Below are 72,089 nucleotides of genomic sequence, written 5' to 3' on the forward strand. Positions count from 1 at the left end.
TCTTGTGGTTAGTGGGTTTGTGTCAGATATTTAAGGGAATGTATTTATCTAGGTACTGAAATAGTGGGATTGTGGCTACAGCTCGTGTATAAATTGTTGGCTGAGAATAATAAATTATATCAGTTTTTCAGCATTTATGTTCTCTACCCATAATCTGTTTGATAGAAGTCTTGAGTGAAATTCTGATTTGTTACTCTCCCTCTCTTAATTTTGCAAGCAGAGAAGTTTCTTTTTATTTCGTAACCAGTTTAAAATTAACAAAGGCGTAGGTAAAGTCAAAGAGAGCAATAATCATGGCAACCAACAAAGACACCACCAGTATTGAGAAAATCAATCTCAAGGAAAAGAAAGAGGATGCGGAGGCCATATCTCAGCAACTCATAGACCATAGTCAATAAATAAGTAAAAAGTTGAATGCTATCAATGTCATAAGTATAGCCTTTGGTTAAATGTCCAACTAATTTGAATAGCTAAAGTGGAAAAAGAACTAACTTTGCACAAAAAAAGGATGTTTGTTTTGATGGTGTTTCACGTAAATGAAGAAATCTAACAAAAATTGTGGTACTTAGATATTGGCTGCAACAACTACATGTGTATAGATAAGAAGGCATTCCTTAACCTAGACGGATTTTTACACAGCACAGTCAAACTTGGTGATAACTCGATAGTACTTGTTATGGGAAAAGAACTGTCACTCTCCAAACTAAAGAAAACACCATCCACATTGTCTCTAATGTTCTTTTTATTCCTAAAATGAAGATTATTTTTCTTAGAGCGGATCAACCGTAAGCGAAGGACTATGAGATTTTGATCAAAAATGGAGTATGCCAAATTCAAGATACAAAATTGAGCTTAATTACTCAAGCTAACATGATTGGCAATTATGCATTCCTACTTTGTCTCCATAATACCACTCATTTATACTTCCCAGTAAAACTAAAGGGTAAGGCATGACTAAGAAATTTTGAAGACTTTATAGGAGCTAAATACGGTCATAGACCTTACTCAAATTACTACTCCACTCTAGTTTGTGAAGAATATGCTGTAAACAAGCGACACTATAATCAATTTCCACAAGAAAAGTCATTGAGAGGAAAAAATACATTAGAGTTTGTGCATTTTGATCTTTGAGGCCCAATAAATCCACCTGCAAATGGAGAAAAACTTGAGTATATATCTTATGTGAAAACTCTGAAGCTTTTGAAGCTTTCAAAAACTATAAAGTACTGGTTGAGAAAGAAATAGCTCAATCAAAGTTCTTCATATAGATTGCGGCTGAGAATATATCTCACAATACTTTGTAAAATATTTTGATAACCATGGAATCAACAAACAACTAATAGCAACTTACTTGTCTAAACAAAGTGGAGGTCGCAAGCAAAAAATCCATGCTATTTAAATGCAGTGAAGCTTTTTGACGAGAAACGATGTTTGCAGAACCTTTTGCCTGAAATAGTTAGTTGGAGCATTCTTATATTGGACAGAAGACCTACACTTTGTTATTCAAAATATGAAACCAGAGAAAGCATATAGAGGTAAAAAATCTTTTCAAAATTTTTAGTTGTGTTGCTAGGCCAATATTCCATATCAGAAAATGGCAAAACTAGATGAAAGAGGATAGAAATTATCTTTGTGTTAGTAATCTATCAAAATCTTATAAACTTTACAATCCTATTACTAAGAAATTGTTATCACTTGTGATTTAGTTTTAATGGAGAAATGTTTCAAATACCTTTCACCTACGATGTAGTTAATGAAGAGATGAGGCCACAGCCGGCAAAAAATGATCAACAACTTCAAGATGGCCCAGCAAATGTTCTGTTTTTACTTAAAAGGATGTAGTAGAAATGATTTTACTTTTCTCAAAAACATCTAAATCATCCATCATAACCAACTGCCAAAAAGAGAGAAATTAAGAAGAAAATACCTGAATCACATGGAGGGAACCTCCAATCGTTCATCAAGTTTAAAATATAGGAAACCATCCCAACAATATAAACCGTTATGAAACAAAACATAAAAACATGCAAGCAAGGAATGTTCAATAGTTTGCAACAACTAATTAATAAAAAAGGTCCACAGCACTGATGGAATCTCCATGCTTCTTCATATCTAATCATTCTCTTCTGAAGGAGGCTCAAGATTTAAGTCAAAGAAGAAAGTCCTTGCAAGATTCTGAGTTACTTCAACTTCCTCCATTTTTTTACCGACCAAAAGAAAGTTTTAAGAAGAAAGAATTTGGAAATATAAAGTTGACTACTAAAAAAATCTTAATGGGAAGAGCATTTCTCAGGAAAAGGAGAAAAAAGAAAGAACCTCCAGCATTTTCAGCAATAGGTTCTGACTCGTGATTCAGCAAGGTTTTCTGCAGTCTCACAGTCCCAGGAAACATCAGGATGTTCAAGTCCAGCAGTTTTTTATTAAGCTCATCGTCTAACATTTGAGAACTAATATTTCTCTGTCCACATTTCAACCATATCAAGGAATGATGGAATTATGAGTTGTTCAGCTTTGACACAGTAAAGAATTTGTCCATCGGTGAGAGTTGAGAGAATCTCCTTATTTAAAATTATTTTGATTGTAAACTCTCACAAGTAATAAGATATTCAATTCTGATATAAGATCATCATGTTAAATAAATTTTTATGTAAATTAACCTATGATTCTACAAAATAATGGAGTTTTTATGAACTTATAGCTTCAACAACATTTTGAAGCTTCTTTCCCATTCCTTGCATTCTATAAATTTCACGAGTTGCCTTGAATGGCATTTCTACTATATTTCTCTCATGAACCCTACAAATCCATTAAACGACAAGGAAAGTGAAATAAGCTCCATAAATTATTTCCAATAAATATGTGAAAAGAACACAGACACAAGAGCAAATTATGTTAGTTTAACATTCAAACAAGTGATGTAGAAACCTGATGGATGCAGCACAAATTATCTCTTCATCTTTCTCCAGAATAACTGTATAAAAGCCACCAAAATTCAGCCTGGGCAAGTTGGAACTGAGAAAAATATAAAACACAAAAGAATCAAGTTACTGGATCATAGAGATCAAAGTCTAATAATAAAATAATGATATATATAGAAAAGCGAGCAAACGGAATAGAAGAAAGCACTATGTTTCATACTTCTAACAACTGGAGACAACAATTAATTGGATCATATAGAAGAGAAAATATGGAGGATGAAAATTGAAGATGTAAAAGAGTTCATACCCATGATGATAAACAATGTTTTGCACTATATTAGTTCTAGTATGACAATTGATGTAGGTCATGAAGGACTCATCCATCACTTTAGAAGCTACTGCCAGTTTAGAGTCGCATTCAACTCTTTGGTATCCATGAGGATCATCATTTGTTTCCATCCAGTGAAGTAGAGAGAAAGAAAAGCCATCACGTAGCTCAATTTTATCTCCAAATAGTACTTGCAAGTCCGTAAAAATCTTCACAGCATCCAGAAAACTCAAATTATCAAGTCAATCATTCAAAAAGATGTTCACAACATCCAGGTTGTTAGTTGAATTATCAAGTTAATCATTCAGAAAAGTTAAAAGGGTAGCTAGGGGTCTCAATGTAATCAATCTGCTAAACCTATCAAGTTTTTCATAGTTACTGCTTTTAATTGAGTCCTTTGCTGCAACCTCATTGATGGAGTGCGTTTCTCATTGCACAAGGTTGGAAAACACAGACTATTAGTCCACCTTGCGGAGAATGAAGCATTTTTCCTAATTAAGCTACTCTTCTAGCTTTTTGAGTCTGAAAGAAGTTACGTATACATGAAGTGGATAGTAAATTAGTAATTAAATGTATGGAAGAAAGAATTGAGTTTTACCCTTTTGCAGGCATTGTCACAAAATCGAAGTCCTGGATGCTTGAGATTAAAGTTTGATGTTTCAAGGCAACATGCCAAATAAACTATATATATAACATGCAAAGATTAGATTACAATGGTTCTAATCTTCTTCTTCATTAAATAATAGATTCAATTCTAAACGTAGGAAATCTGATAGAGAAAAGATACATACATTTCTTCTGACAGTGAATACATCTTTCTAAACCATCATCACTGCCACCCCAAGATTTGCACACATAGTAAGGACAATTCCAATCTCCTTGAGGAAGCTTCTGTGCTAAAAAATTCTTAATTATATATAACAACATTCTAAATATAACATTAACCAAGCAAGCAAAGATAAAAAGGAAGTAAGAAAACTTCTCACCTCCATTTCTAGGTAACTGGGATGAACTGTTGAAGGACACTTGCCACAGATTAAAGATCCTCCATCAGCACAATGAAACAGACATCATTATGTGCATCTGAGGCCTGTGATTGAGGTTGAATTCGCGAGGAATCAACTCTTTGTCTTCATTCCAGGCCTGACTCTATAAATACTGGAGGGGAAAAACATGTTCCTGATAAGTAAACGTTACCATAAGGCATCCTGCTTTCACCTCTACTTCCACACTGGAACAACCTCACTACAGCAATTACAAAGGATACCTTCCCTCTTTATCTTACTCCCCATGCATTTCTCTTTACACTTTCCACTCATATACCTGACAATGGAATCCTCTTCAATAACTTTCATATCTATCATCCATGACAGAATTGTTCTTTTTCTTGTAAGCTCGATGTTCATGTTGTTGTTTGATGGGCCTGCACCGTCTCTGCAAGGCTCTAGAGAACACTTTCGCCTTATAGGCCTATGGTGACTCATTCCGCCAACCCTTCTTGCTACAGACTGATCAGAATTCTTAACTTCCATATCAGCTATTTCGACTCCATTTCTTGGCTGTCATCTTCTTGGTCCACTACTATCATAGTTAGGATTAAAATCACTACTGTAACCAGTTTCCTCCTCGTCATCATCAGAGAATGGCCATTGATTGTTATTAGGAGCTCTGATGTTGTCTCGGTCCCTCAAACCATGGTTCATGTTGCACATTTTTTTCATACTCGAAGAAGCTTTTGAGAACTGTTTTGGCAAATAGGATCTTCCCTGAAGCCGAGAGTTGCAGAGACAAAAATGTAAATCACCTGCAGGGCATATTTATCTTTCATTGTTGAATGAAAAAAAAAAAGGAACAAATCAAGGGACCATTCCTATTAATTTCTTTCCATTCTCATTTTCGTAATGATTTTGTATTCTTAATCATAATTGAGATTCAGTTATGTAATTTTCTTTGAACAAATCTGGAATACAATTACTTGAATCTTAAAAGAGGCAAGAATACATTTAGCAATTTAAGTTTTATTCATTGAGGTGTATTTCAACTATAAATTTATAGAAATCATTTATAAAGTTATCTAAAAAGTTAAATTTATTAATCTATAAGAGTTGTATATTTTCTTATTGTTAAAATATGTGTAAATTTTTTTAATAAATTCTATAAATAAAATTTAATTATTGTAAAAAGAGAGCTTAAATATCAATAAAATAAGAATTAAATAAAATATAACAAAATAAGTCTTGATCTCAAATAAAGATTAAAGAAGAATAATTTTAAAAAATAATCAACTAATCATTACATAATTGAAAGAAATTTTTCAAAAATTTTCTATTGAAATAAATTATTATATAAATAATAAGCTAAGTATTTTTTTAAATAACAATAATAATAATAAAGTCTATCTCTTTTCAGAAGACTTTTGTAGATAAGTACAAAGTGTGTGAATGGCGTGCTTGTGCCATCAAATAAAATTATATATTATTCAATAATTTGAAGATTTTTTCTACTCATACAAATTTTAGACGTAAAAGCAAAAATGATTATTAATAAAATTTTAAAATAATAATAACATATGGGAATGTACATACACTCACATACAGATGTATTATAAATCCACAAACAAACAAAAGTTCTGTATATTAAATATTCCATGCTTGAAAATTTAATAAGCTACTTCAAATTTGATAAAATAAAATACACAAAATCTATAGCTATTAGATCCACATATCCACACCCACAAAGATCTAAAATCAAATTGAAGGAATCTTTTTTCATTGATTGGAATAGAAAAGTTTTCATAATCGGAGAAAAGAAATTATCTTCAATTATTTGAAAAAGTACTCTTAATCGAAGTTTTCAGTTGGCATGTTTTATTATTCTGTTATCATCAGTCAATCGTTAAAAATTATAAATAAGTTCTTATTTTATATTTATAACCTAATAGTTATTAAGAAAATCAAAACTAAAAAAATCTTATGATAGATTTATAAATAAAAATGTATGTTAGTAATTAATATATAAGTACTGTACATAACAGAGAATCAAATCTAGAAAAATCCGTCGGAATCATATTCCGTTATATTTTGAAAACCGGTGTACATAAAATACAGAAATACAGATTATGTTAAATCGGTTTATAACAAAAGGAGTTTAGAGAGAATTGGTACATGGTAGAATAGAAATAAGAGATTTTATAGAGATCAAACCCTGAAAGTAGAGAGATTTCTCGTACACAAAGAAAATCGAGATAAAAAAATAAGATGAAAGAACAAATATCTTAGTAAAATGAGAATGGTAAAGGATTAAGTTTATAAAGTCGTAGTAAATGTAATAAAATATTATTTAATTTTTTTACTAACGTTTAAATAGAAATTAAATAAAAATTAAATCAAATAGAATTAGGCGTATACTCTATCTAAAAATGAATAATTGAGTTAATATAAATTTATTTTACAGGTGTAAGATGATGTAAGAACAATTATCTTGAATTGAAATATGTAGATAATGACATGACTCACTTGTATAAAATTTTACCTTGTCTTGGCCTAAAAAAAATATTCAGTTAATAATTGAATATATTTTTAACATTTGACAATCTGAATTTTATTTTGTAGAGAATATTTTGATATTTTAATTTCGAAAGTATGACGTAAGAGAGTACACTGTTAAAATTGATTGTTAACAGTAAATAAAATTTGTTTCAACCAAAACTCAGCAATACCTCATACAAATTAATAAAAGAATTATCATCTAGAAATATATATACTTAGGATTCCGAAAATAGAGATTTTGTTGTCCAAAAAATAAAATTATTTTTATATATTTGTATAAATAGTATCTTGATTTACCCTATAGTGTCAATTTAAATTTCTGTATAGAGGAAAAAAATAAAAAATGCATTATAATTCCCCAAGTGTGAACAAAATCAAAATAAAAAAGGAAATTCAATAAATAGATTTTTTGTTTTACATAAGATTTTTTCTTAAAAAAAAAAAACAATTCAATTTTATCTAATACCTGCCAAATAGGGGATTAATTATTTTTTTTTCAATTCTAATTTTTACTTTTTACATTGGTAAATTTAGATAGATAACTGCAGATAAGACCAAATCATTTTTAAAGAATCTCTAAGCCCCCTAGGATAAATATTATGAGTACCAAAACTGAAAGTCGGTAGGTACAAATTGTGGAGCCCACACTAACCATTGCTTTGAATTGTTGACCGTTTATGTGAATAATCTAAACTGAATCCAAATATAATGTTTAATTTCTATTTAAATAGAATTTTTGGTTGAATTAGAACTAACTTATTGTTTGTGAATTTAAATATATAATTTATAATACCTTATCTAAAAAATTGGATGGATAACATTAAGTAATGAGGATATTTTTTAATAAACAAAAATATAAATATTATTACAAGCCAAAAAGTTACTACATTTACACACATATATGTGTGTGTATGTTTTTATTGTTTAGGGTTTAGTATGAAAACACAACAGAGAACTCTAAGAAAGAAAAAGAACGAGAAAAGAGAAGAGATTAGGGAGCTTAGTCCCCAAGAACATAGATAAGTCTCCTAAAACAAACTGCAAGCTCATTATTATGATATGCAGATGTTGTAGTTAAAGAGTAAAAAATAGAGAACAAAAGAATTCTTGGTAGGCTCTAAGTTCTAATTATTTATTATTTTTTGTCTAACTTTTCGATATAAAATTATTTTAACCAGAACTTATTCTTCATAAGTTTCTCACAGACATTAAAATTATATGATTTAGATGAAAATTGAAGAAAATTTAACGTCTTAGAAAAATATGAACTCCACAACAGAAGCTCTTTGCCTATGTTTTCTATTAATTTATTTTTTTAAAATTATAGTTTTACATGTATAATATGGGTATATGTAAAACTCATTTTTCAATTGCATGTGTAAAGATAATTGAATTATTAAATGTGGATATGCGTTATAGAAATATAAAAATTTAAGTCACAATTTTTATTGATGAATTTAGAGTACTAAAATGTATAACTTTGGTAATATTATAGCCGAAAATTATATAAATATATATTTTTATTCATATATTAAATATTGAAGTTAGTGGCTTGAATAGAAAGAGTAGTAAATTCTAAGAGAAATAAATTTTATATTAAATCATGATAAATTTGACAAATTTTAAGTTATATTTTAATAAGCAAACTATCCAAATGTTTCTTACATCCCAAAAATCATTCATTGGGGTCTTCATCAACATTCATGTTTATTATTAAAATTTTTGAATATTTATTCAATATTTTGAATGAACAGAATTTTTTTAAAAAAAAATTAATATTTTCTCAAGAGAAAACTCAGACTTATTGTTGTATATGAGTATTCTTTAACCATTCTAATGATTATGTTAAGTAGTTATATTAGAGTATAGGAGAATATGTAGCTACACTTCCTAATTTCAAGCATTTATTCATTGGTTTTAGCTCTACAGACCGAGCAAATTCTTCTTATGAGCAGTGCCCATCAGATTTTCGAGCAATAAAAGCTCAGATCTTTATTTACGCTATACTGTTTTTACTTTCTCAATATATTAAAGAGTAATATCAAAGCTCCGGGTAGTAAGTGAAAACAACAGAGTGAGTTGTGAGAATTATAAAAAGTGGGTGAACAAAAAAATAGGCAAAGTATTTACTCTTCTTACAACAACGGTAAATCATGATCACCACCAACATCTTTGTACAACTAGCAATTCCTTCAGTAGCCATTGTAGTCATTAGAGCATACTAATGGAGAACGTCTTGAGCTCCAATGAGTATTGGCAAGTTGTTGAATATGGAAGCAGAGCCAGCAGCTAATGTAAAATTATCCAAGACACAAAAGATGGAGTTAGAGACATTGAAGCTGAAGAACTGAAGGATCTTACAGTTAAGAACTATTTTTTTCTAAGCTATTGATCAAGCAACCTTGTAGATAAGTCTTAACAAAGTACTTTTAAGTAGATTTGAGACTCTATGAGGAAGAAGTATCAAGGGAACACGAAGGCAAAACGGGTACAACTTTAAGGACTTTAGATCAAATTTGAGAATCTATCACGTGTTCAACAAGTTAGTTTCAGATTTCTTAGATAGAATAATGATGATCACTAACAAGATGATGACCCCCTTGGAGAGAAAATAAAGGACATCACCAATACTGAAAAGATCCTTGGGTAGATGACATCAAATTTTAATTTCGTTATGTGCTATAATTGAAATACTTTTAATTGATGAGTCACAAAGATCTTTACTGGCTCATAAACAAAAAATTACCAAGAAAAGAAATAGGAGAAAACATTGATGACCTTAAAAAACCATGAAATAAAAAACGAGATATAGGAGGAGATAAAGGATGTTAAAGATAATGCAGAAATTAGTAAGTCACTTGTTTTGCTTGTTTTTAATTAGTTAATTAATTGTCCTAGTTTTGTGGTTAGCGGGTTAGGGTTGACAATTTAAGAGATTTGAGCAGAAAAATTTGTGTGTTCTCCATGGAGGAGAATTCTCATTATATATATAAATATAGAAGCTAATTTTAAGCTCCTAAATTAGCTAAACAAATATGTTCTAATTAAAGTTATTACAGTTATACAAGTCATAAAATTAGACATAAAACCTACTAGCTAATTAATTGGATAATTTGTTGTCATAATTGTCTAAAATATACTGATTAGTTGTATAGAATCTGCTACCATATATGCTGATTAATTGCATATAATCTGCTGCCAAAATTATAACAAATCTGTTGATTAACTGCATAATATTTTCTAATTAATTGTAAAAAATCTGTTGATTAATTAATTGCTAGTTAATTCCTTTGACATCCCCCCTCAAATTAATGCTGGTAAATCTACAAATATCAATTTGCTAACAATGAAGTTATGGCGCTTACATGTCATAGATTTACTAAAAAGATCTACAATCTGTAGAGTGGTGATATATGTGGTAGGATAACAACTTGATGGTCATATGCTTCATGGATGGAACAACAATAAATTTTTATGTGTTTCATCTTTTCGTGGTAGACAGGGTTGGTGGCAATTTAAATTGCACTAGTGTTGTTAGAGTGTAGTGGAGTAGGTTGAAATTGTAAGAAACCAAGCTCTGTAAGGAGAGCATGTAGCCAAATGATCTCGGAGCATGCGACAGACATGGCTCAGTATTTTGCCTCAGTGGAAGACTTGGATAAATAGTCTTATTTCTTATATTTTCAAGAGATAAGGGCATCACCAAGAAACATACACCATCAAGTAGTAGATTTCCTAGTGTCTAGACACCCTGTCCAATCAACATCACTATAGGCTTATAGTTAAAGAGAATAACCAGTAAGAAAGAATAAACCATGGCTAGGAGTGTCGAGGATGTACTTGATGATTTGACGGACTGCTTATAAGTGGAGATGTCGAGGAGCTTGCATGAACTTGCTGATGATGTGGACAGTATAAAAAATGTCTGGTCGGGTGATGGTTAGATAGATGAGAATACCAACCAGCTTCCAACATAAAGTAGGATCCTCAAGAAGTTTTTCCTCATCATGTCGATATTTGACATTAATTTTCATATGAGTGTCAATATATGTAGTGTTTGTGAGATCAGCTAATCTAACCAGATCCTGAATATATTTTTGTTGATTTAAAAAAATAAATTGAGATTGATGATGCACCTTTAAACCCAAGAAGTAGGTGAGTTGTCCAAGGTCTTTCATATAAAAAAAAGAGTGTAACAAATTTTAAATATCAGATATTCCCTCCTTATTAGAGCTAGTGATAACTTTGTCATCCACATAAAAAAGAAATACAACTAAGCCCTTAGATGTCATTTAAAGAAAAAGTGAAGAGTCATATTGGCTTTGAGTTAATAAAAGGCCAAGAAAGGTGGATATGAACTTTTTAAACCATACCTGCGGTGCCTACTTCAAGCCATATAAAGAACGTTTTAATTTACAAATAGCATTAGGTGAGGGGGTATGCATACCTTAAAGTATTTTTATGTAAACTTCTTCCTTTAGATCACCATGTAAGAACACGCTCTTAACATCTATTTGATGTAAAGACCACGATTGACATACAGTAAGGGCTAATATGGTTTTCTTCTAGTGCCAGAAATTCTATTTCAATAACTTGTTGCCAACACTCATAGTCCATTGCCTGTTTATATAAGGACGGAATAGGAATAGATGACAAGGTGGTTATTAAGGAGAAAGGAGGGGTAAAATCATATCTATCTGGTGGTCTATGAACACGAATACTGCGTCTAAGAGGAGTAGGTGCAGTTGGTGGAACTTAATCAACCGTCAAGAAATCCGTTGGAGGGGGCCTGTTAGGTTTAGAAGTCTGATATGATATTTTGAACATGCGTCACTGATACACCAAGAGAGGTTTAGAAGGTACAGAATCTGTAGAAAAGTTAGTAAACTATGGCAAAACAAAAAATGAAGGAGAAAAATGATCATTGTGAGTAACAAAAAAATATTGATTTTCAAAAAATATTTCAATTCTAGATATCCGAATACGACAAAGATTAAGATCATAACAAAAAAACCTTTATGTGTACTGAATATCCTATAAATGCACATTGAACTGATTGAGTTATAAGTTTTGTGCATTCATGTGTAGCAAAATGTACAAAACATACACAACCAAAAGTACGAACATTAAATTAATTTGGAGTGCAACCAAATAACCGAATAGAAAAAGAGACATGGTTTAATGAGGGAGAGGGTAATCTGTTGATGAGGTGTATAGTAGTGGAGAGAGCTTCACACTAAAATCAATAGGGTATAAAAAAACTCTAGTAGAAGGGTGCGAACAACATCAAGAAGATGATGATTCTTTCTCTCCACCACCCTATTTTTGTTGTGGGGTTAAAGGATGAGATCGTTGGGAAATTATTCTATTAGTTTGTAGGAACTCCTGAAAAGAATGAGAGATGCACTCACCCCTATTGTCAGAGCAAACGATTTTGATTTTAGCACAAAATTTGGTTTGAATATGTGTATGAAAAAAGCTTAAAGACAGAAAAAACTTCATCCCTAGAATAAAGAAAATAGATCTGTGTGAAACAACTATAGTCATCAATAAAAGTGACAAAATACTTATAATTAGTATGAGAAATAATGGGTGTCATACCCCACACATCACTATATATCAAATAAAAAGGTTGGACTACATTTAGTGTGTGAGTGGGAAATGGTAAAGTTTTACTTTTGCCAAGCATACAAAAATTGTAATCAAATTGAACAATACTAAGAGATGGTGAGTCTCTATTCCCAAACAAATCAAAATTTAGTAAAATATGGAGTACATTAGAGTTTGAATGTCTGAGACATTTATGTCATGCTCTATAATCAACATGAGCAGAATTAAGTGATAATGGGTAGAGAGAAACATAGAGATAAAGGAAATGGGAGAGAAAAAAGGCGTCCTACTTTAAGCTTCCTTGCAATTGTCTTCCCGGATTGTTGATCATGCACAATACAACAAGATTTAGAAAATTCTACTTTATAGTTATCATCAACTAATTGACGATAGAAACAACATTACTTGGAAGATTAGGAAAGACAAAAATATTTGTTAAAGAAGAAGAAATGTCACGAGTGGCTGTGATAGGTAAAGAGTTTCCATCAGCTATATAAATCTTGAGATTTTCATAATATTTTTTTACATTGGTAAAAAAATTGGGATTGTTGGTCATATGATTAGAGGCTGTAGAGTCAAAGTACCAAGGAGATGATGTTGAGAAAGATATACCTGAGAGTCCTAAGGCAGAGAATGCAGAGATGATCATTTGTTGAATCATTTCAGGAGTTACGGGTGGAGTAGGAGTTGTAGAAGCACTCTATGCTATGTTCACAAAATTACCAGTCTTGAAGTGTTGGAGGTTCAAGATGATATTCGAGTCAATAGATCCTAGAATCCATGCCATGATTTGAACATCCTTGACCTCCCACTTGGCATGCTCATCCTTTTCTTTATCTTTGTCTCGGGCAGGTTTGCTGCCATCAATATGGCCCTATAAACCTTTTCTTTTGTCAAAAATATCTGAAGTGAAATGCTCAAACTGAATAATTTTTACCATTAAAATAAATCAAGATAGACTCATACTTATCTATGGAAATGATGCTGAGAGAACTTGATCAAGAAGAAACAATAATAACGGATTATATTAAGAACAAGAAAAAGATTGAGACTTCAAATAGGAAATAAAAACTTAAGAATTTAGAACCTATGCTATGATACTATGACAATTTAAGATATTTTAAGCAGAAAAATTTTTGTGTTCTCCGTAGAGGAGTATTCTCCTTATATATACAAATATACAAGCTAATTTTAAGCTCCTAAATTAGCTAAACAAATATGTCCTAATTAGAGTTATTAAAGGTATAGAAATCATAAAATTAGACATAAAATCTACTTGTTAATTAATTACATAATTTACAGTCATAATTGTCTGAAATCTGCTAATTAATTATATAAAATTTGATGTCATATATGCTGGTTAATTGCATCTAATTTGCTACCATAATTGTAACAAATTTGCTGATGAACTATATAATATCTATTGATTAATTGCATAAAATCTGTTAGTTGATTAACTGTTAGTTAATTCCTTTGACAAGAGTCAAATATTTAAGAGCATGTTTTTACCTAGCTGTTGAAGTAGTGGGATTGTGGTTGCAGCTTGTGCATAAATCTATTAGCTGAGAATAATCAAAGTGCATCAATTCTTTAGCATTTTTGTTTTCTGTCCATAACCTGTTTGATAAAAGTCTTGGGTGAATTTTCTTCTTTATTGTTCTGCCTCTCTTAATTTTGCAGTCAAGCAGAGAAGTTCCTTTTTAATTCATAACTAGTTTAAAGTTAACATATGGTACTAGAGTAAGGTTATATAGGAGATTGCAAACAACTCAACAAGTGTGAGTTCAACTCTTCTCTCGCTACCATTACTCAAAGGAAATGACTATGAAATATTGAGCATAAAAATAAAGACTATTTATTTCTCAAGACTTGTGGAAGCTGGTTGAGAATGGCTACAAAGAAGCAGGTGTTTCAGCTAAAGTTCTTAAAGAATCTAAGAAAAAAAATGCTAAAACACACTTTTTTTATTCAATAAGCTATTGATGACAACATCTTTTCACTAATTGCAACTATAACAAAGTCACAAAATGCATGGAATGCACCATAAATGTCCTATAGAGGGGCTGTCAAAGTTCAATCAGTCAAATTGCAAACACTTGGAAGACAATTTTATCAAGTTTTTGAGTTGAATACTTTTGCCTTTCATTGGCTATCCATTAAATATAAATAATTCTAATTATATCCCTAAAAATCTGCTATTCCAAACTGAAACAATACTTTAAAAAGGAAAATAATTTATAGTATAATTACAGAATATTTAAACCATAACTATAAAAATATCTACAGTTATTACATTCCTAAAATGTACATGGAAAGTATCAACTCTCTAATGAGTTGTCCACCTCGCTAACATCCCCTCTCAAGTTGATGCTGGTCGATCAAAAAGCATCACTTTGCCAACTAGGAATTGATGACATTGCCTAGTCATTGATTTTGTAAGCACATAAGCTATTTGGAGAGCACTAGAAACATGTGGAAGAGAGATAACACCAATATCCACAGCTTCTAGTATTGAATGACAAGCTACTTCGATATGTTTGGTACATTAATGAAAAATAGGATTGGTAGTGATTTGAATAGCACTTATGTTATCTGCATGGAGAGGAGTAGGATTGGATTAAGGAAACCCAAGTACAGCATGTAGCCCATGAAGCCAAACAATCTCAGAGCAAGCTGCTGACATGGCGATATTCAAACTCGGTGGAAGATTTTGAAACCCGATTTTGTTTCTTACTCTTCCAAGATATTAAGGAATCTCCAAAAAATGTACACCAGCTTGTAGAATGACGAGTATTAGGACATCTAACCCAATTAGCAACACTAAATGCTACAAGATGGATTGAAGAACCAGTCGTAAAGAATAAGCCACGGATAGGTGAGCCTATAAGATTCTGAATGATGTGACAAACAACTGTCAAGTATAGATGACGTGGGGCTTGCATAAATTGACTGACATGTTGAACGACAAAGGAAATATCTGGTCGTGTAATAGTAAGATAATTCAAGTTTTCAACCAATTGCCAAAACATAGTAGGGTTAGGAAGAGGATCCCCTTCCTCATGACAATATTTCACATTCAATTCTAATTGAGTATCAACTGAAGAAAAATCTTAAAGGCTAGCCAAAGCAATCAGATCTTAAGTGCACTTGTGTTGATGTAAGAATACACGAGAAGAATCAGAATGAACCTGTAATACCAAAAAATATGTAAAAGAACCAAGATCTTTCATATGAATTAATCCTTAAGATGTTGTTGGAGATTAGTGATCAATAAAGAATCAGTTCCTGTGATAACAATGTCATCTACATATATAAGAAGAAGAACACAACTTGTAGCTATTTTGCGAAGAAATAAAGATGAGTCGAATTTACTCTACACGAAAGAGAATGAAAGCAAAGTAGTCTGAAACTTGTCAAACCAAGGTCTGGGAGCCTGTTTCAGGCCATATAAAGAGTTTTTTTTAATTTACACACATATGATTTAGGTATAGAACACAAACCAGGTGCAGGTTTCATATAGATATTTTCATTGATATCACCATGGAGGATAGCATTTTTTTACATCCATCTGATGAAGTGGCCAACCTTGAAAAGTAGAAATGGCGATAATAGTTCGCACAGTTGTCTTTTTTGCTACAGGTGCAAAAGTTTCCTCATAATTCACTCCATAATTCTGTTTGTTCCCAAGAGTAACTAAGTGAGTTTTATAGCGATCTAAAGTTCCGTCTGAATGAAATTTAATTGAATAAACCCATTTACATCTAATGGATCGAACAAATGGAGGACAAGATACAATGTCCTAAGTATGATTCTCTTAGAGAGCTTGGAGTTCCTCCTTCATTGCTTTCTACCAACACTCATGTTTGGTAGCTTGTGAGTAACGTGAGGGAACAAAAATAGAGGACAAAGTAGAGGAATAACCATACTTATTAGGAGGACAATATACTTTGGTAGATCGTCAAAGGATAGACTCTGGAGGGACAGCCGCAGAAGAAATACTAGAGACAGTTTTAGGAGCAGTCTCAAGTGGCGGAGCAGTCTTGGGAAGGAGTAAAGTCAGTTGATGTCATTAATAAACACATCCAATTTTGAAATGCCCAAAAGATTAAGTCCTCAAAAGTAGGAAGAAAAATACCAACAGGAGATGACTCAACATATGTAAAAAAAAATATTGATTCTCAAAGAAAACAACATTCCTAGAGATACGAAATTTATTAAAGATAGGATCATAGCAAACATAAACTTTTTGTGAAGTACTATACCCAATAAAAGCACATTTAACATATTGAGCAGAAAATTTATGACGCTCATGGGAAGGCAAATGTACAAAACAAACACAACCGAATGTATGTAAGTTATGATAGGTAGGATGTTTACAATAAAGACGATAGTAAAGAGAGTCAAGTTTTAACACCTGAGATGACAGTCTATTAATTAAATAAACGGCTTTGGGCAAAGCTTTAACCCAATAGTTTCATGGAATAGATAACTCAATTAGAAAAGTACAAGTTACATCTAAAAGATATCGGTTCTTATGCTCAACAACCCTATTTTATTGTAGTGTATATGGATAGTATCTTTGTTAAATAATTCCCTTCTCAAATAAAAAATTAAGAAATTTATGAGACATATACTCTCCACCAAATCAGATCTTAACACTTTAATACGTACAGAAAATTGAGTCTCAATATAAGCAAAAACAATCTTGAAAACAGAAAATACTTCAAATTTAGCACGAAGAAAATACACCCAAGTAAACCGACTGTAGTCATCTATAAATGTCACAAAGTACTTACACTTAGCATGAGACTAACAAGTGTAGGGCTCCAAACATCACTATGAATAACATCAAAATATTTTACTGCTCGCTGACCAATAGACAAAAAATAAAGTGTTTTACTCTTACCTAATTTATATGTAGAACAATCAAAAGAAATATTCAGAAAAGGATTTTTATCACCCAACAAATCAGAATTCAGCAAATGAGATAAAACATTAGAGTTTGGATGTCTTAAACGTTTATGTCATATTTCACTTTTACTATCAATAGTAGTACAAACAAAAGATAAGGCATGAAGAATAGAACAAATTCAAAATATACATAAAAAGTATTAACTCTCTAATGAGCTGTCCACTTTGCTAAAAAATTAAAAGAGTTCTCCATGAAGAATAGTGAGACTATGGAGGCCTGTTTTTTGCAAAATACTGGAGGTAGTTAACTAGATACTCAAATATGGTGATCAACTATTAGAGTAAGAGGTTGTTGAGAAAGTGTTGCAAAGTCTTCCAAAAAAATGATCACGTAGTGGTTGTCATAGAAGAATTCAAAGACTTGAGTCAACTAACAATTTATGAATTGTTTTACTCATTGCAACCTCATGAAGACAGACTGAACAAGCATGAAGAATATGGTGCTGAAAATGTATTTCATAAAAAGATGCATTTTTCTAAAATAAATATTAATGAGTCAAGTAACAAGAAAGAGCGAGGAGGCTATGTTGGCCATGGACAAAGAGGAAGTAAAGTCGGTCGAGGTGGCAGATGTGGCAGTTATAATCGCAACAAAAATACCGAGAATGATGAGGCTCAAAATCAGAAGCCACAATGTTCTTATTGTAAGAAACTTTGTCACATTGCAAAGTTTTGTTGTAATACCCTAAATTTAATTTTAATGTAATTTAAGATTTAATTATAAATATAATTTCTTAAATTTTCAATTTTTAATTTTAATTTAGAGTAAAAAAGGAAGTAAAATTGATGGAGGATGAAATTGAAAGCAATTTTGGGAGAAAGGGGTAAAAATTTAGGTTATGGGGGTATTTTTAAAAGAAAAATCAGAAATCAGGGGTCAAAACGTAATTTAGAAAAAATTATCACGTAGGATGTCTGGTCAGTAGCCCTGACGAAACAGGACGCGTCATGTGGCAACGGGCGTAGACGGGAAGCCACGTGAGAGATCTGCGTGCCCGTGATCGAACGGCCCAAGTCCGTTCCTACGTGCATGGATGGCCTGGATGCGCTCCCTCCCAAACACGATCGAATGGCTAGATCAAACTTGATCGGACGGTTCAGATTATATCGCGATAGACGGTCTAGATTGGATCGCGATGAACGACCCAGATCCATTCTCTATTTAATCGCGATCGGACAGTTCAGATCAAATGCGATTGACGGCCCAGATCAAAAGTGAACGGATAAAAATAACTCTCATTCGCACCAACCCCTAACCTTAGCCGCCAGAACCCCTCGCCGGAGAAGAAGACCTGTCCACCAAGAAGGAGCCACCGCCACTCGCCGCCACACCGAAACCCTTTCCGACCGCAAAAAAAAAAAGGTAGAAAACTTCCTTTTTTGCTCGAAATTCAATTTTAAGCTCACCCATGGCCAAATCGGAGTAAAAAAACCAGCTAATTTGTCGAAAAAAGCCAGCAAAGCTCGGCGCCGCCGCTACGGGGAATTTTACAAAACGCCTCCGATGGGGCCCTTTCTGATTCCCGTTTTGTGTAATTTTTCTACCATTGTGATCATCGTTCCTTCTCTATAGGTTGATCGGAGCAAAACACCCAACTGCAATGTGAGCTGGAGGAGCCGCCGCACCGGAGAGCCCTGTCACCGGTGAGTTTCGATTTTTTATCTTTTTGCGGCCAACTGAGGGCCTTTAACGTATTTTCTCACAGAGATCGATGCAAAATCGGTTGAATTCTACCGAAAACAGCCGACCTGAGGTGAATCGCTGACGCGGGCGGCGGCGTTGTCGCCGGAACACGGTAGAGCAGCCGTGCCGAAATTTTGAAATTATCCAAGTGGACCCCAGGATTGATTTTGGGTTTATTTGGGACATTTGTAGATACTATTAACGCGTTTTAATTCACAAAGAAAAATTCAGAGAAACTGAAAATCACCCGTAGGCGCAGTCGAACAACTTACATTTTCAAACATCAAATGGAGTACGGATCCCTCACTCTATTCCCTATCGTAGACTTGAAGTTTACATAAATAATAATGTAGTATTTTGTACGAATTTAATAAATGTGCATAATTAATTATGGATTGCTAATGGAGCCAAATCCGAAAATTATTCTATGTTGATTTCTGTTGATTTATTTTACAGTTTAAAGGCATGATAGTATCTGATTTATCAATTTTATAGTTTGAATGCACGTATTACTGCCTTACGTGATCACCGTTTAATTGAGAAATTGAGATATGATTGTATTCCCTGATTCATGTTTATTTGTTTGTATGATTATGATTGATTTGGAAAATGGAGACTAACGAAAAATGGAAAAGTTGTGTGGGAAGATGAATAGATGAAGATGACAGCTTTACTGGATATCCTGTAAGATGGTGGACGGACTGGGTACATAGGAAATCCTACTATGAACATTGTCTCATACCGGATAGGATATGGAGACATGATAATTTGGTACTCATACCAGACAGGGTATGGGGACAGCCCACTTCACCCTCATACCAGACAGGGTATTGATGTTTAATGATTTACCACTCATATCGGACGGGGTATGGGGACAGCCCGTAATTGAGATTGTTAAAGGAAAGGGTTCGCGTGTAGCGGGGACATCCATATGAACCCCCATAGATACTAGTAGGCTAGTGAAAAAGTGACAGTTATTGTTTGGGTTATTGACGATGTATATAGATTTGTGATATGTGCTATGTTGCTGATTTTACATGAAACTATATCTGTATGATATTAATTATCTGCATAGCTTATTTTTATGAATTCCACTACGGTAAATGAATGATAAATGATTTTATTTATGATAAACGAATTTATTTAAATTAAGTGCTCCATTAGTGTATTGATTTTATACCAATCTTTACGTCTGTGTCGGTAATATAGTATGATATCCTTACTGGGCTAGTATAGCTCATCCCTTATTTAACCATTTCAGATCAAAATGATCACGTTTCAGAGCCCGATCTGCAGGAAGATTGCGACTAGATGCTAGATTTCTTTATTTCTCGTTTATTTCCTTATTCTTATGTTTCTTTCAAAAGAGCAAATTCTGTAATGCTGTTTGTAATTTTAAGTTATTTGTGTAAGGAATGTAAACCCTGAATATTTATTATGCTTCTGCACTTTAATTGTCTTTTATTTTCTTTGGATATTTTCGGGGTCGTTATATTTGTTGACTCAAAGCTGAACATGCAAAATTTACTGAAGAGATGGAGAGAGAAGGTAAGACTAAAAGCTTATTTTTTGCTTATATTATTGAAAATAGATATTTGTCAAATATATGGTACATGGACAGCGGTTATAGTAATCGTATGATAGCATATTTGAATGCTTTCATTAGCATAGATAAGACAATCAAGAAATGGGTGAAGATGTGAGATGGTATGATTCATGAAGCACGTGGAAAAGAGACCGTCAATGTAAATTCTAGTATTTTCAGCTATATTAATGATGTTCTTTATGTACCTGACTTGGATTCAAGTTTGTTGAGTGTGGAGCAATTTTTAAGTGAAGGGTATTACACTTATTTTTGAGGATATGTCGTGTTTTCTTTTCTGATAAAATTAAGAAGCACATTATGTTCAAAATGTTTATGGTTGATAACAACAAGGTTTCTCTCTCTTTGGAGTGCAAAGATCAAGCACTAGTAATCTCCTCGGATGATAATGGTTAGTTATGACACCATGAGTATGTGCATTTAAACTTTAATAACTTGAGATCTTTGTCGTATCAAGCTTTGGTGGATGGTTTGCCTATAATTCAGAATGTGAATTACATATGTGGAAGCTGTATGTTCGGAAAACAACATCGAGATGCATTTCCAAAAGGACTTACAAGAAGACCATCAAGTCCAATTGAGCTAATTCATGCCGATTTATGCGATCTTATGAGAATTCTTTCACTAAATAATTGTTTACATTTAATTATATTTATTGACGATTATAGCAGAATGACATGGGTCTATTCTGAGACAGAAAAATTTGCCACCTTTCTTATTTTTAAGAAATTTAAAAATTATATTGAGAAGTAAAGTAGGAATACTTTGAAGATTCACATAAGTGATCGCAGAGGTAATTTTGTTTCAGCTGAATTTAATGATTTTTATGAAGATTGTGGCATTCAAAAAATTTGGTAGCTAGTTACACAACCCAAAAAAACCATATAGCGAAGCGAAAGAATAAAAATCTAGTGAAGATGGCAAAATGCATGCTGAGTGCAAAAGCTCTTCCAAGATGTTTTTGGACTGAAGCTGCTTACGCAGCTGTTTATCTTCTCAATCGGAGCCCTACATCAGCCTTACAAAATCAAACACCTTTTGAGGCTTTTAATGGGTGGAAGCCAAAGATAACCTATTTCAAAGTCTTTGACTATATTTCTTATGTTCATATTCCTTCTCAAAAAAGATGCAAACTTAATAAAAATAGTGTTAAATACATATTTATGGATTATAGTGATGAAATGAAAGGGTATCATTTTTATGATCCTATCATTAGAAATGTTATTATTAGTCGTAATGTTGTGTCTGATGAGAAAAGTAAATGGAATTGAGATAAGAAAAATGACTGTTTAGAATTGTTTGAAGCTGATGATGACATTTGTAATACTCCAATAGTTCCGACGAATGGTAATTGTGATGATTCAGACCTTTCAAGTACATCTAGCCCAACCAGCCCTCCAATAGTCAAGCTTAAGTGATACCCCTCCAAAGAAGTGGGGATCTTTGAAGGAGATTTACTAAAGAATTGAATGTTTCATAATTGCATAAATTCAAGAACCTAGCTGTTTTAAAGATGTTGCAAGCTCGAAAGAGTGGTGTGATACTATGGATGAAGAAATAAAGACCTTGGAACGAAACAAAACATGGCTACTTATTGAATTGTGTAAAGGTCAAAAACTAATTGGATTGAAATCAGATTATAAATTGATGTACAAACTTGATGGCTCAATCCAAAAGTATAAAAGACAGTTTGGAGAGGAGCAAAGAGCCATAGCCTATGCGAGCCTTACCGGAGCTCTTGTACATTTTTCAGTTTACCTATGAGAGATCCGGCCCAAAAGGCCTATTTGAGAGACTTATTGCCGGTATAAATAGAAAGACCCTAAAAAAGAGAAGACTTTGAAGAGGCACTCAAAAGATGAGGAGGGCAACGATCTGATACAGACAGATGTGACAAATGTTGTGACAGCTTCAACCTTTTTTGGTAAGCCTTTCGGGTGATACGTAATTGAGTTTCATATTCCCTATGTGCCGCAGCTATTCACTCTTGAATTCATTCCTTCATGGTCTAATACTGAATTGCATTAAGGTGTAATGATAACGCATATTGGATACTGAGCATGGAAATGAAGGCGCATACCCACTACACCCAAGAAGGAAAAAAAAACCTCACTGGCGTGCGCCACTATATAAATCCAAGCGGGCCCAATGAGAAGAGACCCGCCCACCCACTCTGTCTCATTTATTCTTTATTCAAAAAAAAAAACTACATAACGGGGGCCCTCGGACATCAAAATAGAAAAAAAAAGAAATACAATTAGAAAACATTTGAACTAAGATGCTATATCTATATTTAGATTAACCCATAAATTCAAGTTATATAATTAAAAGCCTACTCCCAATACCAACTATGAAATCCACACTCTAAAAGGTCAGAGTAGACATAAGCTAGATAAAAAGGGTCTAGCACCTCCTCTTCCCCAATCACCATCCGGGTAAACTCTTAGAGAGACCAGCTACATGGCAAGTCCGCTCCTATTTCCTCTATCTGATCTTGCATAAAACGAAAAATCTTAGTAAAGTCCTCACTTAGATCTTGTGGCGAAGAAGAAGCCAACTCATTTTGGACCCCAGTGGACGCCTTAGAAGTAGAACTCTTGGAGACCCGGGGGGCCCCTATAGAACAACTTCTTTCAGATGGAGAAGATTTCGAAATGGAAATCTCAATCCAATCGTTGGGGGAATAACGAGCGGGACGAGTTTGATCCAACTATGATCTATACTGAAAAATAGGGAGTTTCCAGGTCATGAGGTTGTATGTAAATTCAAAGTCAAGGAGGAATGCCACCGCTGTTTTGACAAACAAAAAGTACTAAAGAACGTAGAAAGAGAAAAACCAAACCTTTCAATTTCAAGAAGCAAACATCAAGACAATCATACTTACAGAGAAAAGACTCGTAATGGAAAGACTCATGGAATAAGATGGATAAAGAGAAAAATATAGAATTTACTAAAATATAAAGCTTTTAAGGGCCTCTAGTCTAATCTATTGTCTTACTCTACTAAGGGATCGTGAAGTGGTCTTGCTCTCTTCTTGTTCGGTTTGACTCACTTCTTGCGATGTAGGTGTTCAATTAACTAATCCCCCTCCACCTTCTGGTTGTTTCATGAGTGCGAAGAAAGCTGACTCCTTTTCAATATAAAGAAAGCAAAATAAAGAAATGTTCAAATCTAACAGAAGCCAGAAATCACATAGTATAGATGAATGGAACAATAAATGAAGAAAACCTGAACGGATAAACAAGAATGCAACCCTTTTTGAAGCTCGTTTCAAGCCGAAAAACTTTAAATGAAGCTTACATCACCCAATAATCTTTTTTCATATTCAAATAAAAAAATTACCCATCAATCATCCAACACAACCAACTATTCATAAAACAGAAATGAATTACATAAATTAGTGAGTGAAATAAGACGGCGAAAAGAAAAATGAAATCAAAGACCTAAGAACGAGCAAGGAAGATTTTGAGCCCCAACGACAAACGAACGGGCATTTTCGGGGACTAGCTCGCTTCCTATTCCTCAATAGGGAAATTCCTCGCACATAATTAAGGGAGCCATTGAAAGGTTACTAAAACACCAGATACGGTGACTACCCGAGCAAATGATAGAGGCAAGAACACTTTCCGGCCAAGTCCCATTAATTGATCATAACGATATCGTGGAAATGCTGTGTGGACCCATATATATAGGAACGGAAACAGAATCACCTTGATACTAAACCAGATCGAGCCCGGGATCTTCTTGAAAATGGGAAGATCTAGGATAGGCGGCCAACCTCCTGGAGAGAGCAATGTGCATGGACCAGGTGAGCAGGGATGCAGCTCCGTGGACCGCTCGTCGGGCCTGATAGGTGGTGGTATCACACCCTTCTCAAAGGAACCGTACGTGACTCTCGCGTCATACGGCTCCGTCCCGAAATCAGGACCTCCCCTTTCCTTTGACCAACGGGTCCTCGAACCAACCCCCCTCGGAAGGCCTTTTCATTCATTCATTGATTGATTCAAGTTAGCTATAGCTTGCTTCCAAGTCCAAGCGCTAGCAGTAGAAGCTAGTCACCGGAAGCGAACTTCTGGGCCGACTATAATATAAGTCATGAACGATATCGAAGCCAAGCCGGATAGGCTTTTTTATGTCGAAAGCCCCAAAACTCGCTATCTTATAGCAGACAACTAACACAAGCCTACTCAACAAATCTCATAAGTAAACGCCTATTCGCATCGCAACTAATAGAAAAAAACGACTATTAGACTAGACTAGCAGTTGAGTGCTCCTTGTTGTTCAGATCTTGATCGGGTCTGAGCTTCCCAAGCTCTATGCTGTTGGGGAACTCTGCAAGGGTCTTTCCTCCTTCTTGATTTACTATTTTTGAGTCTTTGGAGTACTTTGGGATTATATTCTGCACCGAGGATTTGTGCTTGTGGGCTAGGGTGAATATTGCAGACTAGCGGTTCTGGTGGTCGATAATCGTTCGGACTTGGTAAAGGTTATCGCAGCACCTGTAGTAGGATAGAGGACTTATCGCGATGCCCACGGACCAATTTACGATGTCTCTGTCACTGACATTCGTCAAGCAGGCCACGTGGATTGGCCAGGGTCTTCTTTGGCTAATGAGACCTTGATCCCGAAGCCTTCGGAGTATCTTTTTGACAGGCGCCTCTATTTGTATGGGGAATTCGCTGTTGATAGATCCCGCCCAGTGTCCTCCTCCTTCCCCCGCCGCCTTCTGACCTGTGGGAGTATACAATGACAACTTCCGGACACTCATGCCCGATCGTGAGACTGCCTGTTGAACGTCCGATGGTGCCTTGCTCCTACTTAAGCTATGCAACAACGAGATCCCCCTTGATCCTTGCTGGATGTGCTTGACGGTCCCACATAATACGCTCACCTGGGGACTTCTGACTCCAGTTATTCCAAGAGTCTCCACTAGTTAAACCTCGTCCAGTAGACTCCCTGTTTTGCTCATCCCCTTCGTCAGCTGTTTGATCGGGTTACTATCACCTAGGTTCCTAAACTTGGAATGGATGGCGGAATGTAGGTGGCAAACAGTTATATGGATACGGTGCTTTACCCGCAGACGCTTCTCCAGCTCTCGTAAAAATGGTATGGGAGTCGTCCTCGGAGGGACTTCCTGAATGACCGTACCGAGGAATTCTACCGTACTCCGTGCAGCTATTGTTGTTGATCCTGCAGAGCCTACCCAAAGGATCAGGCCGGATTGTAGGAAGTGGGCGATACGTTTTTGTATTTCTATGAGAAGCTCTACGGCACCCACGATTTCCAGTAGTAAGTCGTCGGCATATCGCACGTAACAAATCCTTATTAAGTAATGGGTTTTTAAGGGGGCCAACTTACGGGCCAGGCTTCTCTCTGACCTAATAACTAGTTTAGCCTCCCCGCCCAGCTCTATCAGCAGGCCCTTTCTTTTGCAATACTTAATAAGGTCTCTCATGGCCAAATTTGGATTACAGCCTTCTCTACCATAGAATTCGGCCTTCGGGGTCAACCCGTCGGCTTCTATGAGGAAGGCGGTGCAAAGGAGGCTCGAGGGCTTGTTAAGGAAGACGGCAAGGGCCGACGAAGGGGGGAAAACGAAAGGCGTTTTCTGGTCCCCCCTGAGCCGAAGGGTGCTTGTGGGGGGGGTGTGCCACGACGAAACAAGGGAATGAAAGGCCGCTTTGCATTGGATGCTCTTTACCCTCCCCACAATGATGGCTCTGTTGTCTTGGGGAGCGTTGAAGCTTGCTTCTTCTTCAAAGTTTTCTTGGTCATCAATACGACCTATCCTTAATAGAACCGATCTGATTCTCTGAACAATCAGAATTTCGTACTTCTATCGGATCCTCCCTATCTCCTGATCGAGCTTGTGTAGGTAGATATTGCCTGGTAGGGATCGTAAATGGATTCGAGTACAATTCTGATCGCCTCTTTCATGATCTTTTCTAAAGGTAGAACTACTATGAGCGGTCTAAACTTCGACCCTTATTTCTTTCTTCATATTGTAAAGGGGGGCAAAGCTCGTTTTTTGCTCCCTTTATTGAGAATCAAGGGCCCCCCCGCCATCGTTTCAGTGACTCATAGGGCTTCCCTAAGCTCAGTCTTTTAGGTTCTTGAGAATGGTCGCCACCTCTTCCAGGACTAGAATGATTATCCCTGCCCGATGGGTCTACATCCATCCCTGAATGTCGTCGGGTACTGTTCACTTCCCCGCCATTCTTGTAACCGTCACCTGTAATCCGCGCAGGTGTGTCCGCACCCCCCTGAGTGGACGAGAAAGAAAGAATTTCTCGAAATGACCCCCCCAGCTTCCAGACCCAGGAGTCAACTTTCCCGTATCAGCATTCGGTACATGTATCAGTCCATGGAAGAGTGAAAGGGTCATCACTACTGAGGATCTCTCCTCTAATCTTAGATAGGTCGTCTGAGGGTTCGCCGTGGTTCATTGTTGTGCTTACACACTAGGCTACCCTTCTCCGAAAGCTCCGTGGGACCACCTACCACTAGTCTTCAGCCAGAGGGGTTTATTGCACAAAAACGCTGGGACGCAGTTTCCCGAAGAGGGAAGCCCAACGAATGTCAGATGCAAAGCTCCGCACCTCATTAAGATCATATTGGCATACTCTCCCAAAAAAAAAAGAGCAGACCCCATTGAAGACGAGAGTAAGGTAAACGGCGGCAGTAACTTAACTATCCACCGCCCTTCTCACAGAACCGTACGTGGACGTTACCGCTCATACAGCTCCCAGCCAGCAAGCAGTTAGCCTTCCTCTATAAAGAATGGATGGAAGTGTGGATGAATCGAATTAAATAGAGCAATTTGGTTTTTCTTTTCAACAATAACATGATAAGAGCATCCCTTTCACAAAAACCTACGGATCCCCCTCCTTTCCTACCACTTCAGCACCTTGTGATCCTTGAGAAGATCGTTACGAGCCCTCTCCGTTAATGTTTTTGTAGATTTCGAAAATTCCATAATGGATCAGGACGAGAATGAATCTAGGAATCCAGGACATACTAATCCTGGAGCTTCCGCTTCTCCTCTGGGAAGGGCTTTATTTAGATAGAGAGGATAACCGGACTCGAAGGACTGTAAGGTCAGAAGATTGCCTTGCAAAGAAAAGAAAGTTGACTTACTTGATGCTTTAAAGAAGTGAATATAAGCCTTAAATCCTGCACTTATTCGTTTAGTAGATTCCCCGCTTTCCTTACCTTAGCCGGAAGATAGATCGAAGAGAGGGGGTGTATGATTGAGCTTCTCCTTTAGTAGAGCCAATGCCTCCTCTCTCGCTGCTACTGAGCGTCATGCTGAGCTACCTCATTCTCTTCCTGTTGAGGTGGGAAAGCCCTCATAACTTCTATTCAATCAGTTTAGTTTGAAACCCCTGGTCGAGCTTCTTTCTTCTGCTTCTTTTGTTGATTCCCCAGTTTTGGTTGATTCTCTGGTATCTGGTCTTGTAGCTGATCTTGCAGCTCTTCTCTTTTCCACTCAGAAGCTGGTATTCAATTAGCTTAGCTGGGGAGAAAAGAACGGAAACAAAGAAGAAGGTAAGATGCTAACCTTGCTTTCAGTAATGGTAAGAGTGGCAATGTGTCCTTCTAACAATGTGTCCCTTCCTTGTTTTGTTGGGTTACACCCTTCCTTTGTCAACGCACCTATAAAATAGGGTAGGGAAGCTAAACTACTTATTAGTATAGCCAGCTCCCATACTCTCCTGCAACCTGAAGTCGAAAGAGAACCGCAATGTCAGCTCTTTGAATGAAACTCTGTAACTGTTTAGCTTAGTCGAGTTCTCCTATAAGACTGTGATGAAACAGGTTTCTGTTGAGGGAAACGACTGCTTAGTCGAGTATCTCCGCACCTCTGCTTGAAGAAGATTCCCTTGCAAATTCATCTACTGAAATTGACATCTTACAAAAGCTTTCATCTCCAACTCTGAACTCCAAGACTGAACTCCTACTCTAGGTACTACTTTATGCCCCTCGCCTTAGCTTCTCATACTTAACGCAAGTTCAATAGTTAAGAAATGAACTATTTATGGGAGTTCTTCACTCAGAAGAATCAGACTCAGACTGAGCTTCATTGCCAATCCTGTGAGCATCTTCTTCAAACCTCGACTTTGAGTTCCTAGTCGTATCTTCGAACTCAGATTCGTTCCTTTTCTCAGATTCATCCCACTCCTTTCTCTTTTGCTTCTGTGCTATTCTGTTACCCCCCTCGTCCTAGTCCTATAGTGAACCTTTCCCCTCTTCTCCTTCTTGCTAAAGATCTGGCAGAAAAGGGAGATCCCCTTGCAAAGAAAGAAGGTTTAGCTCCTTGTTGAGGAAGCATCCAACGCAGCTTCTTCTGCGAACTCTTCTGCTGCAGCAGAAGAGTTCCGATCCTTTAGATCCGATGCAACAAGATCCGCTCTTTCTCTGGCTCCCTTACTTGAAACCTTTTAGTCGATCTAGTCAGTCAAACAATTTTCAACTCCGATCCTTTCAGCACTAGTTTAGCTGTAAGCCAATGCCTTTAGTCAATCTGGTTGTTAGTCTCCTTCCTCTTTAGTCTAGCTGACAGTTTTTCCCTTGACTCGCCTCTATGTGCCTGCTTTCCGAAGTCAATATTCTCTCTTTCCTCTAAGTCGATGAGTTCCGTTCCCTCGTTTACTACTTTCCGAGAAAGATATGCTCCGGTATTAAATTAAATAAATTAGGGTTCCAAACCTTCCACGGCAAGTTTAGGCTTAGGAAGATTTTCTCTTTGTTCTATCTAGTGAAGTAGATTTAAATTCCGGTGAAGAGAGGTTTGATGCTTTAGCAAATTTAAAAAGGCTTTGTATGGCCATAAGAAAGCTCCAAGGGGAATTTCAGCAGCAATAGATTTCAAAGGAGTTGATGAGGTATTTATTGTTTGCCTTTATGGCGATGATTTAATCTATATTAGCAATAGTCCTTCATTATTGGCTGATTTCAAAAAACTTATGATTGAAGAGTTTGATATGACTTATTTGAGTTTGATGAACTATTTTTTGAGACTACAAACACATCAAAGTGATCTAAGATTTTTTATTTGTCAATAAAAATATGCAAAGAATCTTCTTAATAAGTTTAAGTTGTAAGATTACAATTTGATGGAAACTCCAATGGTAACTAATCAAAATTTTAGTGTTGAAGATGGAGAAGAACAAGTTGATGCTCATGTTTATCGAAATTTTATTAGAAATAAATTGAAGATAAGAGGTTTTTACATATGCAAAAATATAAAATTTAAGATAATTAAAAAGATATATTGAAAACAGAAAATATATTATATTCAATCTGAATAAGATGTTGTTACAAACAAAAACATAGCCTATATATAGGCAGCAAAAAACCACTTATTAATTTTTCTATTGGTAACCGTCCATTTATTTTATTTAATTACTATTAAGTTCTGCTATTTAACTTTTACTATTTAATTTTTTGTTATTTGTTTTAATTTTTCATAACCACTCATTTTAATTTTTCTGTAACTAACAATTTAATAAAATAAATTAATTCTAACAATCTCCCCCTTTTAATTTTTTTTCTTTGACATGTCGATCAGATTCCGATTGTGTATGAACTTTTCTTTGATCAATACTTCTGTGAAGATATCAGCAAGCTGAAGATCCATCCTACAAAATTTGAGTTGTACCTCTTGGTGCTCGACAGCTTCCCAAATTTAATGATACTTGATAGCAAAATGTTTGGTTGCGTCATGACTAACTGGATTTTCACTAATTGAAATTGCTGACTTACGGTCACTGAATATTGTTGTTGGTTCTTCTTACTTCTCACTAATATCTTCTAGAATCTGTTTTAACTAGACTACTTGTGTGACGGCATGTGCTGCTGCTACGTACTCAGCTTTAGCTGATGATAATGCCACTACACTCCGCTTCTTTGATGACCATAAACAAAGACTAGTTCCAAGTGAAAAAGCATTTCCTGATGTACTTTTCATGTCATCAACATATCTAGCCAAATTGCTATCTATGCAGCTAATCAACTGAGTTTTCTACTGGTCTATACCATAAGCCATAATCTGTTGTACCTTTAATATATTTGAGCACTCTCTTTGCAAATGTGAATTTAGTTGATTCGGACTGTTCATGAATCTTTATAATAGACTAGCAGCAAACATGATGTCTGGTCATGTTACAGTCAAATATAAAAAACTTACAACTAAACTCCTGTAGGTGGTTTCATCTGCCATCTTTGCTCCATCGTCTTTTCTTAGCTTTTCATTGACCATTAGGGGAGTTGTAACTGATTTGCAATCTTACATATTAAATTTCTTCAAAATATTTTCTTCATATTTTTTATTTGATATAAAGACGCCTGTATCACATTAGCATACTTTTATACCCAAAAAATAATGCAGGAAGTCGAAATCACTCATCTCATATGTCTCCATCATATCTTTTTTGAATTCTCAGAGCATTGTCTTATTGTTACCTGTGTAAATTAAATCATCAACATATAATGAGACAATTAGAATATTAGTACTTATTTTCTTGACATCTAAAGTCGGCTTGCTCTTGCTTTTTTAAAATTCTTTATGCGTGAAATACTTGTTTATCTCAATATACCATGCTCTTGGTTCTTGCTTTAGGCCGTATAACGCTATCTTTAGTTTGTATATTCTGTTTTCTCCCCTTTCAACTAGAAATTTTTCTGGTTGTTCAACATAAATGTATTCGCTTAGATAACTATTCAAGAAGTTTAATTTAATATTAAGTTGATGCAATTGCCATCCTTTTTGAGCTGTCAAAGCAATAATAGTTTTAATTGTCTCTAACCTTGCTGTAGGTGCATAAGTCTCATAATAGTTTATGCCATACTTTTGCTTAAAGCCTTTTGTCACGAGTCTTGATTTATACTTCTGAATTGAGCCATTTGAATTCAATTTTATCTTATAAATTCATTTAACATTGATCACTGCACGATCTTCTGGTTGATCTATTAGCTCTCAAGTATTATTTTTTTCTATCATATGAATTTCATCTTACATGGCTTTTACCCAATATTGTTGCTTCTCAACTTCTTCGAAATTTTGTGGCTCAACTAGCGAGAAATTACATGACTCATAAATTTTTACTAGACTTCTTACTCTTCTTAGAGCTGACTCTAGAGTAGTCGACTCTTTTCTGGCATTTTTACTAGAACTCAGACTTGAACTTGGACTAGAAGTTGAGCTTGAACTAGGCTCATTTTGTCTTGAAGTGCTATCTTGAGTAGTTTGTCCTCCAAATGAGATAATAATGAGAGATGACTGATTTTCTTAAACCTTCTCGTCTTCCCAATTCTGAGATGCTAATCATCAACTTCTTCTTTTCTAAACTATACAATCTATACCCTTTTATACCGTTAGTATAGCCTGCAAAAATACATCTTTCCCTTTTGTTATCAAACTTTGATCTATTTTTGATTGGTACATGAGCATAACATATACAACCAAAAATCTTCATATGACTAATCATTGGCTTGACACCACTCCATGCTTCAATTGGAGTTCGATTTGGAATAGATTTTGTTGGACTCCTGTTTAATATATAAACTGTTGTATTTACTGCTTCTGCCCAAAAAGTGTTAGGCATATTTTTCTTCTTCAATATCGATCTAGCCATCTCGACAATTATGCGATTCCTTCTCTTAGTGACACCATTTTATTGAGGAGTATATGCTACTGTCAACTGTCTCCGAATACTGCGTTCTTCACAAAAATTATCGAAGTTCTTTGAGGTAAACTCACCACCTGGATCACTTCATAAAATTTTAATTTTACGATCGCTTTAATTTTTCACAATGGCTTTAAATTTCCTGAACACTTCAAAGGCATTTGATTTTTCTTTTAAAAAATATATCAATGCCATCCTTGAATAATCATCAATTAAAATTAGAAAATACTAATTTTGGCCTTGTGAAGGTATTTGCATCTTTTTGCATATGTCAGTATGTACCAGTTCAAGTAGTACACGTGCTCGCCAAGATACTCCATATGGAAAAGATGCTTGATACTACTTACAGAGATGGATCCTTCACATGTGCTCGAATTTGTGTTGATAAATGATAGACCTTGAACCATATTTTTAACTCTTAATAGCTTTAGAGCATTATAGTTGAGATGACCGTACCTTTTATGCCATAAATTTGAGCAGTCAGCTACCTCAGTTCGTAATGTCATTTCTAAAGCATATTTTATTTGCAGCAGAAAATTTTTGGACTTCTCCATTTTAACTTTGGCAAGTAAATAATTGTTATTTGCGTTATTGAACATTTTGTAATCTCCATCTTCAAAATAAATTGCATAACCATTTTGTAAAGTTGTCCTATACTCAGCAGATTCTGCTTTAGATCTTGGACTAATAGCACAACTCGAAGAAATTTAGGTCTCATCTTAGTTTGCATTGCAATACTGCCTTTGCCTTTAGCTTGAACCAGATGACAATTTCCCATACGTACCTTGGTTTCATATGACGTATCTATATCTTTGAATAATTTTTGATTACCTGTTATGTGGTTTGTGCAGCCACTATCCAGATACCAAATATCATCATTTTCTTCTATTGCAGCATGACACGTGAAGAAAATATTTTTAGAATTCTCATTTTTTTCTATGAAATTTGCGCGATCATGAACTTGACTTCTGTTTCTGCAGTATCTAGCGATATGACCGTGTTGTTTGCATTTGTTGCAACGTTTCTTCTTCCAACATCTCGACGTACTATGATTTGATTTCTTATACATGTCACACCACATATTTGAACTTGAACCTACTTCTCCTTCAGTTTGATTTTGCTGCTTCTTCATATTTTGTCCACCTTTTTTCTGATAATTTCTTTGATTTGTCAAAGAAGTTTGAGTTCTAAAACTAGTGCTAAAAGCACTTTCAATAGAGTTGCTCACACTTTGTAATTTTCTTGCCTCGTGCGACTCCAACAAACTCATCAATTGTTGAATTGTAAGAGTAGATAAATCTTTCGACTCTTTAACTGCTGCAACAATATATTCATATTTTTCAGTTAAGCTAATTAAAATTTTTTTTACTACCATTTGATCAACAATTTCTTCACCAAAATTATGCATTTGGTTCACGATCTCGATCAACTTCGAGAAATACTCTTTTATTTTTTCTGACTTCTTCATTTGTAAATTTTAAAATTGTATGCGCAAGGTCTAAAACTTTATGGCTATCACCTTTGCGGATTCCTAAAACTTTTCTTACAATATATCCCATGCTTCTTTCGATCCAGTTGCAACAATTATCTGAGAGAGCAAACTCTCTGCAACACCTTGTTGTATGAGAAACAAGGCTCTGACATCCTCCATCTAATCTTCCTCCAACTTCTTTATTTCTACTGGTGCTAGTTGATGCCCAGCAACAAATTGAGAATAACCATTCTCAACTATATCCCACAACCCTTGTGATCGTAGCAACATTCGCATTTTTATCTTCCATACATCATAATTTTCTCCAAAAAATATAGGAACCATTGTCTCCACCATACTTGCGCAAACACCTAAAGCCATTAATTAAAAAATACTTCTTTCACGAATGTAAATCACTACTTTCCTAACACCTATCCTCGAACCAGCCTCTGATACCAGTTGTAAGAAATAAACTAAAGATAAGAGGTTTTTACTAATGCAAAAATATAAAATTTAAGATAACTAGAGATATATATTGAAAAAAATATATATTATATTCAATCTGAATGTGATGCTATTATAGAAAAAAGCATAGCCTATATATAGGCAAAAAAAAAAAAAACCCCGATTAATTTTTGTTAGAAGTGGTGTTTGGGATGACTGCTACATCAGTAAATCTGTTTGTGCCTAAATTTGAAAATTTTAAAGTAGTGCTTCCTATCTTTTAGGAGTTTATTATTTTCTGATTTATTATGTGATCATGGTCTATTTTTAGGATCATGAATTTAGTGATTAGTTAATTTCAAATCTATATAATATATGTTTTGAATTCAATGAAAAACTGAACTTCTCCATAAAGTTGTGTTTGTTTTTCTACTACAACTTCACTCTAACAACACTTGGTATTAGGGTATCTTTTCTTAAGGGACCTGTAAGTGTTTTAGATTGATTTCAAGTGGCTGTCATGGATTCAGAATCCAGTTTCTCGTCGATCACTCCTCTTGTTTTTTATGGTGAAAATTATCAGATCTGGGCTGTCAAGATGAAGGTATTTCTGGATGCACTGGACCTCTGGGAAGCAGTAGAAGATGATTACGAGATTTCTCTACTACCAAATAACCTCACAATGGCGCAGATCAAAAATCACAAAGAAAAAAAAAACAAAGAAGTTGAAGGCAAAGGCTTGCCTATTTGCAGCAGTATCATCAACAATTTTTATCCGAGTCATGTTGCTCAAATCAGCAAAAGCAATCTGGGATTATCTCAAATTAGAGTATGAAGGTGATGAGAGAATTAAAGGGATGCAAGTGTTGAATTTGATAAGAGATTTTGAACTACAGAAGATGGAGTCAGAAACGATCAAAGAGTATTCTGACAGGCTTCTAAGCATCAGCAATAAAGTGAAATTTCTTGGTTCTTATCTATCCGACTCAAGGATCGTTGAAAAATTGCTAGTAACAATGCGTGAAAAATTTGAGGCTACCATTACAGCCTTAGAAAACACAAGGGATTTGTCAAAAATCTCTCTCGTAGAACTCTTAAATGCTTTACAAGCACAAGAACAGAGAAGGGTCATGGGGTAGGAAGAAGCAGTTGAGGGAGCTTTGCCTATGAAGCATCAAGACAATATGAAGAATAAAAAGAAGAAGAACAAGAAGACAAATACTGGTGGTGAAGCAGCTGCTAACAACAGCAAAGGAAAAGGTGGAAATGCTGGTGGAAATCACTCACCATGTCATCATTGTGGCAAAAAAGGCCACCCTCCTTTTCGATGTTAGAGAAGACCCCATGCAAAATGCAGCAAATGCAATCAAACCGGTCATGAAGCTGTAATTTGTGAAGTTAAGACTCAATAGCATAACATGGAAGCACAGGCTGCTGATCAGGAGGAGGAGAACCAACTTTTTGTTGCAACATGTTTCACAAGTTGTGAATCAAGTAAAAGCTGGCTTGTTAATAGTGATATCACAAACCACATGACATATGACAAAAATATTTTCAAAGAACTGAGAAATATAGAATCCACAAAGGTTAGAATTGAAAATGGAGATTACATCGCATTCAAAGGAAAAGGAATGGTTTCAATCACAGGGTGTATAGATACGAAACTAATTTCTAATTTACTCTATGTTCCTAGCATTAACCAGAATTTGCTTAGTGTCAATCAGCTAATTGAGAAAGGCTTCAAAGTGTATTTTAAAGACAATCACTGCTTGATTAAAGATGCAACAAATCAAGACATGTTCAAGATCAAAATGATCAAGAAAAGCTTTATGTTGGATCCTATAAAGAATGAAGAATCAGCTTATTCAGTAAAGAAAAGTGTGACTGAAATTTGGCACAAGAGGCTTGGTCATTACCATCATCAAGAAATGCTCAGGCTAAATTTGAAGCAAATGGTAAGGGATTTACCTACTCTCGACAGTGATTTACCCCACTGCAAAGAGTGTCAATTTGGAAAGCAGCATAGGCATTCATTTCCAAAATCAACTTGGAGAGCAACAAAAAAATTGTATCTAATACACACTGATCTTGCAGGTCCAATGAGGATGCCCTCTCTCAATGGTAGCTTATATTGCATTATGTTTATTGATGATCTAACAAGAATGTGTTGGATATTCTTTTTGAAATTCGAATATGAAGTTGCTAGCGTATTCTGGAAGTTTAAAGAAAGAGTAGAAAATGAAAGTGGTTGCACAATCCGAAGTTTGAAGTAAGATAATGACACTGAGTATACATCATATCAATTTAATATTTTTTGTAATGAAGCAGGAATACAACATTAGTTAACAGCACCGTACACTCCATAACAAAATGATGTTAGTGAAAGAAGGAATCGATTCATCATGGAAATGGTAAGATGCATGCTGCATGACAAAGACTTAACAAAGTTTGTTTAGGCAGAAGTTGCAAATACATCAGTTTTTCTCCAAAATAGGCTTTCAACCACAGTAGTAAAAGATATGACACCATTTAAAGCATGGTTCGGCTATAAACCCACAATGAACTTCCTAAAAGTATTTGGGAGTCTTTGTTTCACTTATGTTCCTGAAGTGAAGTGTGACAAGCTGGATAGGAGATCAATACCAGGAAATTTTTGTTGGTTACAACACCGTTTCAAAAGCTTACAAGATCTTTCATCCTGAAACAAAAAAGACAACCATAAGCCGAGATGTATACTTTATAGAAAGTGAAAAGTGGTATTGGTCCGAAAACAAAAATCTTATCTAATCTCAACTGAGATGAACATCCATTGTCCCATCCAAGAAAGGGACAAACATGGCATAGATGAATGGGAGGATGAAGCTGTAGATGATGTTCCAATCAGAGGCACTCGGTTACTCTCTGATATATATCAAAGTTGTAATATATTTGTGTGTGAGCCAGCAAGTGTTGATGAAGCAAAACTGAATAAAAAATGGATGGTTGCAATAAAGGAGGAGTTGTACATGATCGAGAAAAATAATACATGGCAGCTTGTTAACAGACCTCCAGATAGAAAAATCATTTGAGTAAAATGGGTTTTCAAAACCAAGCTCAATGCCGATGGCTCCATCAACAAACACAAGGTGAGGCTTGTGGTCAAAAGTTACGCCCAGATTTTTGGAGTGGACTGCTCAGACACATTTGCACCAATTGCCAGGCTAGACACCATTAGGTTACTGCTTGCTGTTGCAGCACAAAAGGGCTAGAAAGTGTACCAGTTGGATGTTAAATCAGCATTTTTAAATGGTCTTTTGCAAGAAGAAATCTATGTTGAGCAACTAGAAGGCTTTGTGAAAAAAGGTGAAGAAGAAAAGGTTTATGAAGAGAATGAAGCTTGTTGAGGCTAAGAAATTCTTCCTCTTTTCTTAATTATTTCCAGCACCAAAGGCTGATTTATACAGGTTTTACAACCAATTTCTGACCAAAAAAACTATAACATAGTTGGTGACAGCAAAAGGAATAACAGAATTAGTGGCAGGGTACACCTCACCAATTCTATTATTCTGCTCATTAACATAAGGACAAAATAGAAAAGCAGAAATTATTCCCTCATTTTCTAAACTCCCCCTCAATCTAGTTTACATATATGTTGAGTAAACCTAGATTGGACATGATGTTATCAAAGAACCCTTTTGATAGAGCTTTTGTTAGGATGTCTGTTATCTATTGATTGGTCGGAATGTGTATAAGTGTTATAGTCCCATCTTCTAACTTTTTCTCAATGAAATGACAATCAATCTCCACATGTTTGGTTCGGTCATGATGCACAAGATTCTTGATCATGCTGATGGTTGATTAGTTATCACACCATACTTTCATAGGAGTATTATCAAAGAATTTTAATTCAACTAATATCTTCCTCAACCATATTCTTTCACATATCCCATGAGCAAGTGCCCGAAATTCAGATTCTGCACTGCTTCGTGATACCACAAATTGTTTCTTACTGTGCCACGTGACCAAATTCCCCCAGACATAGGTACAGTAGCCTGATGTAGATCTTCTGTCAATTATCGACCCTGCCCAATCAGCATCAGTAAAGATCTCGACATTTCTTTTCATCATTTTTTGAAAAGACAATCCTTGACCTGGACTCATTTTTAAGTATCTCAAAATGTGATATACTGCCTTCATGTGTTCCTCAGTTGGTTGATTCATAAATTGGCTCACCACACTAACTGCAAAACTAATGTCAGGTCTTGTATGTGCCAAGTAGATGAGTTTTCCAACAAGTCTTTGATATCTTCCCTTATCAACAGTCTTATCACTGATTTTGGACCCGAGTTTGATTGTTGGGTCCATAGGTGAGTCTGCAGGCTTGCTCCCAAGCATTACTGTCTCTTTAAGAAGATCTAGGACGTACTTTCGTTGTGCTACAGAAATTTCTCTTTTTGATCGGGCTACTTCCATCCCAAGAAAGTACCTAAGTGTCCCAAGGTCTTTAATCTCAAATTCCTTGGCCAAGAACTCTTTGAGTCTCTGAATTTCTACAATGTGATCACCTGTAAGAATGATGTCCTCCACATAGACAATTAAGATGGATTTCTTACCTAAAGCTCAATGTTTGACAAACATTGTATGATCTGATTGACACTGCTCATATCCTTTTTATTTTTCTACTTTTATAAATCTATTAAACCATGCACTTGGAGATTGCTTCAAACCATAGAGTGCTTTTTTTGGTTTGTACACCTTCTGGGGACTGTCAGTTAGTTCAATACCTGGTGGGATGTCCATATATACTTATTCCTCAAGATCACCATTGAGGAAAACATTCTTCACATTTAGCTAATAAAGTGGCCAATCAAGATTTGATACGAGTGAAAGAAGTACCCGAATTGTGTTTTATTTAGCTACTGGAGCAAATGTTTCCTGATAGTCAATCCCATAGGATTGAGTAAAGCATTTGGCTACCAGGCGAGCCTTATGTCGATTTATACTTCCATCTAGATTGTATTTAGTTGTAAAGACCCACTTGCACCCTACCTGATATTTTTCTGGTGGTAGATCTGACAGTTCCCATGTTCCATTTTTCTCAAGTACTCTAATTTTCTCTTGAACAATTATTCTCCATTTAGGTATTTTAAGAGCTTCATGAACTATTTTTGGTTCTGGAGAACTGCTATCTAGCCTGTTCACAAACGCATGGTAATCCAAAAATAACTTCTCTAATTATATAGGATGCTTGGTGCATGCTCAAGTTCCTTTTCTCAAGGCAATAGGCAAATCAGTGTTAGTATCAATAGTAAGGATAGAAGTATCATTACCTGTCAATTTCTGGATGTCTGGAGTGGGGATAGATTCATGGCAAAGCTCGGTGGAGTTAGATATTTTCCCTTCTCAAACTTTGTTTCTTCTAATGTAGACACGTAACTTATAATTTGCATGTACTATTACTATCATTGAGTTAGATTCTTTATGTGAAGTTTCAGGCCCTAGAGGGAAAGAATCTAGTGTAAGAGTCTGTGGGTAAATGGGAGGTATGCTTACATCCCACAACTGATATTTCTGAGTAAAGTTCTCCCTTTTAATATGAGTTATGGGATAATATGATTGGTTTTCAATGAATGTGACATCCATGGTGTTGTAAAATTTATAGGTGTCTGGAACTAGATATTTATATCCTTTTTTATTCGACGAGTATTCAAAAAAGATACATTTGAGAGCTCTTGGGTCAAGTTTTCCTCCGAGATGGGTATGTATATGGACATATGCTGAATAACCAAATACTTTGTGTGGTAATGTGTTTAAGAGATGAGATTCAGGGAAAGCTCGTGAGAGAGTGGTGTTTGGTGATTGAAAACGTAAGACTCGGGAGGGCATTCGGTTTATCAAGTAGGTAGCCATGAGTACAGCCTCTCCCCAAAGAAATTTAAGAACATGAGTGGTAAACATAAGTGATCTAGCCACCTCAAGAATGTGCATGTTTTTTCTTTCGGCTACTCCATTTTGTTGTGAAGTATGCACACAAGAACTCTGGTGAATAATCCCATGTTCGGTCAGGTATTTACCAAGGGTTGTTTTGAAATAGTCACATGCATTATTAGATTTGAGTACTTGAATTTGGGTATGAAATTGTGTTCGAATCATAGCATGGAACTTTTGAAAGAGAGGTTCAACTTCATATTTGTTTTTCATAAGAAATACCCAACTTATTCTTCTATAATCATCAATAAAGGATACAAACCACATAGTTCCAGTGATGTTGGTGACCCTGGAGGGGCTCCACACATCGCTATGAATTAGTGCGAATGGTTTTGAAGGTTTATATTGTAAACTAGGAAAAGAATTACGAATATATTTATTCATGAACAGTACAGGGAACAACTTTTTCAAGTATACAAAGTTTGGATGTCCCACTCTATAGTGTCACAGCATAATATCACGATCATTGTTTGAATGACTTACAGAGACAGCATTGTGAGTTTGTTCTCTAGAAGGATTAGGTTGAAGTAGGTACAGTCCTGAGCTTATCCTAACATTGCCAATCATCTTCTCCGAGTCCAAATCTTGAAATTCATATAGGTTATAAACAAGCTTAGCCACACAATTCAAATATGTACATAGTTTGCTTACTGACAGTAAGTTACAATCAAGATTTAGAACATAAAGAACTAAATTAAGAGTCAAAGTGCGGTGATAAAATCCCAGAACCCATTCCTGCCACTTTTGAAAGAGATCCATTCGCTATTCTGATTGAGTAGTCTCCTCTTTACACTTACTGTATTTTTGAAACAGTGAGGTGTCCCCAGTCATGTGGTCAGAAGCTCCTAAATCTACAACCTAAATCTGTTTCATGGCTGAATAGGCTGACTAAGCCAAAAAGATTACCTTTATGAGCCACTAAAGTTACTGTTTTTTTGGGACAGCAGGCGTTAAAGAACCTTCATTTGTTCTGGGCTGAAAGGGTTACTTTCCGCAACAGTGGGTGGCATTTCTTCTGCAGAAGTGTGGTTTGTTTGGAGGATGTTTGGAGTTTCCAACTTGAAAAATATTTTATCACTTAGTCTGCCGTGAATTTTCCAGCACTTCTCACAAGTGTGGCCGAGCTTCCTGCAGTGGTCACACCATGGTCGGTCCTTTTTCATCCGAGCATCTTGGGTTCTGATTGTGAGTGCAGAGGAGTCTTCGGCCAAGCAGGTAAAATGGGCGTCCCCCATCATCACTCTTCGTCAACTTTCTTCTTTCCTAACTTCACAGAAGGCTTCACGAAGACCGGGCAGGGGTTTGATGCCCAGTACGCGTCCCTGTACCTCGTCGAGATCTTTGTTCAGTCCCATCAAGAACTTGAACAGCTACTTTTGTTCAACAATTGTCTTGAAGAATTTGGTGTCGTCTGGACAGTTCCATCGATGCTCTTCAAAGACATCCAGTTGTTGCCTGTTGCAAGTCAGGAGATTATAATATTGGGTCACGCTCAGTTCACCTTAGTGCAGTTCTTGGAGCATCGATTCAATCTCCAAAATGGCGGACGTGTTCTCCTTACTGGAGTAGAATTCTTGAGCCGCTTCCCATATCTCATGCGCGGTCTCATACAGCAGAAAATTCTTACCAATTTCAGGCATCATTGAGTTTATGAGCCAAAACATTACCATGTTGTTCTCAATCTTCCATAACTGAGCGTTCGGGTCATTTGGCAGAGGAGGGGCAAGGTCTCCGGTGAGATACTCATCTCTTCCTTTGCCCCAAATGAACAGCAAGATGGAGGATGTCCACTGGATGTAGTTGTCCCCGTTTAGCTTGTGCCCAGTGATAAAAGACGCAGCAGATTCTCCCAAACCATGAGTAATTGGTGAGGGAAGAAAGGAGCCTGAGGAAACCTCGGGTGGAGAAGGTGGAGTCTCTCCCGTGGCCATTTCTAGTTTCGGCTAAGCAGGAAAAAGCTCCTGGATCAGGTATGCTGTAATACCATGAAGAGAATGAAGCTTGTTGAGGCTAAGAAATTCTTCCTCTTTACTTAATTATTTCCAGCACCGAGAGGGCTGATTTATACAGGTTATACAACCAATTTCTGACCAAAAAAGCTATAACATAATTGGTGACAGCAAAAGGAATAACAGAATTGGTAGCAGGGTACACCTCACCAATTCTGTTATTCTGCCCATTAACATAAGGACAAAATAGAAAAATAGAAATTATTCCCTCATTTTCTACAGTTTATCTTCTCAAGAAGGCTCTCTATGGGTTGAAACAAGCTCCAAGAGCTTTGTATAGCAGAATTGATGATCATCTGTTAAGTTTAGGCTTTCAAAAAAGTCTATCTGAGTCTACTCTTTATGTCAAGCAATCTGATGTTGATATTCTTGTTATCTCTCTTTATGTGGATGATTTTTTAGTGACTGGGAATAATGCAACTCTAATTGATGAATTTAAGCTGGAAATGATGAAAGTTTTTTAGATAACTAGTCTTGGATTGATGACTTATTTTCTTGAAATGGAGATCAAGCAAAGTCAAGATGAAATTTTCATTTGTCAAAAGAAGTATGCAAAAGAAATTTTTAAGAAATTCCATATGGAAGATAACAAGTCAATGAACACTCCTATGAATCAAAAGGAAAGGTTAAGCAAGGAAGATGGAACTGAGAAAGTGGATGAGGCACACTTTAGAAGTCTAATTGGGTGCCTGATATATCTACAGCAACAAGGCCTGATATCTTGATTGTGGTGAGTATTTTATCTCGGTTCATGCATTGTGAAAGTGAAATGCACCTGAAAGCTGCTAAGAGGGCGGTTAGATACATTAAAGGTACAATCAACTTTGGACATCAAGAAAACCAATGAGTTCAAGCTGTTTGGTTTTTCTGATAGTGATTGGGCAGGATCTATTGATGATATGAAAAGTATCTCTGGGTATTGTTTTAGTTTTGGATCAAGAGTTTTTTCATGAAGTTTAAAAAAATAAGAAATAGTAGCTCCATCTACTGCCGAAGCAGAATTTATTGCTGCAACTGCTACTGTAAATCAAGCCTTGTGGCTGAGAAAAATATTGAGTGATCTTCATCGAGAGCAGAGAGAAGATACATAGATCTTAATTGATAATCAAGCTGCAATAGCTATCTCTCACAATCTAGTTTTTCACGGCAAAACTAAATATTTCAACATCAAGTTATTTTTTTTTAGGGATATGCAAAAGAATGGTTTTGTCACCTTAGTTTATTGCAGAACTGATGATCAAGTAGCAGACGTATTTACCAAATCTCTGCCAGTTAGTAAGTTTGAAACAATCAGAAAGAAACTTGGAGTTTGCAGCATCTAAACAAGGAGGAGTGTTAGAAGTGGTGTTTAGGATGGCTGCCACATCAGTAAATCTATTTGTGTTTAAATTTGAAATCTTTGAAATAGTGCTTCCTATCTTTTAGGAGTTTATTATTTTCTGATTTATCATGTGATCATGGTCTATTTTTAGGATCATGAATTTAGTAATTAGTTAATTTTAAATCTATATAATGTATGTTTTGAATTCAATGAAAAACTTAACCTCTCCATCTGCTACAACTGCACTCTAACAACAATTTTTCTATTGGTAATCGTCCATTTATTTTATTTAATTACTATTAAATTCTGCTATTTAATTTTATGTTATTTTGTTTTAATTTTTTTATAACTACTCTTTTTAAATTTTTTTGTAACTAATAATTTAATAAAATAAATTAATTCTAACAAACTTGGTAGGCAGCCTATTCTATTTCACTAACACTCGACTAAATATCTTGGAAGTTGCTAGTTTTTTGTCCAGGTTCATGCAAAAACCAAGCAAGATACACTATGGGGCAACAAAAAGAGTATTAAGATACTTAAAGAGAACAATTTCATATAGTTTGTTTTATAGTACCAGTAATTTGAATTTGCATGGATATTCGAATAGTGATTGAGCAGGTTGTGTTGATAATAGCAAAAACACCACGTGATATGTTTTTAATTTGGGATCAAGCGTCATATCTTGGAACCCAAAAAGGCAAGCATCTATAACTTTATCATCATCAGAAACTGAATACATGACTGTAAATTCAGCAACTTATTAGCCAGTATGGTTGCAAAGAATTTTAAAAGAGATGAAGCAAAAGCAAGAGGTAGTTATGATCTATTATGACGATCAGTCCACTATTACCATGACGAATAATCATATTTATCATAGTCTCACAAGATATATTGAGACTCGATATTATTTTATTTAAGAGTTGGTGGTAAAAAGAAGCATTCAGATTGTATATTGCAATATAAATGACCAGTTAGATTTAAGTCAAAGAGGAAAGTCTTTGTAAGATTCTGAGTTACGTCAACTTCCTCCATTTTTTCACCCACAAAAAGAAAATTTTAAGAAGACAGAATTAGGAAAGATGAAGTTGACTAAGAAAACAATCTTAATGGGAAGAGCTGTTTTCCGGAAAAGGAAAAAAGAAAGAACCTCTATTATTTTCAAGGTTCTGCCTCGTGATTCGGCAAGGTTTTCTACAGTCTCACAGTCCCAAGAAATATCAGGATGTTCAAGTCTAGCAGTTTTTTATTAAGCTCATCATTAACATTTGAGAATGGATATTTCTCAGTCCACATTTCAACCATATCAAAGACTGATGGAATTATTAGCTGTTCAGCTTTGATATAGAAAAGAATCTGTCCACCGGTGAAAGTTGAGAGAATCTCTTTATTTAAATTTATTTCAATAGTAAACTCTTACAGAGTAATAAAATATTCAATTCTAATATAAGATCATCATGTTAAATAAATGTTTATGTAAATTAACCTATGAGTCTGTAAAATAATGAAGTTTTTATGAACTTACAGCTTCAACAGCACTTGCAAGTCCGTAAAAATCTTCACAGCATCCAGAAAACTCAGATTATCCAATCAATCATTCAAAAAGATGTTCACAACATTCAGGTTGTGAGTTGAATTATCAAGTTAATCATTCAGAAAAGCTAAAAGGCTAGCCAAGGGTCTCAATGTAATCAATCTGCTAAACTTATCAAGTTTGTCATAGTTACTGCTTTTAATTGAGTCCTCTGCTTTTAATTAAGGCATCCTGCTTTCACCTCCCGCATGAACTTCAAACTTCCACACTGGAACAACCTCACTGCAACAATTACAAAGGATACCTTCTTTCTTTATCTTACTCCCCATGCATTTCTCATTACACTTTCCACCCATGTACCTGACAATGGAATCCTCTTCAATAACTTTCATATCTATCATCCATGATAGAATTGTTCTTTTTCTTGTAAGTTCAATGTTCATGTTGTTGTTTGATGGGCCTCCACCGTCTCTGCATGACTCTAGATAACACTTTCGCTTTATAGGCCTATGGTGACTCATTCCACCTACCCTTCTTGCTACAGGCTGATCAGAATTCTCAACTCCCATATCAGCTATTTCGACTCCATTTCTTGGCTGTCATCTTCTTGGTCCACTGCTATCATAGTCAAGATCAAAATCACTGCCGTAATCAGTTTCCTCCTTGTCATCATCACAGAATGGCCACTGATTGTTATTAGGAGCTCTGATATTGTTCCGGTCCCTCAAACCATAGTTCATTTTGCACATTGTTTTCATATTTGAAGAAGCTTTTGAGAACTCTTTTTGGTAAATAGGATCTTGCCTGAAACTGAGAGTTGCAGAGACAAAAATGTAAATCACCTGCAGGGCATTAACTATCTTTCATTGTTGAATGAAAAAAAAGGAACAAATCAGGGGACCATTCTCATTAAAACCATTCCGATTAATTTCTTTCCATTCTCATTTTCGTAATGATTTTGTATTCTTGATCATAATTGAGATTCAGTTATGTAATTTTCCTTAAGTAAATCTGGAATACAATTACTTGAATCTTAAAAGAGGCAAGAATACACCTAGCAATTTATCCTTATGTATAGCATCCTTAAATTAAAACTCGATGGAACTGATGGACAAATTTATTTCCCAAAATCAAAATATCCTGGAGTGTTATTCTTTGAAATTTGATAAAACAGCATGTTTTTCCTAGTTTATGTTTTTCTAATCAGTAAATAAGGAAATTATATCTTCTGTAAGTTTGAATATCTAAGGCTCATTGCTTGTAGTTGTGTGATTTTCTCTCATTTTTAAGTCCATTTATTGTCATTCCAGTTTTGATATTTCTAGTATTCCCCTCTGCTTCAGTAAATTGTCATCTCATTATGAATTCATTCCTTTTCAGAATATTTCTTTCTTGGAAAACTGTCACTGTTCCTTATTTCTATTGCCAAATGCATTATCATTCTTATTATATACTTTGATTGAGTGTATGATCCATTTTCTTTAGGTGTTTGGTTTGTAAGTGTTATGAATAGCATGCTTGTGGTCTTGTGCTTCTGTTGTCAAAGTAAATTGTTTCTCCTTATCTATTCTGATTGAGACAACCGTTGTTATTTTTAATCTTAGAGCAGTATCCTGCAAATTTAGTATATGAAAGTGTTTTTCTTATCATCTGCAACCATATAGAAAGGGAGCATATATATTTTTTTAGAAGAATTTTGTAGAGAAGTATAAAGTGTGTGAATGACGTGCTTATGCCATCAATAAAAATATATATTATTTAATAATTTGAAGATTTTCTCTACTCATACAAAATTTCAGACATAAAAATAAAAATAATTATTAATAAAATTTAAAAATAATAATAAAATATAACATATACATACATTTACATACACTTACATACAGATTTATTATAAATCCACAAACGGACAAAAGTTCCCTATGTTAAATATTCCATGCTTGAAAAGAGAGAGAGAAAATGCAAAATCTTAATAAGCTACTTCAAATTAGATAAAATAAAATATACAAAAGCTATAGCCATTAGATCCACATATCCACACCCACAAAAATCTAAAATTAAATTGAAAAAATCTTTTTTCATTGATCAGAATAGAAAATTTTTCATGATCGGAGAAAAAAAATTACCTTCAATTGTTTAGAAAAGTACTCTTAGTCAAAGTTTTTCAGTATGCATGTTCTGTTATTCTGATATCATCAATCAATCTTCAAAAATTATAAATACGTTCTTATTTTATACTTGTAACCTAATAATTATTAAGAAAATCAACACCAAAAAATCTTATAATAGATCCATAAATGAAAATGTATGTTGGTAATTAATATACGAGTACTGTACATAAAAGAGAATCCAACCTAAAAAAATTCGTCGGAATCGTATTCCGGTATATGTAAAAAATCAGTGTACACAAAATGTAGAAACTACTTTACAGATTATGTCGAATCGGCTTATAACGAAAGGAGTTTATAGAGAAGTGGTGTTTGGTAGACTAGAAACAGGAGATTTTATAGAGAAATTTCTCGTACATAGAGAAAATAGAGAGAAAAAGAAGAGATGAAAGAGCAAATATCTCAATAAAATGAGAATAGTAAAGAGTTCAGTTTATAAAGTGGTGGTAAATATGATAAAAAAATATTTAATTTTTTTTACTGACGGTTAAGTAGAAATTAGATAAAAAATAAATCAAATAGAATTGAATGTATACTCTATCTAAAAATAAATAACTGAGTTAATATAAATTTATTTTTGAGTTGCAAGATAACATAAGAACAATTATCTTTAATTGAAAATATATAAACAATAATATGAGTCACTTGTATAAAATTTCAGCAGTAATAGTTTTCAAAGAAGTCCTACTGAGCCTACTTTGTATGTAAAAACAAGATGAGTTGATGAGGTATTTATTATTTGCCTTTATGGTGATGATTTAATCTATATTAGCAATATTCCTTTATTGTTGGCTGATTTAAAAAAACTTATGATTGTAGAGTTTGATATGACTGATTTGAGTTTGATGAGCTACTTTTTGTGATTACAAATACATTAAAGTGATGCAAGATTTTTTATTTGTCAATAAAAGTATGCAAAGAATCTTTTTAATAAGTTTAAGTTGTAAGATTACAATCTGCTGGAAACTCCAGTGGCAACTAATCAAAATTTTAGTGCTGAAGATGGAGAAGAACAAGTTGATGCTCATGTTTATTGAAACTTGATAGTCAGCCTACTCTATCTCACTAACACTCGGCTGAACATCTTGCAAATTACTAGTTTTTTGTCCAAGTTCATGCAAGAACAAAGTAAGATACATTGTGGGGCAACAAAAAAGACTGTTAGATATTTGGAAAGAACAATTTTATATGGTTTATTTTATAACACCAGTAATTTGAATTTGCATAGATATTCGGTTAATGATTGGACATGTTGTGTTGGTAATCGCAAAAGCACCAGGGGATATGTTTTTAATTTGGGATCAAGTGATATACCTTGGAGCTCAAAGAAGCAAGCATCTACATCTTTATCATAATCGAAGGCTGAATACATGACAGTAACTTCAGCAGCTTGTTAGGCAGTATGGTTGCAAAGAATTTTAGAAGAGATGAAGGAAAACCAAGGGGTTGTTATGATCTATTGTGACAATCAATCCATCTTTGCCATAACGAAGAATCCTATTTATCATAATTGCACAAGACTTATTAAGGCTCGACATCATTTTATTTAAGAATTTGTGACAAAATGAAGCACTGAGATTGCATATTATAATACAAATGGCTAGTTAGCTTATCTATTTACAAAACCTCTTCCTTTGGCAAAGTTTTAATATTTTATACAAATGATTGGTCTTATAAATTTCTGCATTATGGGGGAATGTTAAAGATAATGCTTGTTTTTCCTATTTTCAATTAGTTAATTAATTGTTCTAGTCTTGTTGTTAGTGGATTTGTGTGAAATATTTAAGGAAATGTGTTTATCTAGTTGCTGAAGTAGTAGCTCGTGTATAAATTTGTTGGCAGAGAATAGTCATATTGTATAAGTTCTTCAGCATTTATGTTTTCTGCCCATGACCTGTTTGATAAAAGTTCTAAATAAATTTTCTGATTTGTTGCTCTGCCTCTCTCAACTTTGTAGTCAAACAGAGAAGTTCCTTTCTAATTCATAGTCAGTTTAGAGTTAACAAAGGCATAGGTAAAGTCACAAAGAGTAATAATCATGACAACCAACAACGACACCACCAGCACTGAGAAAATCAATTTCAAGGAAAAGGAAGAGGACGCAGAGGCCATATCGCAACAACTCATAGACCAAAGTCAACAAATAAGTAAAAAGTTGAATGCTATCGATGTCGTAGGTATAGCCTTCAGTCAAAATGTCAAACTAATTTGAATAGGTAAAATGGAGAAGAACTTTGTACAAAAAAAGTGGATGTCTGTTTTGATGGTGTTTTATATAAATGAAGAAATCAAATAAAACTTGTGGTACTTAGATATTGGCTGCAACAACTACATGTGTATAGATAAGAAGCAATTCTCTAAGCTAGATGAATCTTTATGCAACACAGTCAAGTTTGGTGATAACTCAAAGTAGTTGTTATCGGAAAAGAACGGGTCACTCTCCAAACCAAAGAAAACACTATCCACATTGTCTCCACTATTCTTTTTATTCCTAAAATGAAGATTATTTTGCTCATAATGGATCAACTGTAAGCAAAGGACTATGAGATTTTGATCAAAAGTGGAGTAAGCCAAATTCAAGATACAAAATTAGGCTTAATTGCTAAAGCTTAAATGATTGGAAATTATGCATTCCTGTTTTATCTCCATAATACCACTCATTTATACTTCTTAGTAAAATTAAAGGATAATGCACGACTATAAAATTTTCGCTAGGGTCACCTGAACTTGGTGGATTGAAGACTTTACAGCAGCAAAATATGGTGATAGAAGTTCCTCAAACTCCGCTCTAGTTTGTGAAGAATATGTTGTTAACAAGCAACACTATAATCAATTTCCACAAGGAAAGTCATGGATAGCAAAAAATGCATTAGAGTTGGTGCATTTTGATCTTTGGGATCCAATAAATCCACCTGCAGATGGAGGTAATCTTTACTGATGATTTTAGTAGAAAAACTTGTGTATATTTCATGTATGAAAAATTTAGAACTTTTGAGGCTTTTAAAAACTTGAAGTACTGGTTGAGAAAGCAATAGGTAGCCCGATCAAAGTTCTTTATATAGACCGTAATGGAGAATATACCTCACAAGAATTCGTAAAAAATTTTGATAACCATGAAATCAACAAACAACTAATGGCAACTTACATATCTAAAGAAAGTGGAGTTCCCAAGCAAAAAAACCGTGCTATTAAAATACAGTGAAGCCTTTTGATGAGAACTGATATTTGAAGAACCTTTTTGCCTGAAACAGTTAGTTGGAGCATTCTTATATTGAACAGAAGAAGACGTTCATGTGTTATTCAAAATATGAAACCAGATAAAGCATGGAGAGGTAAAAAATCGTTTCAAAATTTTTAATTGTGTAGCTATGACCATATTCCATACCAGAAAATGGCAAAACTAGATGAAAAAGGAGAGAAATTTTTCTTGTGTTTACAATCTATCAAAGTCTTATAAACTTTACAATCCTAACTAAGAAAATTGTTATCGGTCAGTGATTTAGTTTTTAATAGAGAAATGTTTCAAATACCATTTAACTATGATGTAGTTAATGAAGATGAGAGGCCACAGTCGGCAAAAAATTATCAACAACTTCCAGATGGCCCAGCAAATGTTCCAACATGCCAACATCAACAAAAAATAAAGAATGACCTCAACATGTTACAAGAAGACCTGCATGGATGATCGTTTATGAGGTAACTGGAATTGACTAATCTAAGAAGCTACTCACACATTTTGCACTAGTTTCATATTTTGATACTAGAAATTTTAAAAAATTATCAAAGAATCAAAATGCCAAAATAAATGGATAAAGAAATTGCAGGCAATGAATTAAACAACACAAGGAGTTGATTGGTCTTTCAGAAGGGCACAAGATAATTGGTGTCAAGTGGGTGTACACGACGAAATTGAAGTAGAACAGAGAAGTTGACAAACACAGGAGCCTTTTAGCTGTTAAAGGTATAAGTACGAATTTTGGAATCGATAAGAGAGAAGTATTTGCTCCCATTGCAAGACATGATAAAATCAGGGCATTACAATAGCAGTACAACATTCATGCCTATCTTTCTGTTGGACGTGAAGTGGACTTTCTTGCATGGTGACCTTTAAGAACATGTATTTATCAATCAACCTCTTAGCTGTTTGAAGCTTGGGAAAAAAAAATAATGTCTATGCACTCAAAGAGGCTTTATACAGACTAAAAGAAGCTCCAAAAATCTCTTGGTATAGTCTTATTAAACTGATTTTTCAAAAGAATATTTTTTAAAATGTACGTATAAGTACACACTCTTTGTTAAGATTGGAGAAGGAGGAAAAGTTCTTGTTGTGTGCTTGTGTTGATGATTTGGTTTATACTGAAAATGATAGTGCTATCATTATTTGAATTTAGAAAGTTATTGAATCAATAATTCTAGAGGTTTACAGCATTGCCCATTCTTTGTATGTGCAATAAAACATAAAGAAGAACGAGGATTTTGATATAATCGACAATTTCATCTTCTTAAACGAGGTTTAATAGACTCACATATTTGGAAAGAGCTCATAGTCTATTTTTAAAAAAGAGGTGGAACATGAAACAAAGGACAGAAGAGGTTTCAAGAAAGAGAAAAAGAATTGAAAGTTGGAAATGGCTGAAATAAAGAGGAAAGAGCCTCAAAAATAGCTGAAGCATCTTGTTATGGAGGAAAGAGGGACAAGATGTGGTCAAGTGTTTGCTGCTTAAAATGAAAGAGGGGTTGGGGAAAGCTAAAAAGGTGAGAGATAGAAAATACAAAAAGAAAATCTTAAGACTCACTTACATGATAGATATTCGGGATCTGTACATATCCAAAAGGCAGGGTTATTTTTCAAAGATGAAACTTAAGACCAAGAAGGACATAAGATAGTTAAGGGTGTTTGGTTGTAACCTTTAGTTGCAGTTTATACGGTGTTGAAGTACTTTATAACTAAATGAAAAATTTTTGAAGTATTTTTCAACAAAATTAAAGTTACATTCTGTTTTTGCCTAAAAAGATGTAAAAGAAATGATTTTACTTTTCTTAAAAAACAACTAAATCATCCATCATAACCAATTGCCATGAAGAGAGAAATTAAGAAGAAAATACTTGAATCACATAAAGGGAACTGCCAAATGTTCATCCAGTTTAAAATGTAGGAAACCATCCCAACAATATAAGCCATTATGAAACAAAACATAAAAACATGCAAGCAAGGATTGTGTAATAGTCTGCAACAACTAATTAATAAAAAGAGGCCAGAGCACTAATGGAATCTCCGTGCTTCTTCATATCTAAACATTCTCTTCTGGAGGAGGCTCAAGATTTAAGCCAAAGAGGAAAGTCCCTGCAAGATTCTGAGTTACTTCAACTTCCTCCATTTTTTCACCTATCTAAATAAATTTTAAAGAAGATAGATTTAAGACATATGAAGTTGACTAAGATAACAATCTTAATGGGAAGAGTTATTTTCAGGTAAAGGAAAAAAGAAAGAACCTCCAGCATTTCAGCAATAGGTTCTGCCTCGTGATTCGGCAAGGTTTTCTGCAGTCTCACAGTCCCAGGAAACATCAGGATGTTCATGTTCGATAGTTTTTTATTAAGCTCATCATCAACATTTGAGAACTGATATTTCTCGGTCCACGTTTCAACCATATCAAGGACTGATGGAATTATTAGTTGTTCAGCTTTGACATAGCAAAGAACCTGTCCACCGGTGAAAGCTGAGAGAATCTCTTTATTTAAATTTATTTCAATAGTAAACTCTCTCAGGATAATAAGATATTCAATTTTTATATAAAATCATGTTAAATAAATTTTTATATAAATTAACCTATGAGTCTGCAAAATAATGGAGTTTTTATGAACTTACAGCTTCAACAGCATTTTGAAGCTTCTTTGTCATTCCTTGCATCCTATAAATTTCACGAGTTGCCATGAATGGCATTTCTGCTATATTTCTCTCATGAACCCTACAAATCCATTAAACAACAAGAAGAGTGAAATAAGTTAGATAAATTATTTCCAATAAATATGTAAACGAAACACAGACACAAGTGCAAATTATGTTAGTTTAATAGTCAAACAAGTGATGTAGAAACCTGAGGGATACAGCGCAAAGTATCTCTTCCTCTTCTCCAGAATAACTGTATAAAATCCACCAAAATTCAGCCTGGGCAAGTTGGAACTGAGAAAAATATAAAGTACGAAAGAATCAAATTACTGGATCATAGAGATCAAAGTCTAATAATAAGATAATGATACATATAGAAAAGCTAGCAAACTAAATAGAAGAAAGCACCATGTTTCATACTTCTAACAACTGGAGACTCAACAATTAATTAGATTATATAGAAGAGAAAATATGGAGGATGAAAATTGGAGATTTAAAAGAGTTCATACCTACTATGATAAACAACAGTTTGCAATATATTCGTTCTAGTATGACGATCGACGTAGGTCATGAAGCATTCATCCATCACTCTAGAAGCTACTGCCAGTTTAGAGTTGCATTGAACTCTTTGGTATCCGCGAGGATCATCATTTGTTTCCATCCAGCGAAGTAGAGGAAAAAAAAAGCCATCACCTAGCTCAAATTTTATCTCCAACTAGTACTTGCAAGTCCGTAAAAATCTTCACAGCATCCAGAAAACTCAAATTATCCAGTCAATCATTCAAAAAGATGTTCACAACATCCAAGTTGTGAGTTAAATTATCAAGTTAATCATTCAGAAAAGTTAAAAGGCTAGCCAGGGGTCTCATTGTAATCAATCTGCTAAACCTATCAAGTTTGTCATAGTTAATGCTTTAACTGAGTCCTTTGCTGCAACCTCATTGATTGAGTGCATTTCTCTTTGCACAAGGTTGGAAAACACAAACTATTAGCCAACCTTTTGAGTCTTCTAGCCTTTTGAGTCAAAAAGAAGTTATTCATACATGAACTGGATAGTAAATTAGCAATTAAATATATGGAAGAAAGAATTGAGTTTTACCCTTCTGCAGGCGTTGCAACAAAATTGAAATCCTGGATGCTTGAGATTGAAGTCTGACATTTCAAGGCAGCATCCCAAATGAAGTATATATATAACAGGCAAAGATTAGATACAATGGTTCTAATTTTCTTCTTCTTCATTCAAAAATAGATTCAATTCTAAATGTAGGAAACCTGATAGAGAAAAGATGTAACATCTTGAGTCCAAAAACTAGGCTCGGAATGATGAGATTTAATTTTTTTAAAAATAATAATAACATGTAGATTTAATTTTAATTTTTTTTCCTTTAAAATGTATGAATTTTGGATATCTAAAAATAATTTTTTTAAAAAATAGTCAAACCGAAAATAAGGGAGGACTGTTTGAAAAACAATTCAGAAATGAGAGGGCAATCCGCAAAAAGGAAGAAACGGGCTACGTGGACACCCAGTCAGCAGCACGACAAGTGGCCACACGTCGTGTGGTGGACACACTGACATGGGCTCTATGCGGAAAGCCACGCTGGCGATCTGCATGCTCGGCCGATCGAATGGCTCGAGGCTACTCCTGTGCACGAACGACCCAGATCAGTTCCCCGAATAATCTTGATCAAACAGTCCGCATGTTTTCAATCAAACAAACTAAATTAGTTTCCCAAATTAGCACAATCGGACAGCTATCATCGCCCCACGTGGACCGGCACGAACGGCCCAGATTAAATGATGAGAGGTATTTAAACCTCCATTCGGCCGGTCTCCCAAACCCAAGCCGCTAGGTCGATCAAAAAAGGAGGCGAGCAGGGGACGCCAGAGGGAGCTCAGACGCCGGAGAACGTCGGTGCCACTGTACTGGAGGTCGAACTAACGCCAATAAGCACGATTTTCTTCCCATTTCTTCATTCCTGATCCTCCTTTTTATTAATTTCACTTTAGATCCACCGAGAATACTGTAAGAGAAGGAGGAGAGAAGCATGCCGCGACCAAAAGCCGAACCCAATTTCGGTAAGCTTTCCACCTTCCCTTGCTTCTTTTCCTTCCGTAGATACTAATGGAGTATTGTTTTTCTTCATTTAGCAAGAAAGGAGAGAAAGAAGGGAAATAGGTGAAGGTCGAGGGTGAAGGCCGCCGCGACCGGTGGTTACGGGGCACAACACTGCCACCGTTCGTCTATGGTAAGGATGTCGAAACTCTTCTCTTTGTAACGGTTGACTAAAGGTCATCAAGAAAATAAATAAATAAAAATAAAAATATAATAAAATAAAATAAAACTAAAATAATAATAAATAAATAAATACATAAATATAATAATATATATAAATAATAATAATAATGATAATAGCATGGTAGGGTGACATGCATGCATATGGGTATAGGCATAAACACACTGGTTGAACAAAAAATCTAACTTATGTTGTGTGTTGCTAAAATTAATCTTAAAGGATACCAATGGAGCTAACAAAATGCTGATTACTATTCTAATTTATTCCGCCACTTTCTTAAATTAACTTATACATATTCTTATGTGTATTTTTGCCTTATTTTCATTTGTTTGTTTTGTTTCCTATAATTTTACCTTTCTATAATATCTTATATATTCCATTTCATCCGAATCAACCTCATTTTATTCCGTTCCACTTTATTTTACATTACTTGAATCTAAGTTAATTGACTTTATTTCGTCGTGTTGTGTTTTAAGATATTTTATTTACGGATTAAGTATTCTGGCACTAATACTTATGTTTATGTATGCGTTGTAATGATTACAAATAAAAGGGGTATGGGCTTATTTTGGTATATGCCTGATACGGAACAGGTTTGCCGATGAAAATAAAATTTAGCAATGAAGAAAATTAAATTATCACCGGATATCAAGAGGGGGAAGTATATAGGGTAATCCCTATCGTGAATACGATCCTCAGTCGTATCGGGCTAGAAAGTCCCCTACCAGACGAAGTTTGAGAGATTGTGAATGGTGCTTGTACCAGACGAGGTATGGGGACAACCAATACAAGCAGCACTCATATCGGACAGGGTATGGAGTGACCGGCTCTGGTGGCACCTACTACCGAATAGGGTGTGGGGACGACCGATAGTTGTGAAAGAAGTATAAGTATCCATGAGTAGGAGGAACCCCTATGGGATTCATAGATACCGATGGACGAAAACAATACTAGAGGATGGGTAAGGGGATGATTAACAATTAATAGCATTTCATCGTATTCCCGAACATATTTAAATATAAGTTGTCTAATGAAAAAGTATGTGATGAATTTTTTCCCGTAAAAAGAAAGGGTGCGATCGCACCAATATGGTTTTTAATGCAAATTATGTGCTCTATCGGCTATTTTATATTTTCTACAATCCTTTGGCTACTGTTTCGGCGGTAAGATTTTTAGCATTCTTATTGAGGTAGTGTTACTCACCCCCTTCTTATTACTATTTCAGATCAAGACAATCAAGACCAGTTCCAGAACAATGAGAGAATATATTAAAACATCACCCCTATTTGCCCTGTCGCATTCGAATCGAGGTTAATCATTAGTATAGTAGTTATCTTTTACTTTAAGTTCTAAACATTCCAGTAGCTCCTATTTAGGCATTCTAAGCGAACGTGTAAGGAATATAACCTTTAAATTTTAAATGCTTCTGCTAAATAAAAATTTTCAGTTTTAATTATTTTACTATTACTGAGTTATACGCTCGAAACCCCTGATAAGAGTTTAAGCCTTTATAAAAGATACATACATTTCTTCTAACAGTGAATACATCTTTCTAAACTACCATCACTACTACCACAAGATTTGCACACACAGTGAGGACAATTCCAATCTTCTTAAGGAAGCTTCTGTGCTTAAAAATTCTTAATTATATATAACAGCATTCTAAAAATAACATTAACCAAGCAAGGAAAGAGAAAAAAGAAGTAAGAAAACCTCTCACCTCCATTTCTAAGCAACTGGGATGAACTGTTGAAGGACACTTGCCACAGCAGAGTAAAGATCCTCCATCAGCACATATTAAACAGACGTTATCATATGCATCTGAGGCTTGCAGTTGAGGCCCGACATAGTTGAATTGTAACACCCCCAAAAATAAATTTTTTATTTTTGGGTATTGGAACCTTTTTATTTTATTTTATTTTATTTTATGGTTAATTTATTTTGTAATAATTATGTGTTTAACTTAATTTAATTTAATTTAATAGAAATAAAATTGATAAAAATGATAAATTTTGGTAAAATTATTTTTGGGATTTAATTGAAATTGATTTTGGCAAAAAGGGGTGAAAATTTAGATTCTGGGGGTGTTTTTGAAAAGAAAATAAAAAACCGAAGGTCAAAATGTAATTTAGGAAAGTTGCACCACGTTAACAGCCCAGTCAGCGGCCCCAGCCAACCAGAACACGCCGCGTGGCAAGGAAGCTGACGCGGAAGACCACGCGGACGGAGCCACGTGAGCGATCCGCGTGTACTCGATCGAACGGTTCAGGTTTCACGCGTGCGGACGGCCCAGATCGCATCGCGATGGACGGTCCAGATTTATTCTCATGTTAATCGCGATCGGACGGTACAGATTAAAACGTGATTGACGGCTGAGATTAAAAGGGAAAGGTTATAAATAACCTCACCCATACCCGACCCAAAACCCTAGCCGCCAGTGCCTCACTGGAGAAGAAGAACCAGATGCCGGAGGAGCCGACCATCGCCACCCGCCACAGCACCGGAGAATTTTTCGACAACCAAACAAGGTAAATTTTCTCTCCTTGGCTCGTTTTTCGATGCTGAATCTGCCTATGGCCAAATCGGAGCCAAACCACCGGCCAATCGGCTGAAAAATACCGTCGAAGTCTAGTAGTGCCACGGCGGCTTCCCTCGATTTTTGCCTCCGATGAGGCCCTTTCCGGCTCCCGTTCGATGCAATTTTTACACCACTGTGATCACCGTCCTTTTCTCTACAGGTTGATCGGAGTAAAATATCAAACCGCGACTCGTGCCGGAGAAGTCGCCGCACCCGAGAGCATCGCCGCCGGTAAGTCTCAGTTTTTCATGATTTTTTGGCCCACCGAGGGCCCTAGGGTTGTTTTATCACAGGAACCAATACAAGTTTGGCCGAATTCGGCCGAAAGCGACCAATCCGAGGTGGAATGCCGCCGCGGGCGGCGGTGCTGTCACCGGAGCACGGCTGAGCCGCCGTGCCGGAATTCCGATATTGGTCGAAATGGGCCCTAGGTCTGATTTGGGATTTTCTGGGACACGTGCAGGTACCGGTAGTGCGTTTCAGTTTTCCGAGAAAAATTTAAGAAATTTAGGAACAGCCCGTAGGCGCACTGTAGAACTAATTTCAGACCCCAAAACAAGTAAGAATCTCTCGGCCTATTTCCTATCAAGGCATTAAAGCTTAATAAATAATTAAACGGTATTTTATGACTTTATAGATATGTATAAGTAATTGAGGTTGCCAATGGTGCCCGAATCTAATATATTGTTGGTTAGTTGTTGTGCATCTATTTTTCAATATTAAATGCAGTATGGTATTTGATGTATTTATTTTATGGTTTCATATGCATGAATCATGGTTTCTTTTATTATGATTTGAATTATAGTGAACCCGATGTTGTGTTGTTGTTTGCTGTTATTATTGGTTTATGTGTTTGTGTATGATTGAAAAATTGAGACCAAGGAAAATGAAAAAAAAAAGGTTATGTGAAGTGATAAATGGATAATGTGGACAGCCTGACTAGATATCCTGGGAGATGGTGGATAGACCAGATATGTAGAAAACCCTACCGGGAACGTGGTCTCTCATATCGGACGGGGTATAGAGACCTTATGTGTTTTGTCACCCATACCGAATGGGGTATGAGGACGGCCCATTTCAACCTCATACCGGACGGGGTATTGAGGTTTATGGTTTTGGTGCCCATACCGGACGGAGTATGAGGACGGCCCTGGAATCAACTTATTAATGATAATGGTTCACGTGTAGCGGGGACCCCCTATGGATCCCCATGGATACTAATAGACTGGTAAAAGAGCAAATTTGTTATCTGATTATTGAAGTGTAAAAGTATGATATGTGCTATGCTACTAAGTGTATATGATTTTATGATGGTTATAATGCTATTGTCTTCATATGTTATTTTCACAAATCTCACCGAGGTAAGTGGACAGTAAAAGTTTTTATTATTAATAAATGAATTTGTTATAAATTATGCTCCTTTGGTTGTTTTTGTTTTCTACCAACCTTTACTTCTGTGGTAGTGAGATAGTGTGATGTCCTTATTGGGCTAGTGTAGCTCATTTCTTACTTAACCATTTCAGATCAGGGAGACGTAGTTCCTGAGCCCGTTCCACAGGAAGACGGCGAGTTAGACGTCTAGAGACTTTATAGTTCTATTTATAGTTTTTAGTTCGAGTATTTCTTCTAATCAGCTTATTCTTTCATATGTTGGATACGTTTTTGGTTATTGTGTAAGGGATGTTAATCAAAATTTTTATTTTGCTTCCGCATTTAAGATTTTTTTTATACATACATTTTCATTTAAATTTCTGGGGCCATTACATGAATTCGCGAGGAATCAACTCTGTCTTTATTCCAGGTTTGATGGGCCTGCACCATCTCTACATAACTGTAGGGAACATTTTTGCCTTATTGGCCTATGGTGACACATTCCACCAAACCTTCTTGCTACAGGCTGATTAGAATTCTCAACTTCCATATCAGCTATTTCGACTTCATTTCTTGGCTGTGATCTTCTTCTTCTTCTTGGTCCAATACTATCATAGTCAAGATCAAAAGCACAGCTATCAGTTTCCTCCTCTTCATCATTAGATAATGGCCATTGATTATTATTAGGAGCTCTGATGTTGTCCCTGTTCCTCAAACCATGGTTCATCTTGCACATTGTTTTCATACTTAAAGAAGCTTTTGAGAACTGTTTTTTGTAAATAGGATCTTGCCTGAAACTAAGAGTTGTAGAGACAAAAATGTAAATCACTTGTAGGTCATTAACTATCTTCCATTGTTGACTGAAGAAAAAGGAACAAATTAAGGGACCATTCTCATTAAGATCATTTTGATTAATTTCTTTCCATTCTCATTTTCATAATGATTTTGTATTCTTGATCATAATTGAGATTCAATTATGTAACTTTCCGTGAGCAAATCTGGAATACAATTACTTGAATCTTAAAAGAGGCAAAAATACACTTAGAACTTTAAGTTTTTTTCATAAAAGTGTATTTCAACTATAAAATTATAAAAATCCTTTATAAAGTTATCTAAAAGGTTTAATTTATTAATTTATAAGAGTTGTGTATTTTCTTATTGTTAAAGTATGTGCAAATTTTTATAATAAATTTATAAATAAAATTTAATTATTTTAAAAATAGAGCTTAAATATCAATAAAATAAGAGTTAAATAAAATATAACAAAATAAGTCTTGGTTTCAAATAAAAATTAAAGAAGAATAATTTTAAAAAACAATCAACTAATCATTACATAATTGAAAGAAAGTTTTTGAAATTTTTTATTTAAATAAATCATTATATAAATAATAAAGTAAGAAATCTTTTAAATAATAACAATAATAATAATAATAATAATAAATCTTTTGTAGAGGAGCACAAAGTGTGTGAATGGCGGCCTTTGTGCCATCAAATAAAAATATATATTATTTAACCACTTGAAGATGTTCTCTACCCATACAAAATTCCTAACATAACAATAAAAATAATTATTAATCAAATTTTAAAATAATAATAACATACAGCAATATACATACACTCACATAGAGATGCTTTATAAATCCACAAATAGACAAAAGTTCCTTATACTAAATATTCCATGCTTGAGAGAGAAAAAATGCAAAATCTTAATAAACTACTTCAAATTTGATAAAATAACATATACAAAAGCTATAGACATTAGATTCACATATCCACAGCTACAAAGATCTAAAATCAAATTGAAGGAATCTTTTTTCATTGATGGGAATAGAAAATTTTTAAAGATCGGAGAAAAGAAATTACCTTCAATTTTTTAGAAAAGTACACTTAGTCGAAATTTTTAGTCTGTATGTGCTATCATTCAGATATGATCAGTCAATCATAAAAAAATTGTAAATAAATTCTTATTTTATATTTGTAACCTAATAATTATTGAAAAAATCAAAAACAAAAAATTTATGATAGATTCATAAACGAAAATGTATGTTGGTAATTAATATATAAGTAATGTATATAAAAGAGAATCAAACCTAGAAAATTATGTTGGAATCGTCTTCCAGTATTTGTGAATAAATGGTGTACACAAAATACAGAAACTGTTTTACAGATTACGTCGATTCGGTTTATAACGAAAGGAGTTTAGAGAGAATTGGTGTCTGGTATACTAAAAACAAGAGATTTTATAGAGATCAAACCCTAGAAGTAGAGAGATTTCTCGTACATAGAGAAAATCGAGAAAAAAGAGAAGAAGATGAAAGAGAAGAAGACGAAAGAGTGAATATCTCAGTAAAATGAGAATGGTAAAGTGTTGAATTTATAAAGTGGTAGTAAATATAATTAAAAATTACTTAATTTTTTTTACTGACGGTTAGGCAGAAATTAGATAAAAAGTGAGTCAAATAGAATCAAGCATATATTATATGAAAAATGAATAATCGAGTTAATGTAAATTTATTTTACAGATAGAAGATGACGTAAGAACAATTATCTTAAATTGAAAACATATAAACAATAATATGACCCAGTTGCATAAAATTCTACCTTGTCTTGGCCATTACTAAAATATACAAAAGCTACAGCCATTAGATCCTAAAGATTAATGTAGAAATTATAAATTATTTTATTTATTAATTTGAATTCAAATAGGATTTATCTTTACTTAAATTTAGAAAATGTTTATTTTTTAAAAATTATGTTATTAGAGGAAGTTTATCTTTTAGGATATTTAATTTATATTTATCTCTTAAATAGTGCTAGATTATTTTTAGAAAATTTGAATTTGATGTAACTCTATCTAAAGGCACTTTAAATTGTTAAATTTGGAGTGAATGAAATCAATGGAAGTTTAGATTTTCTTCCCTGAGAAAAATTCGAACAAGTAATATCAGAGCTTTTATTGGTTATAATTATGTGAAAAAATAATATAGAGAGAGAGCAATGAGGAAAATAAGAAAAAAAAAAACCATGGAATGAGTCTTCATCAACATCGAAAAAGAAAAATTTTCACCATACGGAGTATACAGAAAAAACAATCATGATCAAAAAGATTGTTAGCACAAAGATAAATTACATATTTTTATTGTAGAAGATTTGGGCATATATATATAATAAAAAATTGCAGGTTGAAGAATGAACAATCAAATTTTCTTTAAGAAGAAGAATCTTTTTTGAAAATTGAAGAGAAGTACTCCAATAGATTTTGATAAGAAGTACATCAAATAATTGAATATTAATGAGAAGTGCATCAATAATTGGAGGTTGGTGAGAAATACACCAACAATTAAGAAGAAATGCTTCAAAATATGAAAATCAAACAAAAAATATTAGAGAGAAGTGTTCTAGTAAAATAAATTTAGTGATTATAATATCTATATTAATGAAAGAATTATAAATTATTTTATTTATTAGTTGAATTCAAATATGATTTATCTTTAATTAGATTTAGAAAATGTTTATTTTTTAAAAATTATGTTATTAATAGAAGTTTATCTTTTAAAATATTTGATTTATATTTATTATCTCTTAGATAGTGATAGATTATTTTTAGAAAATTTAAATTTGATATAAACCTATTTAAAGGTACTTTAAGTTATTAATTTTGGAGTGAGTAAAATCAATAGAAATTTAGATTTTCTTCCCTGAAAAAAATCTCGACAGAACCACATATCCATACCCACAAAGATCTAAAATCAAATTGAATGAATCTTTTTTCATTGATGGGAATAGAATATTTTCATGATCAGAGAAAATAAATTACCTTCAATTGTTTGGAAAAGTACACTTAGTACAAGTTTTTAGTCTGCATGTATTGTCATTCACATATCATCAGTCAATCGTCAAAAATTATAAATAAGTTCTTATTTTATATTTGTAACTTAATAATTATTAAGAAAATCAAAATAAAAAATCTTATGATAGATTAATAAATGAAAATATATGTTGGTAATTAATATACAAGTATTATATATAAAAGAGAATCAAAGATACAAAAATCTTTCAGAATCATATTATGGTATTTGTGAAAAATCAGTGTACACAAAATACAGAAACTGCTTTACAGATTACGTTGAATCAGTTTATAACGAAAAGAGTTTAGAGAGACTCGGTGTTTGGTACTAGAAAAATAAAATTTTATAGAGATCAAACCCTAAAAATAGAGAGATTTTTCGTACATAAAGAAAATCGAGAAAAAAAGAGAAAGAGACGAAAAAGTGAATATCTCAGTAAAATGAGAATAGTTTAGCCTTCAGTTTATAAAGTGGTAGTAAATATAATAAGATATTATTTAAATTTTTTTTTACTGACAGTTACGTAGAAATTAGATAAAAAGTAAATTAAATATAATTGAGCGTATACTCTATCTAAAAATGAATAACTGAGTTAATGTAAATCTATTTTACAGGTGCAAGATTATATAAAAACAATTATCTAGAATTGAAAATATCCCACTTGCATAAAATTCTACCTTGTCTTGGCCTGAAAAAAAAAAATAACGAGAAATGTTGTAACAACCTCCTAAAAATATATTGAAACTACATATACTTAAAACTATATGCTTGTGCAATTAAACTAATGGAATATGTAGCACCCGGAAAGGAGAAAAAAAAAAAAAAAAAAAAAAGAGCCACGTCAGCAGGCCCGGTCAGCAGTCCCGGCCAACCGGGGCCTGCCACGTGGCAAGACCACGTCACTCCGAAAAATAGCCACATTGGCGATCCGCGTGGGTGAAATCCGACGGCCCAGATCAATAGCGCGATCGGACGGTCCAGATTCAATCGCACGGACGGCCCAGATTCAATCAAAAACGAACGGCCCAGATTAAAATGAAATGGACGGCTGAGATCAAAAGGCAAGGGGTTATAAATAGAACCCCCACACCAGACCACAAACCCTAGCCGCCTGCCGCTCGCCGGAGACGACGAACCAGAGGCCGACCACCGCCACCCGCCGCCGCACCGGGGAAATTTTCGACTGCCGATCGAGGTAAATTTCATACCCCCGACTCATTTTTCCACGCTGATTCCTCCTGTGGCCAAATCAAAGCCGAAATCCCGGCCAAACGGCTGGAATACGCGGCCGAAGACCAGCGGCGCCGCCGCGCACCCTCTCGGTTTTTGCCTCCGACGAGGCCCTTCCCGGCCTCCGTTTGATGCAATTTTTATATCACCATGATCACCATTCTTTTCTCTACAGGTTTACCGGAGCCGAATCACCAAAACACGAACTTCGCCGGAGAGCCGCCGCACCCGATAGCGCCGCCACCGGTAAGCTCCGTTTTTTCGTGATTTTTTGGCCCCCCGAGGGCCCTAGGGTTGTTTTCTCATAGGGACCGATGCGAGTGTGGCCGAATTCGGCCGAAAATAGCCAACCCGATGCGACTCGCCGCCGCCAGCGGCGGCGCCGTCGCCAGAGCACGGCGGAGCCGCCGTGCCGGAGTTGCGATTTGGGTCGAAAGAGGCCCTGGGCCTAATTTGGGTTTTTTTGGAACACGTGCAGGTACCAGTAGTGCGTTTCAGTTCCCCGAGGAAAATTCAGAGAAAATTAAGCCTGCAAGCGCACTGTGAAGCCGTGTTCGGACCCCGAAACGAGTAAGGACCCCTCACCCTATTTCCTATCACGGTATTAAAGTTCAAAATGATAAAACGGTATTTCTTGAATTAACGCATGTGTGAAATTGCTTAAGGCTGCTAATGGAGCCCGAGTCTAGTGTGATTGATGATTTACTGTTATTTGGCCTATTTTACAGCTTTAAATGCATTATGAGGTTTGATGTGTTCATTTTATAGTTTCGAGTGCATATATTACTGTTTTATAAATTATGGGTTGAAAGACTGAAGAACTGATACTGTGTGTTGTCTGTTTGACATGAATTACGATTTGCTTGTTTAAATGTGAATTGATGATGCTTATTGAGGAAAAGGAAAATGAAAGATTGTGTAGACTGATAATTATATGATGGGGTCAGCCTGACTAGATATCCTGGGAGATGGTGGACGGACCGGGTCCGTAGGGAACCCTACCGGGATTGTGGTCTCACATGCCGGGCTGGGTATGGAGATCCTATGGTTTTGGCGCCCATACCGGACGGGGTATGGGGACGGCCCGTTTCACCCTCATACCGGACGGGGTATTGAGGTTTATGGTTTTGGCACCCATACCGGACGGGGTATGGGGACGGCCCGTTTCACCCTCATACCGGACGGGGTATTGAGGTTTATGGTTTTGGCGCCCATACCGGACGGGGTATGGAGAGGGTCCTGGAAACTGATTATGAATGTTAAAGGTTAACGGGTAGCGGGACCCCTATGGACCCCCGTGGATACTAGTAGACTGGTAAATGAGAAAAGGATATGTTGTATAATGATTGAATTACAAAAGGCGTGATAAGTGCTATGTTTTACAGCTTATATTATTCCATGATTGTGATAATGTTATTGTTTTCTTATATTGTTTCATGAATTCCATCGAGGTAAGTGGATGGTAAAGGTTTTATCATAAATAAAAGGATTTGTTGTAAATCATGCTCCATTGGTCTTTTGTGTTTTTCTACCCACCTTTACCTCCGTGACGGTGAGATATCATGATGTTCTTACTGGGCTAGTGTAGCTCACTCCTTATTTAACCATTTCAGATCAGGAAGACATGGTTCCCGAGCCTGTTCCGCAGGAGGACGACGAAGGGGATGCCTAGAGACTCTGTAGTCATAGTCATAGTTTTATTTTCGAGTTTTTCTCTCAGTTAGTTTAATCTTTTATATTTTAAGTACGTTTTTGGTTTTCGTGTAAGGGATGTTAACTGAAATTTTGATCTCGCTTCCGCATTTGATATATTTAAATACTCATTTCATTTTAATATTTCCGGGGCCGTTACAGTTGGTATCAGAGCCGCGTTTCCTCGGACCCATCCCTTACACTAAAGCCCTTTAAAGAAACACTCACCGATTGGTCGTTACTCAACCATTCCTTATACGCTCCGCAGGCCAGCGCCTACCATGCCTGTCCAACCCAGTAAGAGACCCAGGCCTGCCGTTCAGGGCCCTCCTCAGGCTATGGGGGCAACACGTGGGAAGATCTGCCAGTACTGCGGCAGGGATCATGGGGACCGACCCTGCTACCGCCTCAACAACACCTGTCGCATATGCGGCAGTGCCCAGCACTATGCGAGGGAGTGCCCTAGGAACCAGAATCAAGGGAGGCCTCCAATCCAGGGCAGAGTTTACAACCTTACCCAGAAGGATGCCGACGCAGACCCGGACGTGGTACATGGTATGTATACTATCTCTGGTCACATTGCTTATATTTTGTTTGATACTGGTGCATCACATTCCTTTATTTCACATGTTCTTGCTTCCAAAATTTGTGTATCACCTGATAGACTTGATTCATTATTGTTTGTATCCACCGCTGGGGGGGAGACATTGCTAGGAGAGGTTGTCTACAGGGCATGTGCCGTGGAGATAGCAGATAGGAAATTGAGGGTAGACCTGATAGGGTTAGACACAGGGGATTTTGATGTAATCCTAGGAATGGATTGGCTAGCGGCGTATCACGCCACCATAGACTGCTTTAATAAAAAGATTGTATTTAATCCTCCCAACGAGGAGCCATTTACAAGTTAATAAAATTATTCGGTACTGATTCTCCCTAATGACAAATTCTTTTCTTCTTAATTCCCAGTGCGTTGATATTGTATTTTCCCTAACTAGGTAAACCCAAGAAGGAAGTTTGTATCCAAGAGATTCCAGTAGTCCGAGACTTTCCAGACGTATTCCCGGATGAACTGCCCGATCTACCAGGGGACAGAGAGGTCGAGTTCACCATAGACTTACAGCTAGGAACCCAACCCATCTCGGTAGCTCCTTACCGAATGAGCCGCATCGAGATGGAAGAGCTAAGGAAACAAATCACTGAGCTACAAAACAGTGGCTTCATTAGACACAGCATTTCCCCATGGGGTGCCGGGGTTACTTTTGCAAAGAAAGGGGATGGAACGTTGAGACTGTGTATTGATTATAGAAGGATAAACAAGGTAACAATTAAAAACAAGTACCCTCTTCCCCGGATTGATGACCTTTTTGATCAGTTGCAGGGTGCACAGGTCTTTTCTAAAATAAATCTACGATCAGGTTACCATCAGGTAAAAGTGAGAGCAGAAGACATCCCCAAGACGGCATTCCAAACCAGGTACGGACACTATGAGTTCCTGGTTATGCCGTTTGGGCTAACCAACGCCCCGACCATCTTTATGGATTAATGAACAGACTCTTCAGAGAGTTTTTGGATAAATTTGTCATCGTGTTCATCGATGATATCTTAGTCTACTCAAAGAGTAGAGAAGAACATGCTCATCATCTTGCCCAAGTCCTCCAGGTACTCAGGGAAAAGAAGTTGTATGCAAAATTGAGCAAGTGTGGATTTTGGCTCGAGCAAACCGCCTTCCTAGGACATGTTATATCGAAGGAAGGGGTGTCGGTGAACCCCGAAAAGGTTGAAGCGGTACTTGGTTGGGAAAGGCTGACAACAGTTAAGGAAATTCGCAGTTTCCTAGGGATGGCGGGTTATTACCGCCGGTTTGTCAAAGGGTTCTCCAGTCTAGCGGCCCCTCTAACCCGACTCACAAAGAAGAATGCAAAGTTTGATTGGAATGAGAACTGTGAAAGGAGTTTTTCAGAATTGAAGAAGCGACTGACTACTGCACCCGTGCTGGCTCTACCGAGTGGATCAGAAGGGTATACAGTTTATAGTGATGCCTCCTATCTGGGCCTGGGTTGTGTCCTGATGCAGCATGGAAAGGTTATAACATATGGGTCTAGACAGCTAAAGAATCATGAGAAGAACTATCCTACCCATGACTTGGAGCTTGCCGCAACCATACACGCCTTAAAAATCTGGCGCCATTATTTGTATGGAGAGACCTTTCAGATCTACACCGATCATAAGAGCTTGAAGCACATCTTCACTCAGAAGGATCTCAACATGCGTCAGAGAAGGTGGATGGAACTCCTCAAGGACTATGATTGTGACATCCTATACCATCCAGGTAAGGGCAACGTAGTAGCCGATGCCCTCAGCAGGAAGAGTGCAGGCACCCTAGCCCATCTGATGGTTTCAGAATGCAGGTCCATTGGGGCTACGCAGCAGGTTCGACTGCGAGATCTGAAGAGGGCCACATGTTTGAGCCACCTAGCAGTCCAACCCGAGTTAATCCAAAGAATAAAGGAAGCCCAGTCAATCGACCCCGCCCTAGTAACCCGCAAGAAGGATGCAGAACAGGGAGTGAACTCAGAATTTCAGATCTCTGCCGATGGATTGATTCGTTTCAAGGACAGAATGTGTGTCCCAGACGACAGTGAATTAAAAAGAGACATCATGACAGAGTCCCATAGTTCAAGGTTCGCCATGCATCCAGGAAGTACAAAAATGTACCAAACTATGCGACCCCGATTCTGGTGGAATGGGATGAAGAGAGATATAGCCGACTTTGTATCTAAGTGCTTGGTATGTCAGCAGGTCAAAGCAGAACATCAACGCCCAGGGGGGTTGCTTCAGCCTTTACCGATTCCAGAGTGGAAGTGGGAACACATCACCATGGACTTCGTATCGGGACTACCCAAGGCACGATCGGGACACGATGCTATATGGGTAATTGTTGACCGACTCACTAAGTCTTCCCACTTCCTGGCCATCAGAATGACTGATTCTTTGGACAAGTTGGCAAGAATGTATGTCCGGAAAATAGTCAGACTGCATGGAGTCCCAGTAACAGTGGTATCCGACAGGGATCCCAGATTCACTTCTCGGTTTTGGAATAGTTTCCAGCAAGCTATGGGAACAAAGCTGTCCCTTAGTACTGCCTTCCACCCCCCAAACCGATGGACAATCAGAGAGGACAATCCGTACGCTGGAGGATATGCTCCGAGCTTGTGTCCTTGACTCTGGAGGCCATTGGGACAACCATCTACCCCTGATAGAGTTTGCCTACAACAACAGTTACCAAGCAAGCATCGGCATGGCCCCATACGAGGCGCTATACGGGCGTCCGTGCAGGTCACCGATTTGTTGGGAGGAAGTGGGCGATAGAAGATTGTTTGGCCCGGATTTGGTGGAAGAAACCACGTCCAAGATAGTTAAGATCAAGAAGAACATCCAGACAGCTCAGAGTAGGCAGAAGAGCTATGCTGATACCCGGAGGAGAGACCTGGCCTTTGAGAAAGGTGACCGGGTGTTTCTTAAAGTCACCCCTTCAAGGGAATTAGTAGGTTCGGCAGGAGGGGAAAATTAAACCCCAGATACATTGGACCCTTTGAAATCTTAGACAAGATTGGTACCACTGCCTACAGACTTGCACTGCCCCCTGAGCTCTCCCGGGTTCACAATGTGCTTCATGTATCTATGCTGCGCAAGTACAATCCGGACCCTTCTCATGTCGTGGCTCATGAACCGCTTTCACTCCGAGAGGACTTGTCTTATGAAGAAGTACCGGTCAGTATCATGGACCGAGAAAGCAGAATACTCCGCAACCGAGAAATATCATTTGTAAAAGTCTTGTGGCAGAACCACACGCCTCGGGAGGCGACTTGGGAACTGGAATCAGAATTTAGGGCCAAATATCCTCATCTGTTTGATCAAAAGTAATGAGACAAATTTGGGGACCAAATTTCTTTATGGGGGGGAGAGTTGTAGCACCCGGAAAGGAGAAAAAAAAAAAAAAAAAAAAGAGCCACGTCAGCAGGCCCGGTCAGCAGTCCCGGCCAACCGGGACCTGCCACGTGGCAAGACCACGTCACTCCGAAAAGTAGCCACGTTGGCGATCCGCGTGGGTGAAATCCGACGGCCCAGATCAATCGCGCGATCGGACGGCCCAGATTCAATCAAAAACGAACGGCCCAGATTAAAACGAAATGGACGGCTGAAATCAAAAGGCAAGGGGTTATAAATAGAACCCCCACACCAGACCACAAACCCTAGCCGCCTGCCGCTCGCCGGAGACGACGAACCAGAGGCCGACCGCTGCCACCCGCCGCCGCACCGGGGAAATTTCCGACCGCCGATCGAGGTAAATTTCATACCTCCGACTCGTTTTTCCACGCTGATTCCTCCTGTGGCCAAATCAAAGCTGAAATCTCGGCCAAACGGCCGGAATACACGGCCGAAGACCAGCGGCGCCGTCGCGCCCCATCTTGGTTTTTGCCTCCGACGAGGCCCTTCCCGGCCTCCGTTTGATGCAATTTTTATATCACCATGATCACCATTCTTTTCTCTACAGGTTGACCGGAGCCGAATCACCAAAACACGAACTTCGCCGGAGAGCCGCCGCACCCGAGAGCGCCGCCACCGGTAAGCTCTGTTTTTCCGTGATTTTTTGGCCCCCCGAGGGCCCTAGGGTTGTTTTCTCACAGGGACCGATGCGAGTGTGGCCGAATTCGGCCGAAAACAGCCAACCCGAGGCGACCATCGCCGGAGCATGGCGGAGCCGCCGTGCCGGAGTTGCGATTTGGGCCGAAAGAGGCCCTGGGCCTAATTTGGGTTTTTTTGGAACACGTGCAGGTACTAGTAGTGCGTTTCAGTTCCCCGAGGAAAATTCAAGGAAAATTAGGGACAGCCTGCAAGCGCACTGTGAAGCCGTGTTCGGACCCCGAAACGAGTAAGGACCCCTCACCCTATTTCCTATCACGGTATTAAAGTTCAAAATGATAAAACGGTATTTCTTGAATTAACGCATGTGTGAAATTGCTTAAGGCTGCTAATGGAGCCCGAGTCTAGTGTGATTGATGATTTACTGTTATTTGGCCTGTTTTACAGCTTTAAATGCATTATGAGGTTTGATGTGTTCATTTTATAGTTTCGAGTGCATATATTACTGTTTTATAAATTATGGGTTGAAAGACTGAAGAACTGATACTGTATGTTGTCTGTTTGACATGAATTACGATTTGCTTGTTTAAATGTGAATTGATGATGCTTATTGAGGAAAAGGAAAATGAAAGATTGTGTAGACTGATAATTATATGATGGGGTCAGCCTGACTAGATATCCTGGGAGATGTTGGACGGACCGGGTCCGTAGGGAACCCTACCGGGATTGTGGTCTCACATGCCGGGCTGGGTATGGAGATCCTATGGTTTTGACGCCCATACCGGACGGGGTATGGGGACGGCCCGTTTCACCCTCATACCGGACGGGGTATTGAGGTTTATGGTTTTGGCGCCCATACCGGACGGGGTATGGAGACGACCCGTTTCACCCTCATACCGGACGGGGTATTGAGGTTTATGGTTTTGGCGCCCATACCGGACGGGGTATGGGGACGGCCCTGGAAACTGATTATGAATGTTAAAGGTTAACGGGTAGCGGGACCCCTATGGACCCCCGTGGATACTAGTAGGCTGGTAAATGAGAAAAGGATATGTTGTATAATGATTGAATTACAAAAGGCGTGATAAGTGCTATGTTTTACAGCTTATATTATTCCATGATTGTGATAATGTTATTGTTTTTTTATATTGTTTCATGAATTCCACCGAGGTAAGTGGATGGTAAAGGTTTTATCATAAATAAAAGGATTTGTTGTAAATCATGCTCCATTGGTCTTTTGTGTTTTTCTACCCACCTTTACCTCCGTGACAGTGAG

At 35.9% G+C, this 72,089-nt stretch overlaps 1 protein-coding gene and 1 pseudogene across 1 annotated transcript; one reads left to right on the top strand and one right to left on the bottom strand.

Annotated features, from left to right (window-relative positions):
* Nucleotides 1–24,908: 24,908 nt before the first annotated feature.
* LOC110811456 (uncharacterized) lies at nucleotides 24,909–27,656 on the bottom strand (annotated as a pseudogene).
* An 8,026-nt stretch (nucleotides 27,657–35,682) lies between these two features.
* On the top strand, nucleotides 35,683–36,537 carry LOC110811442 (retrovirus-related Pol polyprotein from transposon TNT 1-94). Its single transcript, XM_088218399.1, has one exon. It carries the CDS (start codon nucleotides 35,683–35,685, stop codon nucleotides 36,535–36,537), a length of 855 nt encoding a protein of 284 aa, XP_088074525.1.
* Nucleotides 36,538–72,089: the final 35,552 nt, after the last annotated feature.

The sequence above is a fragment of the Carica papaya genome, chromosome 4 (genome assembly GCF_054855325.1).
Source record: "Carica papaya isolate Zhongbai chromosome 4, ASM5485532v1, whole genome shotgun sequence".
Classification (NCBI taxonomy): Eukaryota; Viridiplantae; Streptophyta; class Magnoliopsida; order Brassicales; family Caricaceae; genus Carica; species Carica papaya.

What these genes read in the sequence shown, in the direction of transcription:
- LOC110811442 (XM_088218399.1), top strand. Translation starts at nt 35,683, where the DNA reads ATGGAAGCACAGGCTGCTGATCAGGAGGAGGAGAACCAACTTTTTGTT.